The sequence below is a fragment of the Abrus precatorius genome, unplaced genomic scaffold (assembly GCF_003935025.1).
Source record: "Abrus precatorius isolate BTA unplaced genomic scaffold, Abrus_2018 Scaffold10, whole genome shotgun sequence".
NCBI lineage: Eukaryota > Viridiplantae > Streptophyta > Magnoliopsida > Fabales > Fabaceae > Abrus > Abrus precatorius.
Window position 1 is genome coordinate 19,485,752 of NW_020874292.1, and position 72,089 is coordinate 19,557,840.

The window sequence follows — 72,089 nt, forward strand, 5'->3', positions numbered from 1 at the left end:
CATTTTTTGGTACTCAAAGGTTGAAATTTTGCTGGGTAAATATGACAGTAACCAGCAAGTTAAAAGCCACTTTACATATATTGCTGCCCAATTTTCCTGGAAACCCAGATCGGGTACCATTACCCTTCGGTCCAGAAACTAATTTAACTTTAAGAAATTTAAATTATATCATTTATATTTCTATTATTTTAAAGTATTTTGTTTTGAAAGAATAATTAAATTTCTTTCATTTCAAATTTTTTGTTTGGATAGAGTAATTAAATTACTTACATTCTTAAAAAATAAAATAAAAATATCACTATATTTGACAAAATTAATAAAAAATATATAATTTAAATTATTAAATTAACCATAACCAAATTTAAATGGAAGACACAAGAAATAAATATAAATAAATCCAAATTCTAACTCCTTTGTTAGGATTTATAATACTTTAATTTTAGTCTATTAAAAATTCAATAAAAATTCTGAACTTTAAAATTTTTTAAAATTAAATATTCAAAGAATAAATTTTAACCCATAAATTACATTTTTTTTTCAAAAAATAAATTATTCATTTAAACACACTTTAAACTTAAACTTAAATAGACAGAGGGATGGAAGATATTAAAAATTTTAAATTTTAGAGACTAAAGTAATAAAGCAAATGCCGAACACTAGTTAAAAAATATATAATGAATTGTATGACTATATATATTCCTATAATTTTAAATACACCTCTAACATAATTTTTAATATTTATTGATTTTTTAGCTAATATTCTTCAAATATTATTAGCAAGAGCGAATTAATAAATATATTTTAAAGACCAAAAATTACTCTTAACTACATAACATCACTTAGCCACCAAAAAGCTCCCATAAGAAAATGTTGAAACTCCGGATTATGTTTTACTGCTAAAATACCCCTTATCTTTGTCACTCTGGTTGTCACGATGTTCAAACCTGGCAACCTCTACAAGTGAATGAATGACTCAAAATAAAACAACTTTTGAAATGTGAACATATTTTGACTCTGTTGTAATATTTTATCTAAACAATCCAAACCATATTTAATGCTCGACATTTGTTATGAAGGAAAAATATACTTACAATTTATGTATGCACCCATTGCAACAGACAGGCGAAGCAGCAAATTATGAGAAATAAAGTTACACTATCACCGTCTAATATTTGGTATTGCTAGATTTCAGCATTTTCCCCAACTGCATTGAAAAAAGCAGTGGGGGAGGCTTTGGTTAATGATAAATAACTAAATAAGTAGTAATAAGATTAGGTAGCGTGCATGGCTAACTACGTCCTCATTAATTGCATTTTCGTCAAGATTAACTCACTAACATTTCTCACTAATCAAAATCTTCTACATGACCCTGGTACTGGCCAACAGCGAAGGCAAATCTTCATTGCATTTCACTGTTGTTATTGTGTTTGGTGGCATGGCAATATATCAGCCAGGTACTCCTTGGTGAGAAAGATACCATGATGCTATATGGTGCCAATTTGCATCAAGGATCACAGTTTTTTGATGAACTTTGAATTGCACAAATCATTGCAGTCTATCATGTTCACAACTCAGCCTTGGATTCTGAGTCTGATTCCAATGAATCTTCACTAGTCAAATCCTTTGATTGGTTAGGGGATTGCATAGGTTCTTGATCATCACCTAAGATTCGTGCAGTGAATCTTCTTGCCTCCAAATCAAGGTCTGGCCACTCAGATACTATCCGTCTCGCACCCTACAGATCAAAGTGGAGATAAGTATATGTTGAAGTCAAGGAGCTGCAAAAACAAACAGCAGTAATTTGATGTTGTTTTCCAATAACAGTTTTTTCACCTCAAGTTTGGGTTCTTTTGTCATGGGATTGTTGCACAGATCAATTGTTTTTGCCTTAGATTTTGTAGCATTACCACACCATGATTCACACCACAGCCATTCTTGCGGCAAAGAAAAAATGGGCACAGTATGCTGAGCATAATTAGGAAGATCCTGAACCATTGAGTGCAAATTTCAGCTAAGGACCTTAGAAAATACAAAAAACCATATACACAAAGGATAACAGGTGCTACATTGGTAGTAAAGAAAAGGTACTCATAAAAAAATTAATGGAAAACAAAATATAAAACACCAAAAAATTTATTCGCAAGACATTTAATGAAACTCTGACATATAGATATAAGAAATATATCAAATGAGAGGACTATTTACCCGTGAGCGGAACACAAAATGATAATCGGATTTTACCATAGATGGTTAAGATTAAAATATAAAATTTGTGTGAATTTTTAAGAAAGTAAAAACTTTTTTAACTAATCATGTGACTTCAAATAACTGTTAATATTAACCATTTATATATGGTTGTAAAGTTAAAATTTATTTTTCTTACTCTATTACTTTGTTTTGAAAAGCCATTCTTACTCTATTACTTACTGACATACTCCTTTTAAAAAATAAGTGTATGTTAGCATTAAAGGTTATTAACATACACTTGTTTTTTCTTACCAAACTATAATTTAATTTCCATCTTAAAGTTCACTTAAAAGGCATAACATGCTAACATTCTTTCCAAAAAAAATAGGACAAAAATGCTAACAAGTAATTTTTCGGGTACTCATTAGTAAGATTCAAAAAATAAAAGTCTGACTGATTGATTCAACATGGAACGAGTCAATATTAGGCAAGAATTTAAGCCAGAAAACCAATTTAAACCAGTTTTTTTTTAAGGCAAGAGTTTTTTTACTTTTAAATTTTTTTAATCTTATAGAACATATAATATAATCTTTTTACATTAATTTAAAATTTCACCTAAGTTAATTTCCTCCTAATTAATATTAGTTTATTACTTGATATATTATATAATATTACAAAAAAATATCCAGATTTAAATGGCCTTTCCAAAAATTAGTTTTGATGAAACAGGGCAATTTCAATATAAAGTAAGCAGTCATGTATTGTGCACTTAGATCTCATGTTGGAGTTATAGAAACTACTCAACCATACTAAATAGCTTAATCTCTAAAGTAATTCTTCCATGACTCATAACTAAATAAATGAACAAGTAAAGAAGAACTATTGACTCAACCTCTTACCTGATCCAAGTTAGATAGACTGTTTGGATCCTTACTAAGCGTTTCATAGAAAACTCTGAGATTATCTCCAGCTGCAGTCTCTCGGAACTTCTTCAGATCAACAACGTACAAAGCACTGCAAACAGAAATGGAAACATCAGAGAACTTTATTAACTCTGACTCACTTTTGGCAAGAGAATCCAGAAACTTGTCAGTAACCTTATATGGTAAGGTTTTCCCCGCAAATGATCCTTCCAAAAACCCTATGCCAGAAGAATAAGATCAACAAAAAGTGAGCATTCTATGCCATCCTACTTGTAATTGCATGGGGATGATGACAACCAAGAATGTGCAATGAAATAGAAACATAAAAAAATTGTAAGTAAATAAAAAATTGTAAGTTCAATGGAGGCCTTTACTTGTCTCCAAAACCGATATCCATCCATCTCCTTATTATTATCACAAAATGGAGTATATGCCAGAGGTTTCCCTTTTAAATCCATGTCATAGAGTTCTCCCATGTCAGCCCTGACAATCTGATCAGCATCCACAAAAATGACCTGCAAATATTGGTAGACTTTAAACAGACATATTTATGTAGACTTGTTCTTTTCATTTACCAGCATGCTTGTCAATGTCATGCATGGGAAATGTGATGCTATGAAATTGATAGTGCAGAAGACAACAAAACAGAAGCATGGGGTGTGCTGCAGAAGAAGAAAAACATTATACCTTCTCCAAGGAAAGGGGAAAGATAACATCCAGGAACAAAATTTTATATGCCCAAATTATTCGCTGCTTTTCTTTCTGCTTATGCAACCATGTAGGCCATTTGTATGTGATTAGTTCGTATTCAAAACCATACTCTTGAGCCATGCGAGGAATCAGATCCTGTTTGTTAACACACAAGCCCAAATAGTTCAAGGAATTTGAATGAACTCAATATATTCTACTTTTAAAGTTCCAAATATACAAATGAACATACATCAAAGCATAATAGCATATATTGGGTGGATGTATAACCTTAAAAGGAGGAGAGAGGTAGTTCTTTATGAACCAGAATTTGACTGGACGATGCGTATTCTTCAGAACACTCAGAATCATAATCTTTAGAAAGCGTTCATATCTGGAAAAAACACATCAACCAAAACAAAGTCAAGATTATATTTGTGATGATAGAAATTAAATAACAGCCTAAAAACAGTCTAGCACTTAAGTGTATAGTGTTATGTGCTACATGCATCTCAAAGTGCACCTTTGTCTGCAAGTTTTCCACGGGGGTAAATCCATGAACCCCAACATGTGTTTCATAAATCTTAGATAAGTTTGACCTCCCAAAATCCTTAATATTCCAAGTGTCTGAATACAACCAGCACCCTAACTCCTTTCCCAACTGTCTGAATACAGCTCCTCATGATTAAGATTGGACATTTAGATGGTGGAAATTGTAGGACTGTTTTCTTTTTAATACAATGTTATCAATAACTTATGGTGGGTCATGGTGGACAGCAAAAGAACTGCCACAAAATTATGGTGGAAGCATGGCAGTCAAAATAAAATTATATACATATATATATATTAATTATCTACAAAAGTATATAAAGAAAACTACAATATATAAAAAAACACTACAGGTCACAGTTTTCTGGGCTATAAGTAAAAAAGTATAATAATATGGTTGGAAAATGATGGAAAAGAGAACACAGCCTTTGGAGAAGATGCAGATTGGGGGAGAAACAGAGCACTGTTTGAAGAAGAAAAACAGAGCACCAGAAGAAGCAAAGTAGACACAGAAAGAATGACAGAGCACTGTATGAAGCAGAAAAACAAAGCACATAGAAGAAAAATGGAAAATCGATGCCAAATAACAGCTGGAAAGGATGTCTTCTCCAGTGAAAATGGTGAAGGAAGAAAAACAGAGCACAAGAGAGAACATGTGTTTGCTTGCTCAAGAAGAGAAGGAAAAAATTATAAGTGGGACAAGAAGTCCATTTTGCCCTTAAAAAAAGCCCAAACGACACTGTAGCAGGGTTAAAATCGGACCTTCACTCCCGTTCTCCATCATGCTATGAAAATGAGCACCTACACTGAGAATTCATCTGCCATTAAGGCTCAACCACTGCGATGGAAGAAATAGTCAATGACAGCAAGTATTTTGTAGCTGACTGCCGCTCCACGGAGGTGTGATAGCAGTGCTATCAATGAGTACAGTCTTGGGTTCTAGGGTCACTTTTGCCTGGGTTGGGTCAGAGGCCCAATTTGTTTTTTTCCTCAAAAACTGACATTTTCCACCATGGCCGCCAGGCACGTAACAGCCACCATCGTAAATCCACCATTTTTTGACATGGTTGTGGTGGTCTAGGTTAAAACTGCCACCGACTCTGCCATGGTGCCACCATGACTGTTATTTGACAACATTGTTTTAATATAGCACTGGATAGAGCCAGTGGACCATGTTGAATTTGAGCTTTCAGCCTAACTCAACCTCAAAAGCTAGCTCGAAAGGTGAGAATTGTTTTAACATTTATAAGCTCTTATTAGCCATATCTATAATTAATGTTGAACTTCAATAGTTACAAACCCAAGAATCGAAATGGAAACGAAAAGAAAGAATTTTATCAAATTAAATGGAAAGAACAGAAAATAGGAGACAGCTCTCCTTCAACGGTTTACCCTTCACAAGGGATTTCTCTTTTCACAAGGAGCAAAAGCTCAATTACAAAGCAAATCTGAATGTCCTTTCCTCTACATATTTATCCTATTTATTTACCTCAAACCCCTTTTAACCAACTTCTTTCATTAACTAACTACAATAACTATCCTAACTAACTTTCCCTTCTCTCTCTCTTAAACTCCTAACAGCAAGACAGTTCCATCAATTTCCCTAGGCAATTTTGGATCATAAAAACATTTCTTAATCCTTGAAGTTCAAAGGTCTGAAATGGGATGAAAATTTGAAAAGGTCAAAGCAGAAAGCAAATATGTAAGAGACCCAAAAGTACCTTTTGGCCATAATTAAAAGCAAATTATAATATCAAGTTAAAACAAGAGAACCACTTACAGGTGTCCAGAAGCAATTGAAAAGATATTAATAGTTTTTCCATGACGTCCACCCCTTCCTTTCTCCTATTATGGAAAAAGGTTCACTATATTACAGGTCTGGGAATTTATAGAGAAGGTACATAAGATGAAAGAGAAAACGGGGGTGGGGGGGACTCACTGGTGAGTTTGTTTCAGCATTTTTGGGTTGTTCATTACTACTAATGAAACCAGAAGCCCATTTTAGTAAGTTAGAATTCCAGCTATTTCCCTACAAGAAAACAAAAATCAACGGAATTTGTAAGGATTTGCACTTGTTTTTGCATAAAAGTATATATCTCTTTCTTTTACTTTTGACATGTAAAATTTTCAAAATACAAGCACTCACTTTTTTCTTATCTTGTGGATCTTCATTATCAGGTATCAGCAATTTCTCATGTTCCTTGCCCTTTCTTTTCACTACTTCCATATGAACCACTTTACCCCGTAAATCATTAATAGTAATGAGTTTTGATGACTGTTTATTCTGAATGCCATCGTCACCTTCCTTTAATGTATAGAGCTGAGAACTTCTACCAGGAGCAAGCTGCAAGAACCAAACCCCAGGAGAGACTTTCATTTGCCAATATCCAAGATTAGCCATCACAAGGGTATCGACTAAATGGGGCTTTATTTTGGTTCCAAGAATCAGCTGAAGACCTCGAGGAGGGTCGTGATCTTTCTCAGAACAATGACCTAATTGGATGAACAATTGAAAAGAATGATGATGAATTTGTAGATAGTATTAATAATTAATGCTATTATTGGCAATATCAAAAGAATCACCAGTCTATATATGCAAACAAACAAAATAAAGTTTTACCTGTGAGGACAAGAGCTTCAAGTTCAAAAACTGCTTGCAGTGTTCTTGTGTCACCAAGGTTCTCAAGAAGAATGTTATCCAGGTCATGACTGCAGCACAAAAAATCATGCTAAATACGATAAAAAATTTAAATTTAAAAGTATCCATTACACACACACATGCATACAGAATACATGAATAAGTAACTTAAACAGAACTACCCCAGGGAAAGGCAAAATTACATCCACTTTCCTCCTAATTTCAGAAATAACAAAGGGAAAACTTTCTATTTACAGAGCAATACACAGCATTCATTTTATACTTGAACTCGCCCATTCAACTTAATTTGTTGCTCTTGTTTTAAAGTCTGTACCTTCTGCTAATTATGAAACCAACTAAGGTTTAGAATCTTTCGATGCAGAGCCCACCCTTTATTCTTCTTTGTGATTTACACCATTTTAAAGAGTAAGAAGTGTTTATTCAAACTTATCACACGTTTCTGTACTATAAAAATAAAGGTATTTTAAGGTAAAGTACAATAACATCAAACATGTCTAGAATGGTTGAACATTTTACAATTAACAAAAAAGATTATATGTACACTAAAATTTAAAAATGTGGAGGTCAAAGTGATTTGCTCCAACACCTGTCCTTACACCTTCCCTACTTCCACACAAAAAGACACGAAATACAGGTGAATCAAGGAACCAGTACATTAACAGACAATCGTGTTTGAAATGAAGTTATTCATGAGCCCAACCAAATAGCCCAATCTTTTAGTGTACCAAGACCAACTCCACTAAAATATTTAGCAATTAGGTGGAGGCTCGTGAATGGCTTTATATCCAAAATATGCTAAGGAAAATACATACACAGCAATAACAGGCTCAACAAGCCAAGGTTCAGGAACATCAAGATTCATGGTGAGTGTCTTAGACAGCGGCATGTTAGCAAAAAAAGCTTTTGGGCCATTTACTGAAGAGTCAGAGCTGCTAAAATCATCCTGCAAAAGTAATAAAAAGCTAAGAACTAAAACCTCAAATCTTATCTGGAATTATAAAAAAAGTCAAAAGTGTACTACATACCAGTGATGGCACTACATATCTGTAGTAGTTCTTCAGGGGAAGATCAGCAAGGGAACTCTGGCAAGAAATGAAAAATGGCACTCAAAATAGGTTTATTATGTTAGCCGTAAACTGAAGAAAATATAACTTGTAGTTGTAAAAAATCCTGCAGTTTTGGTAGTAAATCTCACAGGGTCAAAGGATCTATAAAAGCCAAAAATAAAGTAATGACATATGCAGTCATATCCCCATGATTGAAGACAAAAATATTATATTCTTATTTTAAATTATATTTTCCAAATTCCATAAAATAAAATAAGATGTTATAGTTACAAGCCAATAGGTGACCACTGTAGAATGAATGAGCTACTTCTACAAGCTTATGTTAGATGGAAATGCAAAATGACTAAGCAAAATGATAATATCAGTTCAGATATAAGTTGCTATGTAAAAATTCAACTAAAAGGGCACAAACATACAAGTTAATAACAGTTGGCCTCGGACCTTGAAAAAGTTAAGGTTAAGGGGAGTTCAGTTCACTCACATAACCAACAGCACTTTTCTTTTGTATTCTCAAATTCAAGGTGAAAGAGACAAAATTATAATTTTTTTTTTATCTTTATTATTTTGATTCAAAAGGCCTAAGAAAACAATTAAAGAAGGAACAAGCTATATAACACAAACTAAATGTTTAAAAAATACAAGTGTATATAGAACTATAGCAGTATAGCTATCAACCAACCAATGGATTCAGAACAATCCTCATGCTGGGCTGAATATATTTCCACAAAACTCGAAGAATTCCAGACAACTTCTGGCTGGTGGGACTTAAAGGATCAAGAACAGCATCAATGTGAATGCTAGAATTTACATTATGTAGGATAATAGCACTGCACAAAAAAAAAAAAAAAAGCAATGGAACATTGTTAATATGATAGACCACCAGTAAGACATGCATACATTAGGAGAAATAAAAGCTGTAATGGGATAATTTCTCAAGTTAATAACAGACATGCAAGATACTTATGCCTATTGTTGAATTTGGGCTTTAAGTTTAACTCAACCCCAAAAGCTAACTTGTAAGGTGAGGACTGTTTTAGCCTTTATAACTCTTATTTAGTCATTTTTATAGTATACAACATGGAAATTGTAGGACTGTTTTTATTTTATTTTTAATAAAGCACTAGATAAGTCACAGGATCAGGTAGGTAGCACTGGGAAAGTCGTGGGACTAGGTAAGTTTCACTAGGCCAGGTAAGTCACACTAGGAACTCCATGGGGCCAGATTAATTGTACTAAGAAAATTTATGGGGCCATATATTTTTTTTTTCAGTCAACGGTAGCCCAATATTGGATCTACAATAAGCTTTGATACTATGTTGAATTTTGGTTTTAATCCTAACTTAATCCTAAAAGCTAGCTCATCAGTTTAAATTTTTTTTAGCCTTTATAAGCTCTTATTTAGTCATATTTATAGTTGATGTGGGACGTCAATAATTGCTTTAGCATTTATAAGCTCTTATTTAGTCATTTTTATAGTTGATGTGGGACTTCGACACATTCCTCACACTCAAAATTGGACATTTAAAGAATTAAAATTGCAGGACTGTTTTTTTTTTAAAATATAGTACTGGATAAGCCACAAGATCATGTAAGTTGCACCACGACAATTCATGGGGCCAATTTTCATTTTTCAGTCAAGGGTGGCTTAATATTAGATCTATGATAGGTTGTGATACCATGTTGAATTTGGACTTTAAGCCTAACTCGATCTCAAAAGCTAACTCGTAAGGTGAGGATTGTTTGAGCCTCTATAATATTTTATTTAACCATATTTATAGTTAATGTATGACTTTAACATTGAAAGACCTAGAAAGATACAAATGTGTGGTGGGTAAAGTCAACTCCTTCACAATCACAAGATGCGATATCGTGTTCGCCATGAGTGTAGTCAGTCAGTTTATAAATCCTCATTATGATAGTCATTGGAACACATTTTTTGTTCACATTCTTAGATACATCAAGACTGCACCAAGCAAAGGATTACTTTACCAAAACAAGGAAAATGCTGCAAATGTTGGCTACTTTGATGTTGATTGGACTGGGTCACCATCAGATAGAAGATCTACGTCTAGATATTGTATCTTTATTGGAAGAAACTTAATCTCATGGAGGAGCAAGAAGCAACATACTGTTGCCAGAACATTATGTTGTAGCTGTAACTACGTGTGAACTTATTTGGTTAAACAATTACTCCTACAACTTAAAATAAGAGTGGTCAATAAAATGAAGTTGATTTGTGATAATTAGACGGCACTACATATATCATCTAGTCCAATTTTTCATGAACGGACCAGACATTTATTATTAGAGAAAAGGTTCTCTCAGGAGAAATTGCAACAAGTTTGTTGGCTGCAATGACCAGTTAGCTAACTGATTTGTTCACTTAGTAGTTAAGGAGACCTAGGTGGAATATATTTGTAACAAGCTTGGTGCATATAATATTTATGCTCCAACTTGAGGGGGTGTTGATCTGTAAATACAGTCATAGGAACACAATATTGAGATCATAGTAGTCAAAATCGCGTGCTGGCTTGCAAAATCCTGTGATTTTACGATTCCCAACCCCCTCTCCGTGCTAGCTTGCTCTCAAAATCGCAAATCACTAGGATTGGGTGGCATCGCTGTGCTGGACCGTAAAATCGGTAAGCACGAATGACCCCCGTGTGCTGAGAAAACCCAATTTTTAACCCCCAATGACTCAACCCGCATATTTTTGACAGTTTGCTTAAAACCTATTGAAACACTAAAATCCCCAAATTTTATTCAGAACTTTCTTCCTTCCTCTGCTCTGCGATTCTATTTCACTTTACACAACCCCGTTTTGCTTTGCTCCAGCGACTGTGTGATCTGCAACTTGCAAAGCTTCATTTTGCAACTTGCAAAGCTTTGTGCTGCAACCTACAGCTTGTTCTGTCCTGCTGTTGTGTGATGCTACGTTGCTGTTGTTCTCTCTCTAGATTCTTTCTGTGTTTGTGTGGTTGGGGCTATTGTTGCTTGTCAATTTAAGTTGCTAAACTTACGGGTTTATCTTTTAAGGTTTTTTAAGGGTAAAAAAGACTTTTTATCTTTTAAAAATAAACTGACTTTTCTTTTTTACCCTTAAAATGAAACTGTTTTAAGTTTTTTTAAAGGGTAAAATAAAATAGTCTTCTCATCAGAATACATTACCTAACTTATCTTTTTCCTTCTTCCTGTCTCTCATCTCCATTTTTGCTCTGTTTTAGTGGGCATCTGCCTTTATTTAGCTTCTCTCATCTTCATATTTATACTATTTTATATGTATATATACAATTTTGTAGGATCTTACGGTCCGTGTTACGACCTTACAAATTACGATCTTTCATCCCCTCTCCGATTCTATGTAGAATTTCGATTTTGACTACCATGATCAAGATTGTGCTTATGTAAATACAGTAACTAGGAACATAATTTTAGGATTATATTTATTATGCAATTAATATAGATCCCTGTGTTACATTTTTAATTACCGTATTTACATAAATGCAATTCCAATTCCTAATTACCATATTTACATATCAACACCTATAAATAAAGAGTAAAAAGGGAGGAAAATTTTAAGAAGTCTGTAATTGGAGTGTGTTGGGTCTCTCGAAAATCCCAGAATTAGGAACCACAATGTATCTTCCTTCCCAAGTCTGATTTTTAGTTTCATATTGGAACTGGATTGAAACCTAATGATTTATCAATAAAGAGTCATTCTTTCTTAGTAGTTCATGGGTACACGTCCCTATCATAATATCATATAATTATACAGTTAAGACTTAAGTCAGCAACCTAAGCAAGAATAAACATAAAAAAAATGATAAATCAAGCACAATTCATGCCTTTACTCTTCTATTTACCATTCCTTCAATCCAAATTGAGTATACTGTAAGTAGTTAAAATTACCTATGTTGATCATTCAAAATCTCGAAACGAGCACTTTCCGAACTACGCTCCCTCATAGCCATTGAAGATGATAAGGCCATGATAATATCACTAATGAACTTGCTGCAAAAACATAAGGAAAGATTGAAGAATTGCAATATGTTCTAAAAACAGATAAAGATAGGAGAACAATAAATAATATTTGCAAATTCTATCTGTCATTGTGTGAAGAAAAAAAAAAGATATAAATAAAAAAAAATTTGTAAGGATTTTGTAAAACAATTAAACATAACATCCAACTAGGAACTGGAAAGAACACAGACTATAAGCGGTTATCAGTGTTGCCAAGCTTACAATCCTTCTAAACTATCATTTCCCTAATAATGCAAGGAATCACATTATGTTTATTTCTAATTCATTATGCAGTATTGTCCAGAAATCAAACAAGTGAAATGCTCCTGTGCCCCCCATAATCCTGATCTTGATGACCTTTCTGTGATTCAAGATAGGGTGTGTGTTTTTGCATATAGAAAGCAACAGGTGTGATCCACATAGTTGTTTAATTAGAAATGTTTACCTTCTTTCATACCAAGAAAAATGCCAAATGAATGTTTGTGATGGGAAGATGATAGATGTAAATATAACTCCAAGCAATAACCAAAAAATACAGATCCACAACAAAACGAGCAAAGATGAAGAAACCTTGTCAGCATGTCAGGGTCAACATCCTGCCATTTCACTTCTTCAATAATTTCCAAAATGTGCTTTGTCCTCTGCTTTAATTCTATTGATTCAAGAAGATGCAGATCAGCACTCAAAAATGAGCTTTCATCAATAGGATGAGTTACCTAAACAACATAAATGCTAAGGTTAACTCAGGGCTGACAAAGTGATCCTATCGTTGATGAAAAACTAATCAAATTTAATGCACACAGACACAACAGAAACCGTGTACACTATGACATGAGCAAAGAAACCAAAACAATCTTACCCTTCCGTTAGTGAAGACAGCATTAACACCAGATTCAGACCCAAGTATCCCAAACAGAAATTTTTCCACCTGACAGCAAGAAACCTCATTAATACAAACTTTCACGATTACTGAACAAGAGAAAAATATCAGAGGAAGGCTCTGAGATTGAGTAAAGAACTGTACATAACTCCAAAAAATAAAGAAATGAAAGGGAGAAGCAGAGAGGGAAGGTAAGAGAAGCAGATAATAATCTCTAGAAGGTACAAGGATCAACTGAAAACATGTGTAGGTAAGCAATGGAAAGGTAAGTGGTGTAGAGGAGTTATACAAGCACCAAAACGTGATTGTTCAAATGGCAAAACAAGCAGAAGTACCTTGCTCAAATGCCTTCTCACTTCATCAGCAGAAAATTCTACGAGGGCAGACCTATACCCCTCAGATGGTAATCCATTAACCTCAGCAAGCTCGCAGACCTTATCAATAAATGCTTTGGTGCTATCAACTTCCACAGCCAATTTAAGGAAGTATTTTTGCTGATAGAGTGAGCAGAGCTGATCCAAGAAGGCTAATACATTCTTCTTATGGCTGCATAAAACCATGCATTGACACAATTGATATAAAACCATACTTTGACTTCAAAAAGAAATTTGCAAAACTACAAAATCAAATATAATAAATCAATCAATTAAAAGAAACTAATTCTAGAATTAGAAAACAAACCTATACGAAGATAAAGTGATTTCAAAAACCTTCACAAAAAGGAGGCTAAATGAATCTGCACTCTGATTGGCACTGAACAGAAGACCTACACGAGCATCTTTAGACCCTTCTATCTATAGCATAATGTGAAAATAAAATAAGAGATGTTCAGAAGCACTGAATAGGTAGGTCCAACACATGATGGGCATCAAGAGGGAAAATGTAAAAGGAAAAAGAATATTCAACAGAATGCAAATCAATCTTAACCAGGTAATTTAAGCCTTGGTGAAGCAATCTTAACCCACTCCCTGAAGTGATATCAAGAGCAAGAAGTTGTGTCACAGGCTTCAAATCATCCATCGCTGGGTTGAACAAAAACAATCAACATGTTAAGACAAAAGAACCAGACTGCAAGAATGAACTCAGATTCTAACATGTAAATAACTTACTTCCAGGAGCATGCAAGTAGTCAATGTTATTCAGTATAGATGTCTCTCCAAATAAAAACGTAGACAGAGATATGAACCTTGGTTTATTATCAGAGATAATCTACACCAATTAGATATTGGTCAGTTAAATATCATTATACGAGACAAGTTTCCGAGAACTTGCAAATAGTAAAACACTAACCCGAGGATTGTAGCGTTGAATGCCATCTTCTGAGAGGAACTTAGCTAATACATCAGTGTGAGATTTGATTTGTCCAAAATAAACTTGCTCCTGTATTCTTTGAGTCTCATCATTCAAGGCATTTAGTAGAGCCTCCTGGTAAAATCAATTGCAAATATATAAGTGGCAGAAGCAATTTAATTAACACTATTCTGATGACACACTAATTATAGTTAATAATGAAAATTGAGTACTTGAAATTAAAGTTGAGCACACAAAATAGACCCAAAGATAAACAACACATCAAGTACACGGCTAAACGGGATTTCTATCCTCCATAGTACAGGGTGGACATTAGAGTAAAATGAAAGTGGTTAACTGTTGGTGATTAAAAAGGATCACATTAAAAAGTTTTAAAAAATTACAATGAAGTATGAAGTATAAAGTTTTAAAAAATTACATTACTTTATGGAAAGTATAAAGTAATGTGAATTGAGGTATCTTTTTTTCATTACAATAGGAAACACAAGATTAGAACTGCAGAATTATAAAAAAAATAATGGTTTTTGGAAATAAGATTAGGTAGAGAAAAACATTCAAATAGTTATTACCTCAGTTGGATCAATAACAAGCCCATTCATCAACAGAGAAGAATGATGCTTAGACAAACCAAGATTAAATACAAGCATGGAGCTTTCTTGTGACAATTTCTGCAACTCTGGCTCCTTCTCCAGCTTTAGTAATATCTCTTGAGGTGGGGACTTTACCTTTGGTCTACAGAAGAATAGTGAGAATATTCAATCCATGTCTATAAAAAAGGACAGATAGAAACACAGAATTTTAAACACCCCCCCCCAAAAAAAACCAAAAAAAAAAGAGCAGAAGTGTCATAGTAGAGAAATGTTTAGGGCACACTAGTCCGTGGAGAAGTCCAGCAAAACTCACAATATTGTTTCCACAAATGCCCTTTCAACGTGATGCAGTTCAAGATGAGCATCATCCCCATGATCATCTGATTCCATCCGTAATTTGTTAACCTATAAAACATGAACAAGAAATTTTCTTTCAATTGAATTGCATACAAGATTGTGTTGACATGGTAGGTATAGTTCTAGATGACTCACAACAATGTCAACATTGTGTTGACAAAAGGCAAATCCGTGATATACAGTCATGTCATTTTATCCATATTACAAAAAACTTATTGAATTGGAACCTTAGGAAATAGAGTGCGTATTTATATGACATTAGGATTTTCTTGTTCTATGTTGATTTTTTTTTTTTTTTTGTGGGGGGGGGGGGGGGGGCACTGTGAAATGGTCACTAGGTCTATGACCTCAAATTTGTGAGTGATTATATAGAAAAAAAAAATGCAGTTATAGGCGAGGAAACAAAAAGTTCAGGGTGAAACTATAAGGATGGGAATTTGAAGTTGAGTCGAATCAAGAAACTCAAATGATTCAAAGTCCGAATTTAGACAAGTAATTGCAAGACAGATGGAATAATATGCATGTGCAACATATAACTGCAACTGTTCATTTTCTCCCCATATGTATTCTTCTGTATTTGTATATAAATATTTTTAATCAAAATAAAAGCAGTGGTAAAACAATGCCACATAAACAGAGAACAGAAGATAACTAATACTGAAGACAAATTCATACATTGCTTAAAAACTCAAACGCCAATTGAATTCCATGATTCCCCTCAATATAGCTGAAGAGGCGTATAATCTGAAAAGTGAAACAAAAAAGACAATGTATCATACACCTGCCAGTCAAACTTCCTCAAAATTGTGTTTTTGTGTATATTCCTGAACACCTAAAAGTGAAAATTACCATATCAGATATATCCTCCTCAAATTTATCTTGATCCTCTTTGCCAGAATGATTCTCTAACTGCATGATGTATTTTGAAGAATACAGCACAATCCCAAATCTCACAGGAAAGTTATTTTCATACAATGATATGATCATATCAACAGACTGCAAGGTTCCAAATAATAAGGTATGCAATGAGGGATGTCACTTCGAAATACTTACAAAGAACAATGTGAAAATGTTAAGCTTGAGGAAATAAACTTGCCTCAAGACCCAAAGTTGTTGCTGGGTCAAGAACAAAAACAGCATGGAAAAGATTTTTACGTATTTCGCGTAGCTGCCCAGGGAAGACTGGCATCAAGATCTAAAAAAAAAATTATGTTCCAACAAAAATTAGACCAGGAATAATTTAAAAACAATAATATGCCCAGTTTCAAAATCAAGTAGTTAACCTCATTTAGATTGCTCCTCCACCGTTTGTACTTGTCATCTTCTTCCAAGTTGTTGAGATAATGTACATGAGTAGAGCGAAAATCAACACGAAACATACTGGACTCTGAAGGAGGTAAAGTTGACAGCAGTTTCCGCACAGTGCTATGAGGTATCTGTAATAACAGGGAACATCACAATTACAATCTAAATAAATGCCAAAGCATCAATCAAGAACAAAATATCTATGTCAATTTCTCACAACAGATAAGCACAAGTGAGTTTTAAAGAAAAATGGAAAGATACCAATATGTAACAGTTAAAATTTTAAGTACTCCAACAACCACTGTTTTGCACCAAAGCAATACCATTACTAATTTGCTTTGTCCTCATTTTATAACATTTTGTTCCCAACACTTCCTAGTCAACTAGTATTGATTACATCTGAAGGCACTATACTCTTTCCGTTTTATATTATGTATAACTATGTATGTCTATATTGACTCTCAAATCTCAAGTATTAGAATGCAAAAGACAATTCATTTGTCCACCAATATTGGGTACATGAACAAGTTAACCAGAAATTAGTCCAGTACTAAATATGCCAACATGAAGAATGAATGGCATTCACCTTCAACTTGGAGAATTGATCAGCCAACAACAGATCCTGATGAACCAAGTCAATCAACCTAATGAAAGATAAGAACAATAAAATATCAGAAGTCTGAAATTTTTCTACTTGAAGACATCCATGTAAGTAACAAGTCAAGCATCAGCAGTGTTAGTATCAAAGAGTAGCAATATAATGTAGGCTTCTATCTAGAAAAACGATATTGGGAAAAAGATTCATAAGTTCCAATACAATCAAATACTATAGATTTTGGGTTAAATATTTTGACCCCACAGACTAGATATTCATGTCCATTGAGAGACTTTTTGTCATCAGAACAGGAAGATAGCCACAGGCCTACAACTGTAAGAGTTCTACCAAAAGAGTAATATAGAAGCTCAAGCAATGCAAAATAAGCACAATCCAATAACCACAGGCTCACAGCCTCTTCAGCAGGTTCCAAAAAATGTGATCTATCAAACAATAGGGCCCAGCTCACAAAACCATAATCAAATAGCCGCCAAAAGTTTACTTGCTTAGAAGCCAAAAGTAATTCTTTCAAATAATAATTAGTTGATAAAAGCATATACCACTGCAGTTAACAAAGGAATTTGACCTTGACAACTAAGCTAATCTTAAATGAGGAATTCCATCAGATAACAAAGCTACCTTAAACAAGTTCAACCCAGAATAAGCACATAGTGAAGTATAAATGGACCTTGATCTAAATCTTCCAATCTTTATTGTTGACAACAAAAGAACCATCAGGGTGCAAAAGCAATATTTTCATATCATGGATATAACAGAGAAACAATAACCTCAGGCTACAACAGAGGTGCAAATTGAAATACAAATAACAAATAATATCTTGGAAATTATAATATAAACAACATCAGCAGGAGAAAAAAATATTACAGATAAAGGTCAATATCTTCAACATTGACTAAAGCACCATTGAGAGCCATTAAAGACTTGCCAGGTGGGATCATCCGCTGGTTTGCCATTATTTCATCCCGAACAGAATCATCAAGCTGTTGCAGGTCACATTTCCATAAGAATAAAATAGACAATTTTTGGAGGAAAATATCTTATATTTAAGCATCCAACAAAAGCAACAAGGTTATCTACCTTCATACGAGACAAAGAAGAAACTATGTTAGGGAAATTTTGATTGATATCCTGCATTGACTGCAGAGGATCAGAGGCACGGACTATTCTCTGTACAGTTTGATGCCCTAGATCTGTTATCAATATATATTACAGCATCGTTCATTAAACCCAACTAAAATGGAAATAAATTATCAATAAATTGCAACTATCACAAAAAGAAGAGGTTCCAATACCCTTTAGTTCCCAAACATCAAGTGTATCTGATACAGTTGAAGACAATAGATAATCCCTGAAAGCCATGATCTCAGATGTTAACTCAGGCTTACGCTCCTGCATGTAAACACAAACATGTAAACTCAAATGTACCTCAATAATTTCCTGGGAATAAATCTAATTAATACAAACAGCAACTGTCAATACATTGATATCAAACAGATAGAATAGATTAGAAAGTCTCATCACTAATAAAAAATAGAATCAAGGTAACATTATGCACACTTAATAGGAAAACATGTATGATAAAGTATAATAATTGAAAGGAAGCTACAATTGTGATTTCTTGAATTCAAAACAGCATCCATGACATAAATGGCTAGAGCATATTAGCATGTATAAGAAAACTATCAATTCTAAATCTAAATATACAATCTCAAGCCTCAACTTTTAGGTGAATTATGGCCATCATAGTTTCATAGCAAAAATAAACTAGCAGAGAACTTTTTTCCAATTTATTCTTCAATCTCTAGTGTGATGCACTTATCATGATTCATGTTTTCCTGTATGTTCTGGTTATGTTTCTACTTATATCTTGTTTTATTTCTTTATTTCTCATTTTGTTCAGACCCAAAAGATACAATATAAACAACTATTGTACCAGCAGTTTTTTGTTGACAATTTCAACAAAAAAATTGTCATTAATTCCTGAAAAACAAAAGTATATAGATGTTAAAAGCCACTTTCCCCGGTTAACATTTGTCAAACTACAGCATAGAGCATTTATAAAAGGGGGAAGGGTGACTAAAACATGTATGATATAACAGAAATCTGGTACTTACAGACACAGCTTTTCTAATTTAATTTGATACAAATAACAGAATTAATTGATAGTAACTACAAATATTAGTTGAATTTTTACATATGAATGATAAAAACAAATATAGGAGAGATTGTACGAACAAGAATTTTAGAGAATATGAATCCTCTGACTTCTTGGTTAAGATCTTCTGTGCGCGGATCCTCCAAAGTCACACCTGCATTAATAAGGGAATTATTCAAGTCACTTATTCTCATAACTAAAAGAAATTCCTTGACCAAATTATTTTGAGTCTTTGACAAACTATAAACTAAAAAGACAGATTTGTAAACCCCAAGTTAAGAAGAATTAGGAAATATTTCTTCAATTCTCTCTTTCCAAAATCAATAATAAAATTCATAGAACTATCAAACTTGAAAGGCCAAAGCCAGAACAACAGGAGCAGACATTGAGCATTGGCACATATTAACCTACAAAATGAACCAAAACTACATAAAAAAGAAGGTAAGGCAAGAGAAGAACTTTTATGAAGGGGATTGTGTGTGTGTGGGGGGGGGGGGTGTTCAGAGACCAAAATGAAAATGATATTAATTGTATTATTAATGAAGAAGAAAATACTATAGAATCAATTCTGCAATACAGTGCAAAGCTCTTGCTACCAACAGAAAAAGGGAAAATTGACTCATTCTCTCTCCCCCCCCCAGTAGTCAATAGGGACCGCTATCACGGTGGAGCAAAGTGGCACAGAGCCGCTATGGAAACCCAATAGCATCACAGTTTAAAGGAGCGGCTGTCACACTGCAAATCGCGGCCAAAAATGACAGAAATCGCAATTGTCGACGCCGCTATTCTGTTCTTGCTGAAATTCTGAATTTTTCCTTTGTTTCTGAACGCTGGGCAACTTTTAAGGCGGTCAATCTTGGAATTTTGCCCCCTTCTTATTTTCTGATATCTTCTCCCTCCCTCTTTTGCGAGCCATAAGCTTTTCATTTCATCTCTCAGCTCTCCTCTCATTCCATCCCTGTTCTCTGCGATTCCACTGATTCTGGTGTCCTTCATCTCCGGCAAGGCTTCTAACGCGATAAAGACGTTCTCTAGTCATCTTCTTCATCTCCACTCACCAATTGTCTTCTTCAAATTCAACAAAGCTTTTGACATCACCTAGACATTTTTCTACATCTTCGGCGAACTTTCCAACAAACTAGCACATTTTCCAATGATTGAACATTTTTTTTCTATTTTTCTGTGTGTTTTTATTTCCTTCTCTGTTTTGATTCTCCTACTCTGTTCAAAGCTTAAAGTATAAGCAAAGACTACTCCTGCCAATTAGTTGCACAGAATTGCCTTTGTTTCAATTTCTTCCTGTGCATTAGTAAAGCTATTGGAAAATAATATTACATGTCTTCAATTTGGGTCTTAATTTTATATTTTTCAGCATATATATGTGTAGCCTAATTTATATGATGTATATTCAAAATGCCTAAAATAGCAGTCATCCAGCTATAGCGTTTTTGGAATAGGTCACTCCGTGCCGCTATTCAGGATTGACTACTATGTTCCCCCCACTATATGAAACATTACACGTCATTCTGCTCAACAACAACAATCAAACCTTATCTCATTAGGTGAACACGTCAATCTGCTATCCCATAATTAATTTCTCTCTCTAATTTCCATTATGCCCCTTCTTATTTCTCCTACTGAATGTTTTCCAAATCCAAGGCCCATGACTGAGTTGGACTAGACTTTCCACTTAGGCTCACCCTTCAATTCAACTCTTTTTCCATGTCATTCAAATTTCATGAACTGCTGGATCCAATTAGTAGTAGTTACTTCTCCCAATGTGACCAACCACTCAACACCCAAAATTAAGTTGACCTCTTTCATATTGCACACGTAAGAATCGATCCATATTAGCAAGTCTTTGAACTCAACTACTACTCTGCTACACCTCTTTTGTACCCATTTTCGGTTTCCATCTCCTAATCTAATTCCCACCTTTGTGGTGTTGCCATACTCTATCCTCAAGGACTCCACAATCTTCATTAAAATGAAATTATGAGAAGCTCCACTGTCAACCAAAATTACCAATGGAACTCCCTTGATTTTTCCTTTTATTTTCATGGTTTTGGGCCAAAATCCAACTCCTAGGCCCACCACATAAATGCTAAGAGCAATACACTCTAGCTCTCGAGCAAGATGCTCCTCCATCTCCAAGGCTATTACCTCCTCCCCCTCCTCTGATTGTTCATCGTCCACAATGATTAACTTAAGTTGTCACTCAAGGCCATATGCATAAGGTGAAAGTTTTGGCCACATTTGAAACACAAACCCTTTTGCTTCCTCCCCATTAGTTCACCATATGATAAGTTACACACTCCCCGGTCTTTCCATTACCAACTCATCTTTCTCCAACCCCAACATCGCCCAAACTTGAACCAACAAACTTCCCTTCCTCCTTTCAAAACTCCCGATTTTGTATTCCACTTGAATTTCCACCAAGTTGTGCCATAGGCAAAAGGCTTTGTTCCAAAACACGAAAACAAAACACAAGAGTAACCCCCATTCCCTATATTTGAGCTTCTCTTATACGTTGTTTTTAAACTGCACATCCCCTAACAAGTCAGCCTCAATTGCTCTCACTAACTCGATCATCCTTACCTTGTTATTAAGTTTATGAATATGAACCTTTTGTCAAATGTCTACCTAAAGACCATGCATATAGTAGGCTATGAATTGCTGCTCCATCATTTTGGGAACCTAAGAACTAGATATTCAAACTGTTCGATATATGAATCCATAGTTCCATCTTGTTGTATCTCTCCCAGACTCTCAAAAGAATTATTCATTAAAGTCCCTCCATACCTCCAAAGTAGTGTTGCTTTCAGGTTATCCCATGATGGCTCTAGCTTATTTTCTATCCATGAGTAATGCTAGCAATACACTCTCTGAAACATACTCATCACTATTGGTTAAAATTTATTGAAAACTACAAAAATCACATAGGTCACATTCTTTCTTACTCCTAAATTAATTTTCTCTTTCATATTTTTTTAGTTTTCAATAAATTTTAGTCAATAGTGAAGTGTGTTAAAGAGCGTATGGCTAGCATTCCTTTTCTATCCATAAAGTGAACCAATGAAGTATAGGCCCATCAATGGAGATTTTGGCTAGTCACACCTTTATCTTTGGTTGAGTGTCATGAACTTCAAAGTATATTTCAGCTCGAGTAACACAATCACCTGGGTTAGTGCCGTAAAACCCTGGAAGCTCTACCTTCTTTTTTGCAAACACAAACTCTGCCAACATTCCTCCATAGAATTCCTCCATAGAATTTTCTGATGGTTGTTCTAACGGAACTCCATCTATGCAATGCTGAGAATGAAAAGACCCTAGGAACATATTCTCATCATGGGACAAACCCTATACCAAGTGTAATTCCATTTGTTTCATCTCTTCTATCAACTTGAGAGCTTCAGTTTGCAAGTCCAACTACGACTTCTCTTGCATGTCAGCTAGCTTTTTGAACTAGATTCGCCACTGAACTCAAACGGCTTTCCATGGCTGGTTCCACTCCCTTTCTATGTTCAGGCATACAGCTCCTTTAGCTGCTCTCTGATTAGGGTATTCAGTAGGTAAAACCCATTGTTAGCGACCAAAATGAAAAGGATATGAATTGTATTGTTAACAAAGAAGAAAATAATGCAGAATCAATTCTACAAGACCCAGAGGAAAGCTCCTACAAAGGTTCATACCGTTTCCCACTACCAATAGGAAAAAGCAAAACTGACTCATTCTCTCTCTTCTCCCCACTATATGGAACATTACACGTCAATCTACTCTCCCATCACTAATTCCTCTCTCTAATTTCCATTCTGCCCCTTCTAATCTCTCCTACTATATATTTTCCAAATCCAAGGCCCATGACTGTGTTGGACTGATAGGTTCATGGGAGCTAATAGTGTGTGTGTGTGTATCCAATTCTACAAATAGCAATACAAACAATTGAGATACGCAGAAATTAAAAGGAAGAAAAATACTGCATAGTTCCTATAATATATGACACTTCCAAATTTCTGAGCAAAGTTAGAAAATGAAAAGGAGGACAAAGCAATTATAATTCGTTAATATAAAACAAAAATGCTTCTACATTTAATAATATAAAACTCTATGGAGTAGACTGCAGTCTAAGCATGTCAATCATTCCAACCTTTTTTAATTGTACTGTCATCCATGGCCTTATATTCCATATTCTTTAAAGCAAGTTCCACACCATAACCACCCAAGTTTACTGACTCGCTGGCACCAACAGAACCACAGCGGCCGAAATTTGCTTCACATCCAGCTGGCAACACCGGTCTTAATACATACTTAACTTTTCCCTAAAAATATTTGAACAATATATCAACATTTGCAAGGGAAGCATATAAAATCATTACCAGATTTTTTCTGGGGTAATTCCAACAGAGGAAATCTTAATTTACAAATTTACCGTAAAGGAATCATAACCACTAAGCATTGTAATTGACGCCAATTGAAGATAGTTTCTAACTATACTTATCTTCTCTAAATTCATTTTATCAGAAAATAAATAAATAAATGATACACGATAGGAGTGGCTACTTTTCCTTCAATTTAAATACGTCTAATAAGAGTTCCTTCCGGAATTCTCCCATTCATTTCTTAAATCTTATCTTAATGGTAACTACATGCGTATGCTACACACCCCTCCTCGTCCAATAGAAGTGTCATTATAATGCTCATAGGGAACAGCACATAGTATTCCCTCACTACCAAAACCACAATCAGAAAGTGAAGAAATGGACCTGTTTGGCAGCTCCAACGAGAGCAACATGAAACTCCTTAAAGCAAGTGGTTCCAAGAGCACCATAAAGGATAGCAAGTGGAGTTCCAATGCTCGAATCAAAATGAACATGATCAAAATCAAACAGTTCGGGTCTCTGAAATGAACCACCCGCCCTAACAACCAAAAAAAAAAAAAAAAAACAACGTAGAGTCAGGGGAACCAACACAAAAGGAGAAGAATATTAACGGAAACGCAGAAGCAGTAGCACTGACAGTTCCGCAGGGGTTTGAAGCCACAAAAGAAGTTCGGGAACATGAAAAAACAAGTTGTCAACAGTGTCCACCCAACAACATTTTCCTGCAGGGCTTTTGAGATCTAGTTTAGTAATTTCAGCGTCGTCATCAGTTTCAAGAAGATCTCCATTGTCATGAAGAGGAGGAAAAGATGAGAGAGATTCGTGAGCTAATTGGCGGTAAAGGACGAGGGTAGGGTAAGCCGATCTCAGAATGAGAGAGAACTCGAACAAGGACGCTAATGGTTCTTGTAGAAGAGAACGGGAATGTTCTAGAATACTCTTCACGCAGTCTTTGGCGGAATGAGAAGCGCCGTGATCCGCATTGAGCCAAACGTCAATGAAGTGCCAGAAAAGGCGTGGTTCTTCTTTGTATAATAATTCCCTGCCATGAAGAGAGTGTAATTGAATTGATTAAAACGATTGATAAGAAAGAGAAAAGGTGAAGTAAGGAATATCCATACCCGGCTTCTAAGAGTAGAGGAGTCCCCGGCCACTTAGCGCGAAGGGCTGTCTGGACATTTTTGGGTCTTCGAGACTCAGCGAAAATTGAAGTGGGAGCAATCCCGAGAGAAGCCACAAGCACGATAAGAGCAACGCATAGAGATCTAAACCCCATTACCATTAGGGTTTGGATACCCAAACCGGTACTGAACGAGATCGCTGTCCTTGGGATTGGGGGGACAACACTCAATGCCGAAGCGATGACTCCGTCTGAGGCGAAGCTAAGTCAAGAACTTGTTTCCACCTTCTTATATGCCTTATATGTGATCCTATGCGGTCGTACAAACCTACTATGCTGTTTCTTTTTCTGAAAAAACAACACACTGTTTTGCTGTTTTAGAAAGAAACAAATTATTTTTTGTATAATTATTTTAAAATTATTTAACATAAATTTATGCTGTGCGTGTAAATTGAAAAAAATATGTATATGTAAAACTAATAATAAATATAATATTATTAAATTTAAAAATGTAAACGTAATTTATTCTAAGATTAAATTCGTAGATAAAGTATAATAATATACTCTTGACCGATAAATTTTAGAGTATTAGTTAAAATTTATATTTAAATGGTAATTTATATTTTACATATAAAAAATTATAATTTAGTTATTTTTATACGAATCATTAAAAAAATATTTTTAATTGTAAATCAAACCAATGCCCGGAACTTTTAAAAATTTAATTATGTTTCATTCAACCATTTTTCAACTTTTTTTAAATTTTATTAATCTGTGGAACATTTTTTAAGAGATTAACGAAGATTTGTGTTGTTTTTGTAAATTAAAAAAATAATATGTAAACAAAATATAATATTATTAAATTTAAAATTTAAATGAAATATGTTCTATAATTAAATTTTAAAATTAAGGTAAATGATCATGTCATTGTAATTGTATTGTGAGTTGTTAAATTTAAATAAAAAGACAAAAATAATAATAGTATCCTCTTGATTGATAAATTTTTAAAGTATTAGTTAAAAATAATAATTTTTAAATAGATACAAAATCTATTTTTGTAATTTATTTTTTATAAATAAAAAATTTATTTTTAAAATTTATATAAAAATTATAAATTTTATTCTTATTATTAAGATAAGTTTTAACAATATAAATTTTTCTCTTCCGTGATTAAGAGTGACCTATTGTTATTATAAAAATGTCAAATATTAAGTTATCAGTAACAAGAATACAACTCAACCTAAATTTTAAATCTAATCATGTTCATATGTCTCCATCAATTTGGGTTTGCAATGAAAATTGAATATTAAAGTAAGGAATAGAGCTATCTGCAGCAAGCATTCCTATTTCAAGAGGAGGAATAAAGTGTCAATTGTGTTCACTTCCCTTTATCATTTTACTTTTTTTTAATTCAAAAGTAGATAAAAAAATATCTAAAAAAAACTATAAAATCTTCTTCTTTCAAAAAATGAAAATGGATACTTTTCTTAATTTTATTAAAAAAATAAAGTATCAAAATAAATTTTCAAATCTATTTATTTTATCAAAACTAAAAAAGAATAATAGTTTTTATAAATAATTTTCTCCTTTAATTCAAATTAAAAAACAATTTTGTTTCTAAAATTGTGTTTTTTAAAATATTAAAATTAAAATTTCTTATAAAAGTTTAAATTTTTTAAAAATAAAGCAATAATAATAAATTTACAAAAAAAATATAAACTATTTTATTTAGGAGTTACAATAATTTTGTGCTATTAATTAGAAAGTAATTATTTTATACGACAAACATCATGAGATGTTAATATTCCATTTATATGTAAACAACTCTCGTACTTAAATTTGGTTTCAAATTTTTTTTAAAAAATTAATATTTTCTTTAATAAAATTTGGTAACGATTTTTTATTATTAGTTTTCCTAAAGTTGATTATAGAAATTTTCTATCTCTTTTCTTTTTTTTGTGTATGTAGTCGTCGTTTCGTCGTGATTTCAGTTACATCATATGACGATTCTATTAAGAATATTTTTTTAGAGTCAAACTTAATCTAATTAATTATGTAATATTTTGAACTTTGTTTATATTTATTTCACTCTTCTTATTTATATATTTATTGTATTGCACTTATTGTTTATTTTTATAAATGTGTTATAACTTTTTTCTTGCTATTTTGTGAAACTCAAGGTGTAAGATCCTAATTTTCAATTTCATTTTCTTCTTTACAAAATAGAAGAGTTTTATAAATATATATTTTTTTAAAATAAGAATATTCTTTTTAGCTCAAGAGAATATTCTTTTTAGTTTAAACAAAAAATTTTCTCTTAAGTGAGAATGGACCAGATTTTTCTCAACTCTATTCTCACTCAAGCAAAAAATCTCTCGCTCAAGCAAAAATTCGCAATAAAAATGCGTAGTTCTCTGTCGTGTTTTTGCTCAAGTGAAAATACCCTTACTTGAACAAAAATATTAGTAGAAAAATAGTAACTTTTGTTTGATTTTCTCACTGAAGCGAAAATTTGCGAGTTTTAAAAATTGTTTAAGAGATTTTTACTCTAAAACTTGTATTATAAGTCAAGTAACCTCTCACTCACTTCTTTCATTGTTCTCTCACTTCCCTTTCTCAAAGAAAACTTCCTTAAACTCTAAATCTCTTTCGAATTTAAGTTTTAACATTATTTTCTCTTGATCTCAAGTAAGTTTCTTAGAGTTCAATATTTCAATTTCACTTATATTTCTCTATTTTCTCCTTTCTTAAAAGTACTCTACTTTGTAATATATAAGAGAAATTCGGTCTTTGTGATAGTGAGAGATTTATTTTTTGGTAAGAAAAGTTGATCCCAAACCCTATCTCCTATCTATTAGTTTTTAATTTAAAAATTCAAAATTTTATTGTCTTAGATTGTAGAGCCTTAATATTTTCTTAGAACTACAATGTAAGAAAAATAGATTTTGGGCATGAAAACCTATGATTTATTTTTGGAACTATTTAAGCAAAATTTCATAGTAAAGATTATGAATAAAACATATTTTAAGAAGTTTCTATGATTTTGCTATTGACTATTATGTACGTATAGTTGATATTGTGAATTATTATATTCAATAATGTGTATTGAAAAAAAGACTAAATTTTAAGATAGATGATTTTATTAAAGACAAAGAGAGTGCGATTTTCAATAATGTGACTATAATATGTAATTTAATCTCAATATGTTTTAACTATACGATTGGAATTGAGTCAAGAGGTGTTCAACCTTTGGCAAAATTATTTGATGATTTAACTATATTTTATTAGGAACATTATTATGATTATGTATTTTTGTGAATGTGCAGTTGATTGTCTGTAAGAGAAAATTGGAATGACTATTGGTCTAAATATTTGAGAGTATGGATTTGTATAAAATGTTGTCTAAACTAAAGAATGTTTATGTATTACTGTTTTATTCATAAAATAAAGGATTTAGAGGAACGATAAATACTCACTCTTACAATCATTTTTAAGGATTAAAATTAAGGATAATATGTTATAGGATCATATTCTCAGTAGTGCTATAAAGAAGAATCTACTCTGTTAGAATTTGAATTGTATTAAAGTTGTAATAATTTTAGTTAAGTCTTAGTTAGAAATTGATTCTGGTATGTAAATAATTTGATGTCAAATTTAGACACTTAAAAGGTTTGATAAAGTTTACTTTAAATAAAGATTTAAATTATATTTATAATATTCAACAATTAATTCCCTCAATCTTATTTTTAATGTTAAATTTAAATTACAAAAATATATTTCTATGTTATGAATAAGATTCATCTATAAAGTTTTAAGATCTTGATAACTTCTATTGTTTTAATATTTAAATTAACATTAACATTTCTTAATTCATATAAAATGTTACCTATTTTAATTAAGTTTTATCAAAATTTATGAATAAAAAGAATATAGATGTTATAACTCCAGTGTAAATTTAATTATTTAGATACAATTTATTATTTATTATTTATGGTGTTTTTGTAAAGTTTCTTGAAAGAATTTATTTATAAAAAAATCTTAATTTTATCATATTTTTATATTACTTGTTTTTAGAAAAATTTATTTTATTTCTTTTATTTTGTTATAATTTATTATATAAATTGAATACAAAATTTTTAAATTTTGTTTTATTATTTTAGAATGAGACTCAAATAAAATTACTTATTCAAGACAGTCTACTACATATAATAGTCTATTTTTCACTTCTCTTGCATTTAGATATATTTTTTTAAAAAATAATCTTGATTAATTTTAAAATTGTATTTTTTTCATAAGTTCTTTCTTGATTTTAAAAATTTTATCTTTTTAATCTGATGTTATTTAATATAATAAACTTGATAATAATAATAATAATAATAATAATAATAATAATAATAATTTTCTTTTAAATTTATTAAATTTAAAAAGTGATATAATATACTTTTTAATTTTGTATTAATTTTTATATTTAATAATATTCATGTGCTATAGTACTTGAGTCATCACTGATATAAGACTTATTAAATATTTTATAGTTATCTATAACAAAGTAAAAAAATTGTGCATTACACGAATTCCTAAATAATAAAATTACAAATAGGACTTATTAAATAGAAAACAAAGAGATTATGGTTCTGTATATGAAAAAATAGTAATAAGCTAGATTCTGGGCTTGCTGATCCCTTTGAAGGGCTTAGCTCTCACTAATGGACCTGTTTTAAACATAGCAAAATGGTAAATTAATTACTTAAATCCGATACAGTATAACACGGAAATATAACAACCAATATAAAACAGGGGAGACTTGGGTGAGAGAAAGGAAAAGTCAGCCCAACATCACTTGAACTTGTAAAAACACCAATAGCATTAACGTTCTGGCAAACTCAACATTTTCCTTTATACACTGGAGTAATTTTTTGTGCCTTGTTTTACAACAAAATTAAGAAGAAAACAAATGAAAGTGAAAATTTCAACAACTTTTTACAAGATATTTTTCCTATGTCCTAAAGTCTTATACTATACCTATTGCCAGCTAACTAAGAGAACCTTAGCTCCCTTGGTAGTTGATCTAAAGAGACACCGTTTATAATGATTCCCTGCTAACATCTAAGTTTCTTCATGGTTGGCTTTATAACACTGCATAGAAGAATTCTTGAGGCACAATAAGACCTATAGTCATTGCTAGCTTCGGTCTTGAGATCTTAAGAGCACTTGGTGGGAGGAAATTCACTTGTACCATGACACTCATCAGTTTATTAACAACAAATGAAGTGATGTTACCAAACATGAAATGGGGCAGACCTTAGAATGAAAACAGCTTCCACCTTTCTACATTTTAAGCAATATAAGGAACTAAGGTAACTTCTTTGTTACCTGAGCATGTCTCCAGAGTGCAATTTGGGGCCGCTTAATGCTGGAGATATGCTAAAAGTGTTGCTATCATTGTAAAATGAAGGATGGCCAAGAGGCATAGGGCGATCTGGGATTTGTGGAACTTCAATATCACCTTCCAACATCTTCAAAGCATCAGCAATAGTTGGCCTCAAAGCAACCATTACATGAGAGCACAGGATTCCCACCAGCAAAAACCTTTCCATTATGCTCTTAGGATTTGAACTAGGAAAATTCTCATCTTTCAACAGGGAAGCATCCAAAGCCTCTTCTATCTTGCCAGCTTTCACCAATGACCAAGCCCAATCCGTGATCAAGAATGCCCGGGGTGATCCTGATGAAGACAAATCTAGAGCTTTTCTCCCACACATTATCTCCAAAACAACCACACCAAAGCTATACACATCACTCTTCTCAGTGAGTTGACCATAGAGTGCATATTCCGGGGCTAGATAACCATGTGTTCCAGCCACTCTAGTAGTGAGATGAGACTGACCCTCCCTGCTTTGTTTAGCAAGCCCAAAATCCGCAACTCTTGCCCTCATATCTGCATCAAGTAGTATATTGGTGGCTTTGATATCCCTGTGATAGATTGCAGGTTTAACTCCATAGTGCAAATAAGCCAACCCCTTTGCCACATCCAAGATTATGCTCTTTCTCTGAGGCCAAGTCAATGATCTCTTTGCTAATTTCGGAGTGTCCGTTGATGCAAAGAGATGGTCTTCCAGGTTCCCATTAGGCATGTAATCATATACAAGATACCTTTGGCTTCCCCTGTCAGCATAATCCTCATCCTCTTCAGCCACACAACAGCCTCTAAGAGGCACAAGATTACGGTGCTTTAGATTGCTAATAATCTCCACCTCATTACAAAACTCAACATCCCCTTGAAAATCAGATTCCAGAATCCTTTTAACCGCAACCACAGTTCCATCAGACAAGGTTCCCTTGAAAACCATCCCAAATCCCCCCCGCCCTATGAAGTTCTTGGATGAAAAATTATCCGTAGCCTTCTCAAGTTCCTCAATTTTGAACCAAATGGAGCCCGTATTGGGTCTCAATCTAGGCCTAGACCCTTGTTCCTCAGGGTCAAAATCGAACTGAAAAGTCTCAAGCTTTTTCCTCCGACACTTCCTGTCATACCACACATACAACCCCAACAAAGAAGACATCACCAACAATGCAACTCCAGCTCCTGTCAACCCAAACACAAGAGCCTGATGACCCTTTCCCCCAGACTCTCCTTGTGAATAAACTGACATGCTAAAAATGCAAGTCACAGCACCATTGCTTTCAGGCCCAAACTTATTGACTATTCCAGCAGCATATAGAATGGCGAAGTAAAAACAATCTATGGAATGTGAAGCATTACCATCAATGGAAATAAGCTTCTGCTTGACCTGTAACCCAGCCGCAAGACACTGATCACAGAGGGAAAGATCAGTAAGATCTGGTTTACACGCAGTGTTGAGTGACGTGGATTGACCAAGCTTGGTGATCCAATCAGGGATGGTCTGAATTCCAGCACAGATGTTGGGAGAGATGACGAACTGAAGAGGGTCAAAGCAAGAATTGACGAGGTTGTTGGAGAGTGAGAGAGAAGTGAGCTTTGATTGGAAGTCTTCAAGGCATGAAATGGAGGTGGCAAGGTTGGGAAGTTGGAACTGAGAGGTCTCTTTGAGGTGCTGTGCCAATCCTATGCCAAAGAGGGACAACAGTGATATGCAACAAGTGCTTGGATTTGTTACATTTTTTGATGTCGAAGGGTGGAAGCTTTGGCAAGCAGAAGAGTTCCATGGGATTCTAAGCACGTAATTCAAGTCCATAGGGCATGCTGCTGATGATGTAGAGGAGGGAGGAGATGGAGCTGCTGAGCTCATGAATAGAAGAAGAAGAAACACTGCAAAGAACACAACAATCTTCATCCTTTCCGAACCAAAGTACTTACGACACGATGATTGTGTTGCGAGCGAGCTTGATGTTTTTGTTTGTATTTATGAATCTGGGTTTGCAAAGGGACAAGAGATGCCGTTTTGTGAAGTTGCGGTTAAGGGAGATGGATGGAAATTGGGAAGAGAATCGTCATCCATCATCAGGATCAGATTGGTCAAAGCGTAAAACCTCTTATTTTCTGGCGGCTCGCTGGGTTAGGTGCATCTGCTGTTTAACTCAGCTTTCATGAGAGGAGAGTGTGAGCAACGCGCGACGTGGACGAGGACAATAAACTTTAGTTGCAACAAGCGTGTATTATTATATTCAATCATTATCAGCGATTAAAGAAAGAAACGAGTGTTTGTGCACGCGCTTTTCTCAGGCGGTGGCTGGGCGGCTGCATTTGTTGCCTAGTTGCTACTTGCTAAAGTAAGGTTCTCTGACTTTGCCACTTGCACATTACATCGACGTGGATTACCAATAGTAAAGACGAAGGAATACTATGATAAAAACACGAATAAGGATGAGATATTTATTTTCACTTGTTGTCAATGTCACAGAAAACATATAGTACTCATTGGTATGGGTGATGATGTAATTGCGTTGAATTTTAGCAAAGAAAAGAAAGAAAAAGACTAAACACAATGTCTAGGTTGTACTGAATAGTAACCCTTAGAATAGATGATATAACAAAACATGGGTTGAAACGTAATGACTCAGGCGATGATCCGTGATACGAGTGTTGTGAAGACAGTTCAAAAAGGTGTAGCAAAAAATGATATTATTGGGTGACCATGACTAGTCAATGAGTAAGTAAAACTATGGGAGTATGGAATTCCTATGTGTAATGATATTGCTTTGGAACCCAAATTTTCCATATTGGGAAGAATTATTCACACCGTAGCAAATCAAAGCTTTTGCCGACATCAACCTTTGGGCTCAGTAATTGTTGATTTCAATGCGGCTGTTCTGTTTTTCTTTCAGTGAACTGCGAAACACATGATCCGTTTGACTTTTCCTGTGTTCCACAACGCTGCCTGTGTCTTTGTCTTTACGTCACTGATTATGAAATAAAAAATTCAACTAGTTTACTAAAAAGTTGTAAAATGCATTTATTTTATAATTTTCAATATATTTTAACTTATTTTTTAGTAAAATATTATTGTTTTTTATCCTTTAATTAATGTTTTAAAATATTGATTGATAAAATTTCTTTTAAATTTAAATAATATTATAGATGTATATATGATCAAAATAATTATAAATAACATTATAAAATGAAAAAATATATAAAGAAAAATATATTTTAATTATTTGAAAGTATTTTATAAATATGAAAAACTTGAAATTAATCATAAATAAACTTCACATTCTAACTTTATGTATTTTTTAATTTTAAAGAAGGTAAGTCCTTAGTTTACTTTTGATGTTTAAATAAAACAGTTTTTTTTAAAGGGTGTATTCTTGAATGTGTTAATAATAATTTAATATCTTGAAAAATTATTAATTTTTCTTAAATAAGAGTTTTTATTTCTTAAAAAGATGAATTTTCTAATAAAATTTTATTTTAAAAATTTATAAATTTATAAAATAAATAAAAATTAAGAATATGATTTTATTAACATTTGTCTTTAAAGTTAAATTTAAACACTTAATAGTAATAATTTTTAATAAAATAAAAAAATTATTATATTTTTTTAATATAATAAACACTTTAAAATACAAGCTTATCCTTTTAAGTGTTTAAACTCAATATTAAAAGTTTTAATTAATAAAAGCATTAAAATATAATATTTTTTTATTCATAAGAAACACATAATTAATTCATTATAATTATATGTCATATATATATATATACTATATTTTAAATATACTTAAAGTATTAAATAGTTAAATTAATAATTTATATATTAAATAATTCAATATATTCATTTATATAAATAATAAATATATGTCATCTTAATACAAATTTTATAGTAAACAATAGAATTAAATATGTTTTTGATCTTCGTAAAAGTAGCATTTTTTATTATAAGTCTTTAAATAATTTTTTTGTTAAGATTCAGTGTTTTACTTATTTAAAATGTTTTAGTTTATGTTGTTTTCTTCTCTACTAAGTTAAGGTTAGTAAAGATGAACTTGTAGCTCATTAACTTAATTAGTAAATTTATAAAGCTATTTAATAAATATAAAATGAAAGGAACTTATAATTTTTAAAAAATTATTTAAAATAGATTTTAACTTTTAAAAACTAGATACTAATATTTCTATTAAATTTTTATCCTTTATGTTTTTTTTTTAAAAGACAACTTACTTATTATACAATTAAAAAAATATGGACATATGTCTTTTATTTTCTTCACCTTCACAATACTTTGTTCATTTTTTCTTTTTTCTACTTTTTAATCTGCTCCTCCATCTTTTTTATCTAAATATATTTTATATTAAAAAAATATATGGTTTAGAATATTTCATGTTTAAATATATATAAAGAGAAATTTTACTTTTTTATTATATTATTTAATTAATTAATTGTAAATAAATAAAATAAGTGATAATTAATTTTAATATTATGTTAATATATTCTTTTAAGTTATTCAATATAAATTAGCTAGTTGTACACAATTAGTTTGTCAAATAATTTTAATTATATAAGTTACTTATACAACTATAAGCTTTTAATTGGCTTCATAACTAGAAGTTGGAAGCTTATACTTTTCAGCTTGTTTTGCTAAATATAACTTGAGTGACGAGCTAGTTAACGCTTAATCCTGCCACATTATTTTTTTAATATTTTATTATTTAAAAATATTTACAAACAAATTCTTAAACACATCATTTGACTTTTCTTCGTTTTTTCTTCCTACCTCAAGATTCTCCTCCCTTAGAGCCTTCTGATTTGGTTCTCGCCTTCAATGCCAAAGCTAAGTGCTTTAGATTTAAATCCCTTGTAGTTTTGGCATGAACTCTAGCCTACAATGCGATTTCACTTAAGCAAAAATTGACTGACTTAGGTAAAAATAAATAAAATTCAATTAAGCCACCAAAGCATAGCTTAAACGAGAAAGAAATCATTGTGAACCTTGCCTAAGCAAGTGAAAAGAGCCTTTAGGGTTATCTCACTTAAGCAAAACTTTTGTCGTTTAAGCTAATATTAGATTGCTTAAGCACTTCCAAGTAAAACTAATTAAAATTATGCAAATTTGGGACAAAGAGCCATTGATTTGAGGCCTGTCATTAACTTAAGCGACTCAATACTTACTTAAGTTAAAAAGAATTCACTTAAGCGGATAAGCTATTGCTTAAGTAAAATAAGCATAAAGATCTATTTATTTGAGGCATGTCATTCGCTTAAACAACTCAATACTTGCTTAAGTGAATGCTTTTGCGGTTAAAGCCAATAGTGGTAATATGTAGCAAATTGGGAAATAATTAAACAAGTATCGAGTCGCTTAAGCGAATTATGCAAAAAAATAGTAAATTATGCAGAAATAGATATCATGCAAGGTTAAGCTAAATAAATTTGTTTACATAGTTTTAAACTTATATATTGGGCAGACAATTACTTGATTAACAAAAAAATAAAAGAAATTGGTGGTTTAGGAATCAATTTCAATAAAGGATTGAACTATTAATATCATCAAGTTGTCACTACAAAATAAGAAGAAAAATTATGAACAACCATCTCTTAGAAAAGAAAAAAAAAAGAAAATTTGATTGATATAAAGTTCACTTGAACAATATTATTATAAAGAAATATGTTAAATTGAATTGATTGACTAATGTGTGAGGGAGATCATAACACGGAGGTGCTAAACAATTTACTTCAAATGGATCACAAAGCATTGATTGATATTCTTAAAACATATTCAAGTACAAATAATTATATAGTAACAATAAGCCACTTAAATACAAATATTTATTGATATTAAAAATGATTATAAAATGTATTTGAGATGTTGATTGAACTAAATTTAGAGTTCTATTATTCTTTTTCTTTGGTTGTTGCTCAACTCAATTTTTAATTATTTATCCCCCCTCTTTTTAAAGCTTGGTCGGTGCTTGAGTTCCTTAGGTTGTGTAGCATCATTATTAAACATAACTTCTACATTATCCCTATTTTTCATATTTCTTTGTTCTTGTAAGCACAATTTTTTGATTTGGCTTATTAAAGTGTTAAAATCTTATCATGGCGCTGCCTTATGATCATATCCCAAACTCTTCGTCTCTCAAGAGCTTCAGAAAATAGGGTTAGGCTCCCTATTAACTTTCTTTTTCTTGTTAATGGTGTCATCAACTAGTTGATAATATTCTTGTGTAGGAGATGCCTTAGAGGCCAACCTAATCATTTTACATGCTAGGTGACGATATCAACATATGGTATTAAGTTTAAGATCTCTTTCGACCTCTATTCCTTTTACATTGTGAATAATCCCACAACAACCTTGTTTTGTCCATTTCTTAAGTATGTATTTGTTAGGAAAACCTTTACATCATTATTTTCAAACATTTTCAAAGTATGACAACAAAATATGTCAAATGTTTCAAACTTTTTACCAGTGCAAGATATAGTTGTTGAGGAAATATCAAATATAACTGTCCATGACCTTTGTTGGTTTACTTTAGTAATGACATATTCAATTAGATGATGACTTTCAATCCTTTGTGATATTTAACAAGTCAAGAATTGAACAAACTCTTATTGGAATAAGTTAAACACTATATGTGTGCATATCTTAACTATTTGTATTAGTATTTGTGATCCCTCATATTGTAACATGGTTAACTTGTGGTAACACTTCTCTTTAATAAGTCATTCAAAGTATCCAAAGAATTGCTTTATGTCAACACCAGGTTTCTACAAGCTTTGAAATAATCAAAATTCAAGCTTTCACTTAGTTGAGTACTTTGCATTCTAAGGGTGAAAACATCCTTGAGATATCGTAATGCCTATTTCTCCTTTATGAAATAAAGTAAAATAATCCAAGTATTTTGTTGAACATTGTGTTTTGTAATCAACCTTGTCTAAGCCTCCTCAAATTTAATTGAAGTATCAACATTATTTATGCATCTTTTTAAATCTCTTAAAAAATGACTTTCTCCTTTTATCAAATTGTCAACGTGTTTTATTCATTTTGCATTAAGATACACATGCATAAAATATGATGTTTCTCAGGCATTACTTGGACAAGAGCCTTGGCTATTGCTTGATCTTGGTCTATAAAAATCATTTGAGGCATTTATTTATTTATTTATTGTGTGTTTCTAAGAATATCTCAACCAACTATTAAAATGATTATGCCATTTCATCATACAACAAGGTTGCCCCAAAAACAACACATCTATAATGGTTAAAACTTGAAAATAATACTAGAGGCCTATTAGCCTAATTGTTACAATATGTAGTGCCTAGCAATACGACTTCTGTCAAGCCTGTATATTATATATATATATATATATATATATATATATATATATATATATATATATATTCCTTTAAAGATGATGTTGTAATCATTTAACTATAAGGTCTTCGTATTTTGAATGCAATGTTGTATGTTGATAATGGTATGAAATTTCTTGAATTTATGTATATGTGAGTTGTAAAGTTCAATAAAGAGCTGTGAGTTTAAAGTGTTGCGTGATTACTTTGTTTAAGGTGATTAGTAGTACGGGTTGTGATCAACCATTAAGTGTCTGTGGGTATCAAAACATAGAGATATAGCAGAGGAGTTGTAAAATCTTCATTCTTGAAAAAATAGAGAGTTTTGGGTGCAGGGCTTCTCGCTTTAGCGAGGTGTGCCTCACTCAAGCAAGATTGGTTCATGTTGATTTGAACATTTTGGAGCGATCTCGCTCAAGAGAGATTAGTTGCACTCAAGCGAGATAAGATAAGACTTCCCTAACTGTCCCTTTGCCCAAGCGAGAAGTCGCAAAAAAAATGGGGAGCTATCTGGACTCATTGTGGCTTAGGTGAGATGCAGCTCGGTCAGGCGAGAATAGCAAAAATTTGGATAGTTCCACTGTTTGATTTTTGCACCCAAGTGAGGATGAGCTCACCTAGGTGAAAGTAAGGCTTGCTCAAGCAAGAGCACGTAGACTTGGAGGGGTATTTAAAGGACCTCAACACAAAAATATTCACTTTTCACTAGATAACCTTCCTCTTTCATTTTTTTTCTCTGTTCTCTCACCTTCTTCTAGTAGAGAAAACCTTCCCAAAGCCAAACTTCTTCTCGATCCAAGTGAGAACATCTACTTAGTGCGAATCTAGGGAGACTTGAGAAACTTGAGCCTTGTTTCTCTTGTTGGGACTCACGAGGATTCTAATCTAAGAAAACCCATTCTAGGTATGGGAAGCTTACCTTAGTTAGCCTTATCTATTCATTAGATGCTGAGATATTTTAGACAGATCTCGTTCTAGTTGAGGATAAGTTGATGTATAGGTAAACCCTAGAATAGAATACCTAATAAACATATTACTGAGTTATGAAATCCTCTGATATTTTGTGAATGATGTGCTGAAATTAATTGATAAGTGTTGATATTTTGTATTGGTTATGACTGTAATGAAAGTTTGAAATGCTGGTATTAGCCAATAATTGCTATAACTCTATACTAGTGTGAAAATTGTTGAGTTTAGCTATATATATATATATATATATATATTTGTGGCTGAGTTGACATACATCATGCTGATTATCTCATCATTCTAGAGCTAAGTTAAATGTTTAGGTGGATAGACATGCAAAAACATATGGAGCTGAGCTGTATATCTAAATTCAGATATCAAGATGGGTTGCTCCAAAACTGGCAAATTGTAGGTTCCTTCTGGATTAATGATGAATCCACATTTTATTAGTTTTTTACTTGTCATTTTAATGTTTCTTAATAGAAAAAGTAAACTTAGGATTTGTAAATAACATAAAAATATCATTTTGGTCAATTTATCATAGGTTTCTTATTTTTTTGGTTAAATTACATTGATTTACATAGATATAGTTTGCAATTTTGATCATTTGAATAATTGTGCAAGAATTTCTAGACTTTTTCCATGGATTTTCAACATTTGAGAAAGTTTGATATGAAAGTGATCACTTTGGATTCCATAGTGAACACTACAGCAAACTAGATCTAGAAAGGCAGACTAAAGTGATCACTATGAACCCATAGTGACAACTACAGAGACCCATTTTGAAGAAGTGCTGCGCGTACTTACTTTGGAACCATAGTAGACACTCTGAAGCAACCAAAGTTATCACTCTGATACCAAAGTGATAACTCCAGAGAGGTCCAAATCACAGGACTTGCGTGTAACCACTATAAAACTATAGTAGTTACTTTGGGCGAAAATTTCTGCACTATAAATAGGATTTGAGAAATTAGGGTACGGAGCTTTTTACATAACTTTAGATTCTTTTGCCACTTTGGGAGCAATTTGCAGAGCTTAGGATCCTTGGGTGACAGCCAAGGCCAATCTTAGGGTTTGATTTACAATTTCTCTTCATTTTCCTTTAATTCTTGCATTGATGATGTTGAATTTTCCTTGTTTTCATCTTGAATTTGTAAGACCCATCCTTACGGAGGGCTAAACTTTCTTGTAATCCTTAGTGAGTTCATGGGTTCTTGAATTCCTGGGTATGAATGTCAATATAATTTCCTTTCCTTCATGAATTTACATTTCCCAACTCTTTGAATTGAATTAATGGTTGAATGAGGGGGACATTGCTTAATTAACCCTAATTCATTTTAATGAAATTCTTAACTTAGTTTGCTTAATCCAAAGTTAATTTCTAAGGTTGCATAATCTTGGGGAAAAGAGTTGGAGCACATGTAAATTGCTTAATTTGTATGGGACGTTAAGGTTAATTCTTGCTTTTTGAGTTACCCTAATTTAGAGGAAGAGGAAAAGTATTGAATCTTGAGAGGGATAGGGATAGAATTACATGAACAAACTAAGGATTGCACATTTCATTGATTGGATTCATTAATTTCATCACTCGCCTTTACATTAAAATTAGAATTACACAAAACCCCCTTGCTTTAATTGCTTTTATAGTAAATGTTTACAACATGTTCAATGTATGTTATAAACTAAAGTCGTTAGAGACAACCTAGGCTTGCATCCTAGACTACATAAATTTTTTTGCATATTTTGATGAAGGTTGACAACAAATCTTTTTGCAAAATGAAACGAGAAAATCTATCGTTCATCAATTAACTAAGTTGTGAAATCAATTGGAACTAAGCTATTGCATTTACATGGATTAGGAATGGGCTGAACTGTTGTATTGCTTTGCGAAGCATTTTCATGTACTATGCTGTGTGTGTAACACCATGAATTTTGTAACAATATATTGATTTATTTATATAAATGTGTGAATTGATGCTTGAATGTGCATTTAATTGTATGGTGATTTGGATGTGAATATAATTGCAAAGATATATGTATAGCATGGTTGAAATGTGATGTGGACTTGTGATTGAGCTGGAATTATTTGAAGTGTAGGGTAAATGTGTGTTGTAGGGGCATTCTCGTTGTAGCGAGAAGGCCCTGGGCAAGTTAGGTGATTTTGTTGTATTCTCGTTATAGCAAGAAGGCAACAGAGAGGGGTGTATTGCTGGTTGCAGTCTCGCTGTAGTGAAAAGGCCTCACTGTAGTGAGATTTTGCATAAATTAGAGTGCAGTGTCCTTTGATATTTTCGTTGTAGTGAGAAGGGGTGTCGCTGCAATGAGAAAATGAGGAATGTCTCGCTGTAGCGAGAATATTGCGACTAAAAGGGTATTTGAGGGAAACCTCCAAAGGAACTTTTGGTGGAATGGAATAAAGAAGGATATGGCTGAATACGTGTCTAAATGTCTGACTTGCTAGTAGGCAAAGGTAAAGCACCAGCGTCTACCTGGATTGTTGCAACCGTTAGAGATCCCTGATTGGAAGTGGGACAACATTTTCATAGAATTTTTTTCAAGTTTGCCGAGGACCAGAAATAACTATGATGCCATTTGGGTGATAGTGGACCAGTTGACCAAGACTGCACACTTTCTCCCGATCAACATGAAGTATAAGATGGAGAGACTTGCAAACTTGTATGTGAGGGAGATAGTTAGGTTGCATGGAGTGACAACTAATATGGTATCTGACAGAGATCTGAGGTTTACCTAAAGGTTTTAGGAGAGCTTGCAAAAGGCATTGGACACTAAGTTGAAACTTAGTTCGACATATCATCCTCAGACTGATGGTCAGACACAGAGAACTATTCAATCCCTAGAGGATCTGTTAAGAGCTTGTGTGATTGAGCAGTAGGAAACTTGGGAAGAATGCTTGTCGTTGGTGGAGTTCACGTATAACAACAGTTATCACGCTAGCATTGGGATGACCCTGTTTGAGGCTTTGTATGGACGAAAGTGTAGAACTCTTCTGTTCGGTACGAGACTGGAGAGGCTACCTTGTGTGCACTGGACATAATCCATAAACAAAATGAGCAAGTCAAGATGATTAGAGAGAAGATGAAGGCTACATAAGATCAACAAAAGAGCTATTATGACAAGAAAAGGAAACCTTTAAAGTTTCAGGTGGGTAACCATGTGTTTTTGAAGGTCTCGCCTATGATCGAAGTTGGGAGAGCTCTGAAGTCTCGAAAGTTATCTCCTAAGTTTATTGGACCGTTCGAAGTGCTGAGTAGAATCAGTCCTGCAGCTTACCAGATAGCACTATCTCCGAATCTTTCAAACCTACATCTGGTGTTCCATGTGTCACAACTCAGGAAGTATGTGTTGGATCCCTCTCACATGATTGATCTTGACCCGGTTCAAGTAAGAGATGACTTGTCATATGATGTATACCCAGTGAGAATTATGGATCATCGTGTTAAGTAGTTGAGGGGCAAGAAAATTTTGTTGGTAAAGGTAATATGGAGCTCAAGTGATAAGGGAGATGTCACATGGGAAATTAAGAGTAGAATAATAGAGTTATATCCAGAATTGTCTGTTTAGTTTGGTTGAATTTCAGGGACAAAATTCCCTAAAGTATGGGAGAGTTAATGCCTCAAATTTTGTAACAATATATTGATTTATTTATATAAATGTGTGAATTGATGCTTGAATATGCATTTGATTGTATGGTGATTTGGATGTGAATATAATTGTGAAGATATATGTATAGTGTGGTTGAAATGTGATGTGGACTTATGATTGGACTGGAATTGTTTGAAGTATAGGCTAAGTATGTGCTGTAAGGGCAGACGAGTTAGGTGATTCTGTTGTGATTTGTTCATCGACATCTATTTGACATGCATAAAAAAATAATGGGTTGTCTACAAAGTGTTGTTGAAAGTATTGAATTAGACAACCAACTTCTCTATATATCATTCCCATTTGTCTCTTTGTCTTCAAATAATTTTTTGCATCAAGGTGAGTACATCCAACATTAGCATGGTGTCCAATAAGTGTGCTTATGAGTTGAAATGATGACTTTTTTTGTAATTTGGGGGACTCAGCCAAATCAATCTCTTGAACTTGCACTTTTGTTATCTTATGATGAGAAGCAAACATGTGTATTCTCTCTGGAAATTGTAATGAGTGATTATGCTTTTCAATAAACTCATGTACAACATATTTTTCGTTGTTTGCTAAATACAATTTTAGACTTGCAGGACATTATATTCTAGTTTATGATCTATGCTTGGTAACTTGTGTATTTATTTTATCTTTTGTTCAATACTCCTCTTTATAACAAAAATATTTACAACCTGTTATAACCATATCTACCTTTCGCTTGTTTACATATTGTTTCCTTACTCTAAATCCTTTCATCCTTCTATATTCATACCAAAATTGTCATGCTTCACCAACACTTTCAAATGCTAATCTAAGTCTAGGCTTCCATGTGACTTTCCTATTCATTATTTGTTCTTTACTCTAACAAAACAAAGATAAAGATTATGGATGTAGATTCTTTGCAGAGGATTTGTCACGCTTATAATTTATTATTGAGTAATCTATAATATTTTGTACTTGTTAAATGTTAATGAAGGATTATTTGATATTGAAATAGATTTAGATGGAGTTTGAAATTATTAAAAAAAAAAAGTGAACAGTAAATCTGACATGAATAGTAAAGTCAGCGTGAACAGTACCCAACTTTTCTTTTGAAATCTTTCCTATAAATAGGGGGCCTTGCACGAAATTTTTATTCTTTATACTTCTCAAATATTCTAGAGAGACCCAAGGCCACCTATTACCATTTTCTCTCATACTAAACCCTCTTAAACTTAGATTTTTCTTTAGATCTAGGATCGTACGTTCATTCTAAGAGATTCAAAGTAAGTTTCTTTAGGTTTGAATCTAGATTTATCGTTCATTTCTCTTCATCTCAAATTTTTTATAGATATCTTGTCCCCAAACTTTCTGATATTGATTATATATATATAAATGGATTTGAAATGTGCACTTGAGGGTGTGATTAGTTTGATGTGGTAATGCTTAGGGTATACGTGTGATTACGTGTATATTTGTATAATGTGATGTGGATGCTGATTATGCATCGAGATTTATTTTCTGGACTAATTGAAACAGGTTAAGAGTGTAATTCTGGAACATCCTCGCTAGAGCAAGAGAATTCTTGTTGTAACGAGAGGGCCCTGGGAGAAAGGCGTGAAACTGTTGCCTTCTCATTGCAGCGAGAGGTCTCTCGCTGTAGCGACAAAGCCACAATTTGGAGTGCATTTCTGGGTACAGTCTCGCTATAGCGAGATTCTGCAGAAATCAAAGTGCAGTTTTGTCTGAGTTTTTTGCTATAGCAAGAGCGTCACAACCAGAGGGGTATTTGAGGGGTTAGGGTTTAGGAAAAATCATTTTTTCACTTCTCCCTTCGAACACTCTCATTTCCCTCGATTCCCAAGTCATTCTTACCAATTAAATTGCCTCCAAGCCGCTTAGGAACAAGATTGAAGGTTGGAATTGTATGGGAAATGCTTGGAGGTAAGTTTTAATGGTTAGGATTTTTATTTTCGTCTCTCTTCTCTATTTCTTGGATTCTCTTTGAATTTTTATGAGTTTTCTATGTGTTCTAGGTGCGAAATTCGTGTGAAGAACGTTTTCTACCATTGTTTGTGTGTGGATCTTCAATTTGAGGTAAGGGGGACCCTACCCTATCTCATTTTACTTGAAAACCTGTTTATTTACTATGTTTTGTGATGTGATTAAGATAGGATGTGTGGGTTGATGTATTTTGATAGATAATGGTGGTGGGTATGATTGTAATGATTTGAAAGTTGATTTGAGTAGGTTTTTATAAATAATTGATGTTGTACTGTTAATAACTATAGATAATTATGTCGTGTGCTGTGGATAAGTAATGTGTGTGAATGAGGCATGTTGAATGTCGTTGTAATGATGTTGTGAATGGTTCAGCGATACACTAGAGGTGTGGAAGATGACGACGGGAGAAATACTTTGGGAAAGAGAAAGTGGTGGTGACACCAACTGTAACGTCCCAAATCTTGTAATATTAATTATTGTTATTTATACAAATCTATATATATATATATATATGTGTGTGTGTGTGTGTGTGTGTGTTTTTGGATATATGTTGTGGATGTGTATATATATATATATATATGTGTATGTGTGTGTGTGTATGCATGATTAGATAGGCTGAAAATAAGCTAAGTGCCTAAGTGCAGGGTGTAATACTAGGCTGTTCTTGCCGCAGTGAGAGGATTCTCGTTGTAGCTAGAGGGCCCTTGGAGGAAGGACCAAAACTGTCGCCTTCTTGCTGTAGCGACATATCAACAGTTTGGGCTGCATTTCTGGGTGCAGTCTCGCTGTAGCGAGATTCTGCAGAAACTAGAGTGCATTTTCGTCTAAAATTTTTGTTACAGCATGAGGGCGTGTCGCTGCAGCGAGGTCCCCTCGCTGCAGTGAGAGTGTCACGACTGGGGAGGGTTATTTCTCCCTTTCCCTTCAAAGTCCCTTGGATCCTCTCATTCCCAAACCCTTTTCCACCGATTAAATTGCTTCCAAAGCCGTGCGTAAGCTTAATTGAGGGTTGTGTGTAAGCATGATCATCGCATGCGAGAATGGAATATGTGTGAATGGGCGTGTTAGCGCCGTTGTAATGTGCTGTAAATGGTTCAACGATACACTGGGGGTGTGGAAGATAAGGACGGTAGAAATATCTTAGGGGAGAGGGAGTGATGGTGACACTGACTGTGCAATAGGTGCCCCACGAGCCACACATTCTCTTCCCAACTAGACCTCTAACCACTATCTTTGTTGAGTGATCCGTGACTACCCACGTGGTATCTGTGAGGCGGAGGTAACTGGCGACCATTCATGGTGTAAATCTGTGATCACAGTACCATAGTGAGTGTGGCTGGCGTGTGTGTGCACGAGATTGTATTAATTATAATTTTGAATGTGAATTATATTGGTGTCGTGAGTGCATTAATGTTAAATTGAAATGTACTGGATAATGATGTTGTTTGTGTTATATCTGTATAGATGCATTGGAAATGGGTTAGAGGTGAGACTCTATGTTTGATTGTGTTTTAGGTAGTGTAGAGTACTTACCCTTACATTTATTTTCCAGGGAATCAAGACGATCAGCACCAGACTCAGTGAAGGGGTGGATGGAACTGCTATAGGACTTAGGATATTATTTTAAAAACTGTTATATTTGAATAAGTCTTGTAGCAACTGTTTGATGTAATTTGTAACTCCCTCTCTTTATTTGAAATGTTTGATGAAACTTGGATTGAAAATAAAAATTTTATTATTTCAAAAATTTGCGAAATTCCTTATTTATTGAAATTAAATTTAAGGTGTTACACCAACAGTGAGCGTGGGTGCACAACCAGCCATACACTCTCCTCCTGACTAGACCTCTAACCACTACCTTTGCTGAGTGACCCGTGACTGCCTACGTGGTATCCGTGAGGCGGGGGTAACCGGCGACCATTTATGGTGTGAAACTGTGATTACAGTGCCATAGTGAACGTGGCTAGGTGCAGTATGCGCACGTGTGAAATGTTGGTACAATGAGTGTACCAGTTGTGTTTTAAATAAATGATGAATGATGATTGTGACTGAGATTGAGATGCTTGTTTTGTGAATGCAAGATTTAAATATGTTAGTAAATGTGTAGTATTTGAGGTGAGTCTCTATGTTTGTGTGTGTTGGATAGTGTAGAGTACTCACCCTTACATTTATTTTTCAGGTGACCAAGACGATCAACACCGGACTCAGTGAAGGAACAATGAATTGCTATAGGACTTAGATTGTATTTTGAAATTATAATATAACTGAATTAGTCCTGTAGTAGTCTTTGATATAAACTTGTAATACTTTATTGTTTCGAACTGTTTTATGAAACTCTGTGATGGACCTTTAGTTAAATGAAAATTTTATTACCCCCATTTTGCGAAATTATTACTTGAGAATTAATTTAAGGTAAGGGGGCGCTACTTTACATTTTGTTATGTATATTACTCAAAATCCTTATCTTAATCAGTGAATGTTGAGAATAATTGGTAGTTTATGTGATTTTATGATGAATATGTGAAGATATATGGTGAAAATATGTTATTATGTTTAAATAATATATGATAAGGTATATTGAGGATGATTGATATGATTTTATGATTTTGTGATATGAAATGTACAAAGAAATAGATGCTTGATGTGTTTTGTGAATATGTTATAGTTTGATGTATATGATGAAAAGTATGTGAAAATGTAATGAAAAATATGTGTGAACACGAGAATGGCATATGTGAACATGTGAATATACTCAAAAAGAGTATGAGATGGAAATGAATATGATGTAAATAGTTATAGAGATACACTGGAGGGTGAAAGATGAAGACGATATAAGATATCTTGGGGAAATACAGGGTGGTGAGTGACATTCAGGGTTGTGCATGAAATATTGCGTATGAATGCACCACATGGCCATACATTTGTTTTCCGACTTGACTCCTAACCATTACCTTTGCTAAGGAGTTGTCTATTGCATACATTATATCTGTATTGCATTGGGCCATCCAACGACTATTTACATGGAAGTGTAAGACCTTGAGATAGAGACATCAGATAACTGTGGCCACAGAGCGCGATAAGCCTGGATAATGAAAAGAAATTGTAAATCTATGGAATATAATATATGGTAGCAGCGAAAATGATTGATAGCAGGAAGGTTACATGATCTGGTATATCTCGATGCAGCAAAAGATGCTCGTTGTAGCAAGAAGATCGCACGTTTGAGGGGTTATTTAAAGAGATTTTGAGTTGAAATTTTCATTTCTTACTAAACAACATTCCCCTCTCATTTTCTCTCTGTTCTCTCACCTTCTTCCCTCAGAGAAAACATTCTCAAAGCTGAATTTCTTCCCGATCCAAGTGGGAACGTCTATCTCATCAAGATCTAGATGAGTTTTCGAAAAGGTTTCTAAGCTATAGTCCAGCAAAGGTTGTTTGCCTTGCTTTTAAACTGACTTGCCTTATCCTATTGGGTGAAACTCAATTCTCCATCTTCACTTCTTGTTCTTTGTTTTCTCTTTCTCAAGAGTTTTCTACCTTGTCATTCTAAGTAGATCTAAATTCTTTGGGCCGTATTCCATTTTCGGACATTGAATCTATCCTTTTAGGACTCACAAGAAGTACGATCTTAGAAACCTATTCCAGGTAAATGGAGCTTATCTTATATGGCCTTTATTGTTCTTTAACTGCTGAAGTACCATGTGTGGATCTTATTCTAGTTGAGAGTAAGTTGGTGTATGAAAAAACCTTAGGATAAGACCCAATGTAAGCTCGATTGAGTGGGTAAACCATTGTTGATGAATGTAAAAATGCTTGATGTGTGTGTGTATGTGTGATATAGTTTTCTACGGTCTTGTGAAACTGCTTATGTTTGAAATGCTTACTTTACGATTGTGTTGCAATTGTATGAAAGGTTGTCGTATTGGGGCTGAGTCATAAATTTAAAGGGCGTAGGCATGTAGTGATTGGAAAACACATAGAGTTAAGGGCGTAAGCTGTAACGCCTCGAATTTTTGTAATATTAATTATTATAATATATATATATATATATATATATATATATATATATATACATACATACATACATATATGTGAATGGATATTTGAATGTGCACTTGAGTGTGTGATGAGTTTGACATGATAATGATGAATATTGAATGGTGATGAGAATATACATGTAAATATGTGTATGTTTATAAAATGTGATGTGGATGCTGATTGTGCATCGAGATTGATTTTTCTGGACTGTTTGAAATAGGCTAAGTATATGGTGCAGGGTGTTCTTGCTGTAGCGAGAGGGCCCTGGGAGGAAGGCATGAAACTATCGCTTTCTCGCTGTAGCAGGAAGTCCCTCGTTGCAGTAAGAGAGCGATAGTGAGGGGTGCATTTATGAGTGCAGTCTTGCTGTAGCGAGATCTTCTCACTGTAGTGAGATTTTGTAGAAACCAGAGTGTAGTTTCCTCTGAGATTTTTGCTGTAGTGACAAAGGGCGTCGCTGCAATGAGAGTGTCTCGCTATAGCGAGAGTGTCATGACCAGAGGGATATTTGAAGGGGTTAGGATTTGGAAAATTCATTTCTCATTGCTATCTTCAAAATCCTTTCGATTCTCTCGACCCAAAACCTTATTTCACCGATTTAGTTACCTCCAAAACCGTTTGAGAGTTAGATTGAAGGTTGAAATCATGTTGGGAACGCTTAGAGGTGAGTTTTAAAGGTTAGGGTTTCGATTTCGCATCCCCATTCTCTATTTTCTCGGTTTCCTTTGATTCTCATGGGATTCTTCCATGTATTTAGGACGAGATTCATGTGAGAAGCACCTTCCCTAGTGATTTCGTGTGTGGGTCTTCAATCCGAGGTAAGGGAGGACTCTATCCTATCTCATTATGTTTGAATTCCATGTAATTTGCTATGCAATGTCGTGTGGATAGTTTGGAATGTGTGTGTTTGGTAGAATTGATTGATTGTAGTGAAATTGTGGTGGAAGGATTGAGTAAAGTATAGTGTAATGAATGTTGAATAGTGTGTATGATGGAATAAATTGATGAATGTGGACTATGTTGAAAATGTTGTGTGCATGGAATTGTTGTACGTTAAATGTAACGCGAATAAATGTGGGCCTATGTGCCGTGTGCGAATATAAGTACTATTTATGGCTGAAAATGTGTGTGAAAGGGCATGTTAAATGTAGTTGTAAATATGCTATGAATAGTTTAGCGATATATTGGAGGTGTGAAAGATGGGGACGGTAGAAATACCTTGGGGAAGAGAGAGTGGTGATGACACCAGCAGTGAGCGTGGGTGCACCACAGATCGCACACTCTCCTCCTAACTAGACTTCTGACCAACACTTTTGCCGAGCGACTCGTGACCACACACATAGTATCTGTGAGGCAAGGGTAACCGACGACCATCCATGGTGTGAAGCTGTGATTACAATAACACAGTGAGTGTGGCTATGTGCAATGAGCGCACGTGTGTGTGGAATATTTGTTAGTGCAGTGAGCGTACCTGTCTATGAATTGAAATGAAGTATTTGAAAAGTTTTACTTGTGTTTGTTGATGCTTGATTTGAGTTATGCTAGAAAATATGTGAAGTGTGCAAGGTGAGTCTCTATGCTTATGTGTGTTGGATAGTGTAGAATACTCACCCTTACATTTAATTTTCAAGTGACTAAGATGATCACCATCGAGCTCGGTGAAGAGATGAATGACACTGCTATAGGACTTAGAATATTATTTTGTTTTGAAACTGAAATGTATTAATTAAGTTATGTAGCGATTATTTGACTTAAATTGTAATCCATCCTTATTTTTGAAATACTTTGCTGAACTATGCCTTAGGAAATTATGTGAATGAAATTTTTTTATTATTCCCATTTTTGCGAAATTTATTTATTTTAGAAATTAAATTTAAGGTGTTACATTTTCCCTTTGGATATTGAATGTGCTTATTGAATGTGATTTTTCTTTATTAATTGAATATTATTTTCCTTTTATATGTGGTCAAAGTTGTCTATATTCACATAATTTTAGCATTCTCCGCATAATTTGTTGAAGCAACTGAATACTTGCTTAAGCGCATCTTGATTTGCTACATATCACCACTATTGGCTTTAAGCAAAATGTACCCAGCCGAGCTTTGGTTGTAGAAAAAAAAAATGAGAATTATATATATATATATATACATATATATATATATATATATATATCATTTTTATATTCTATATTCACTTAAGCGAGAATTGAGTCCCCTTAAATCATTGGCTCTCTATCTCCTTTTCGCTTTATTTTAATTAGTTTCATTTTAAAATGTTTAGGTGACAAAAGTATTGTTTAAGAAAGATAATCTTAAAGGTTTTTCTCATTCACTTAGGCGAGGTTCACAACAATTCCTTTCTCACTTAAGCTCTATTTTGGTGGCTTAATTAAATTTTATTTATTTTTGCTTAAGCTAGTCAATTATTGTTTAAGCAAAATTATGCTGATACGATTCTTACCAAAATTGCATAAGATTGAGATTGCTTAGGACCCTCTTCCAATTTCACCAATATTAAAAAGGAGAATTGGAAGGAAGAAAATTTAAAATGAGAAGAACCTGAAGCTTTTGAACCGGCAAAGTCAATAGTAGTGTTCAACTTCATGTAGAGATTTTTTAGATGCAAAATGTAACATCTTTATTTATTTAATATAATAGAGGAAATAATTTTAGAGTTGAAAAGGAGAAATTAAATTAAATTTGTTTGCTAACCAAATACAACGTGCGGAATTATAAAATTTTTATTGAAACAAATTTAAGTGGAAAGTTGAAACAACATTAATGTATATTGTTCTTATTATATTACAAGAGCTTAATATTTACAAAATATAACTTTAAAATACATTCGGAATCATCTATATTATTTACAAAATACAAAATATGATAAGTCTTAATGAGCAGTCTATCCGCTAAAAGCCTAAAGACGGTACTAGTCGTCCCCATATCATCTCTCTATCTCTACAAGGTCTTTGGAATCAAGTTTCTCGTCTGATCTGAGATAGAGATCTCTGGAGTCTGCAACAACCTCCACACCTAGGACCCGCTCAAAGGTGACTCAGATTGATTTTCTGAGAAGGTCATGATCATCACTTGCAAAAGTAGGTCACAGTTGCCGCAATCCTAACTGTGCCTTTATAAATATATAAAGTATAGTAGATCTTTGTGTTGACAGGGAAATCTAAAGGTATGCTATAAAATAATTCCATTTCTAAAAAATAATATGGCTATGTATATTATCACAGTGTACAGCCAACTTAAAATAACAAGTTCTTTAATATTCACTAAATACATAATTTAACCTACATTGTACCAAACTATCAATCTAATTCTCTCTTAGGGTGTTGTCATCTTGGTTCCCTAAAAAGTTTTATAATGATGAGTCTTGCTTCTCATTACCAAACATGAATAAAATTAAACCATACAAACAAAGATTGTACATTAATCAAACATACAGTATAAGTTATGTTCATATGCATACAATAATTTTCAATCATTCAATTTATCACGTTTCCTTTCTATTAATACTTTGAATTTTTATTTTACACTTTCATAGCCCTTGAGATCCCTTTTAAGTCTTCTTTAGCATAGATAGTTGCTAGATAGCTACAGTTACACGGATATAAAGTGTGCCGACCCAGCCCTTTTTAGCAAAAGCATGACTAAGAGTTTAGGTCAAGAAACAAGTATGAGATCTGTGGTGCTCTTACTCTCAGTTGTTATGCGTAATTCAAGAAGCACATACACCACCCTCATTTCTCCAAGATTTCTCGAATCAACTCCATCTTCCACACTCTCAATGTATCTCTGAACTATCCACATTTGTCCTTATAATTTTCCTATCTCATTCCACTTCTCTTTTCATATTTCTCATCAAAATCTAACTTGACATGTCCATATTAATATTTTGTTCATCCTTTCCTCTCTCTATTTTATTAAAGTTCATTAACTACATCACATATTAATCAATCATTGCTCAAAGTTGGTCACTCCCGGACTCAGTCCACAACACACATACATATATGCTCAAAATAGATATCATTCATATCATTAAAACACAAAGAAATATATTTCAATCCAACATATAATCACAATCATACATCACACCACAACATTTTTATGAGCTTAAACATATCATGTTTTTAGCAATGAGATAGAGCTTTCTTTACCTTGAAATTTAGAAAGGGATTTGCGAAAGATCTTGCTCAAAAAGCTAAGTTCTTTCTAAATATCACAAGAGACCCTTTTAGGGGTGGGAAACAAAAAAATAACTAAGGAAATGGAGAGCCAAGCTTCAAGAACTTACCAAATAGTAAGAGGAATAAACTCCCAAGCTTGGATCGGAGAAAGATTGTGGTTTATCAAGGATTTTCTTAGAGAAAGGAATAGAGAAGTCAGAGGAAACTGAGAGTTACTTGTAACTTGGATTATAATCCAAGTTTTCTAACTTGAAAACCCTTAAATACCCTTCAACTTGCGATATTCTCGCTATAGTGAGCTATCTCTTACTACAACGAGAGCTTCTTGCTATAGCGAGACCCTCTTTCATTGCAACGAGAAAACCAGACAAAAATTTCTTTTGTTGTCTGTTATTCTAGCTATAGTGAGAGCTCCTTGATGAAAAGACTGTTGCTATCTTGATCAAAATATAAGTAAATTAAATATAATACTAGGCTAAGTCAACCTAGGTTGTCCTTTTGTGAACATTGGTTAAGAGGCTAAACATCAAACATGTAATATGCATCTATTTTAGAAAATGAGGGGGAATTTGTTTGCTTTTAGGGTCATCAATCATTCAAGTGGAAATTCAAATTTGAGAAAATCAATTAACAAAGTGGATTAATCCTAGCTCATTCGTATTATTTCAATCATTAATCAATCAATTATCAGTTACTCTTCACAAAATTTAATTAATTGTAACAAGCGTCAATTAACCCTAATTTCTCATGCAAGATTAAGCAAATTGCATGAGTTCTAATTTCTGGTTCCAAGAATTAGGCAAACTTAGGACTTAGCTCAGAATTAAGCAAATTAAACCTTGAAACCCTTGTTAAGAAATGAACTTAGATTGATTAAGCAACAATCCCTAATTTAGTTCTCAAGAAATTAGGTAAATAAAACTCATAAGAAGGAAATTCCTATAAGCAATTAAGCTCAAATTTCAAGAACCATTATGAATTGACTAGGAATTAATCTCCAAAAACTAGCCTTCCATATAGATGGGGTTCAACATTGCAAGTAATAAATGTTCAGCCAAACCAAAAAAATAAAGTAAAAATGGAAGAAAAGAAATAAGAATTCTAAACATGAACCCTAGCAGTCACCCTGAGTTCCTGACCTACTCCTCTAAAAGTGTGTAAAAATGAAAAGTATAAAAATGGTAAAAAGGTCCCTCCTAATTAATTGAGGATCTATTTATAGTAAAGTTAACATTTTCCTAGGGTAATCACTTTAGATGGTGGAAGTGATTACATGCAAGTCCTATTGCACTGCTTCCTCTCTCGAGTGATTACTTTGAGTGATGTAAGTGATTACGCGCAGAGCGCATAATTACTTTGGACGTTGGGAGTAACCATGCACAGCCTCATCAGCAAAATAGGCTTATGCGTAATCACTGTGAACGTTGGGAGTGATTACGCGCAACGTCACCTCTTGGAAGTGGCTATGGAGTGTTCATTAGCAATGTTGGAAGTGATTACTTCTACTTGGCCTTTGAAGGGTGCTTTGGGTGCTGGAAGTGATTACTTCCATCCAGTTTTCTCTTAAAAGCTCAATTTTTATGGATTCTTACCCAAAATTTCCTACACAATTATTCTAATCAGTATAATTTCAAAAGAAAATTATAAAATTATGTAAATTGAACTAAATTTAGTGAAATAGAAATTAATAACGGAAATGACATTTTTATGATATTTATATTTTCTAACTTCATTTTTCTATTTAAAATATATTGAAAAGATAACTAAAATATTAATAGAATGTGGATTCATTACTCCTCGCTACAACAAGAGAATTCCTCACTACAGCGCGAGAATTCTGGCTACATCGAGAATGTTTTTAGGTCATCCTTATCCACTTCTTTCTACGACTCCCTCGTCAGCTAGAAATTCGGCAACTCACATACTTAAAATTCTCCTAATTTCAAACAACATGCATTAACAATTTACATATAATAAAAAAATAATAAATAACAAAAATGGGAGTGTTACACAAAATATTATCACTAACGCCCACTTTAACAAAAATTGTCCTTAAAATCTTTGGCATCTGAGCTATCAGATGCACAAATACTTACATTAATTGTTGGAGTTTTTATGGAATTTAGGGGCAAACCAACGTTTAGAAAAAGGTCCCAGGAAGCTTTTCGATAAGATATATTTGTCATATTCAACAATTTGAAGGCTGCAGCAGCCATGGTGGTTCTGTCAACAATTTCAGCTTTGCCAAGATATGTGCGAGCACATGGAAGAAAGTGATGAGAGAGAAAACCTAAGAAGACGAAGTGTTAACGTAGCCAATGTTGTAGTTTTGGAAACGAGTGGCTCTTTGAAGCAGAAAGGTGATTATTTGGAGGAAAAAACCTGAGCGACGCAACCACCAAGACCCATGCCTTCAAATATTTTAGGAAAAGTCAAAGTAGCAAGTAGATGGCGAATAGTGCAAACGTTACGAGAGATTTTAATCCTAATCCTAATTATCACTAAGCAAATATATTGTCTCAATTTTCAACACTTGTGAAACCAATTTATGCTTCAACTTCACCAACTCTTCTATCCTCTCTTTGTCGCCCTGAGTTCCACTACCACCTCCTTCTCCTATGACATCATATAACGTGGAACTTCTTTTTTTTTTTGCATGATAACAAGAAAAAATAGTAAAAATTTAAAAGATTTTTTTAAATATTTAAAATATATAAAAAATTTATTTATAAATATTAATTTTAAACAAATAAAATATTAAAAATATTAAAGAACTTAGTGCGATGAATTGGATTTGTGCTATCTAACTAATTATTTAATAGAAAGACATTTTAAATAAGCTCAGGACTAAACTTTAATAAAGATTTTGTTAAGTTCTTATGATAATTTAAAGAAACAAATAAGATAATTAAACTTAAATAATAATACAAAAGCTTAGCAATTAATATATTTAAAAAATAAATTTTTATTTTTATAAGAATTTAATTTAAATACTTATCATTCAATTAGTTATTATCATATTAATAAAAATTATTAATAATTAATATTAAATTTAAATTTAAAATATATTTAAATTTATTAAAAATATAAAATTTTATATTCTAAGAGCACATCAAAATTATATGCTTTTTAAAATCAAGATAAAGAAACTAGTAATTATTTTTTTATAAATAAGATCAAATATAATATTAATTTCTTATATAAATTAAAAAATGTGAAATTTAAAGAATTGAGGTATATTTATTTTTCAAAATAATTATTATATTTTATAATTTTCGTGCATTAAATCCAAATTTTTATTTAACATTCATTATTTTAAATTTCTTAACGACTAATTTAATTGCTTTTGTTTAATACCATTTTGCAACGTACTGCATAAAATAAAATTTGTTAATCTATAACTCATGGTTATATAAAAATAATTAAAAAAAAAATGTAACGCCCCAAATTTTGTAATGATATTTCATATATATATATATATTAATATAAATTGTGAATTTTTATTTGAATGTGTATTTGACGAGCATGATGATGTGAATGTATGTATATGTGTGAATACGTGTAGATGAATATATATATATATATATATATATATATATATATATATATATATATATATATATATATGTGTGTGTGTGTGTGTGTGTGTGTGTGTGTGTGTATAATTGTGGATATTGGTTGTGTATTGAGAGATTGGATGTGGTTGGATTGATTGAAAATGTTGGCTAAGTGTGTGTTGCAGGGTGTTCTCGCTGTAGTGAAAGGGTTCTCGCTGTAGCGAGAAGACCCTGGGCAAGAAGTGTGATTCTGTTGTGTTCTCGCTATAGCGAGAGATGACTTGTATTAGAGAGAATGTTGCGACTCAAGGGATATTTGAGGGGGTTAGGGTTCAAAAAATTCATTTCCCGCTCTTTCTCTTCATCCTTTCTTCGATTCTCTCAAATCTCAATCATAATTTACCGTTTAAATTGCCTCCAAAGCCGTTTATAAGCAAGATTGAAGGTTGAGTTTGTGTGGGATGCTTGGAGGTAAGTTCTAAGATTTAGGGTTCCAGTTTTTCATTCCTTTTCCTTGTTCTTTCTATTTCTCATGGAGTTTTTCATGTGTTTAGGACGAAATTCATATGGAGAGCACATTCTTTATTGATTGGTGTTGTTGGTCTTCGATTTGAGGTAAGGGGAGACTCTACCCTACCTCTTTGGGTTAAATTTCATTTATAATATTAAATGTTGAAATGTGGTTGTGATAGAAGTATGAGAATGTATGTTTTAATACAAATTTTGTATGACGTATGTTATGGTAGTTATTGGGTGATGTGTGTGATGGAATGGTTTGATTATGTTTGAATCATAATGGGAACTTTGTGCGGAATGCAATGTGATTGATGTTAATTACGATGCGCAGTGAAATGTTTGGTTGCAATGTGGTTGACATGTGTGAACATGCCATTGATTGAGGTTGAATAATAGGAAATAGTTGGATATGTGTGGAATGGCATGTTGAATGCGAATGTGGATGTGTTTGAATATGTTGAAAAATTATGAATGTTCAACAATACACTGAGATGTGGAAGATGGGGACGGTAGAAATACCTTGGAGAAGAGAGGGTGGTGGTGACACCAACAGTGAGTGTGGGTGCACCACAGACCACACACTATCCTCTTGACTCGATCTTTGACTAATACTTTTGCCAAGAGGCTCGTAACTGCACATGTTGTATCCTTGAGGTGGGGGCTATCGGGCGACCATCCATGGTGTGAACTGAGTAAGTCCCTGAGGTTGAGGGCATCAGGAATCTATGATCACAGTGCTACAGTAAGAATGACTAGTGTGTAGTGAGCGCACGTGGGTGTTGTATGATGAATGTTTGATGGTGCAGTGAGCACATCTTTTGTGATTGAGAATGGAATGATGAAATTAATGCCTTATACTTGTTGATGCATGATTTAAAATACGTTAGAAAATGTGTAGAATGGGCAAGATGAGACTTTATGCTTGTTTATGTGTGTGTGATAATGTAGAGTACTCACCCTTATATTTATTTTTCAAGTAACCAAGACGATTAGCACCGGGCTCAGTGAATGGATGAATGATACTGCTATAGGACTTAAAATATTTATTTTTAGAATTGAAATGTATTAATTAAGTCCTGTAGCAATAATAGATTCAAACTTGTAATCCAACCTTATTTTGAAATACTTTAATGAAATTGTGCATTGAAAAATTATTTGAATGAAATTTTATTACTCTCATTTTATGAAATTTATTTATTTTAAAAAAATTAAATTAAGGTATTACGGTTTAGAATACAATTATATGTTTTATGATTTAAAATTATTTTGACTTAATTTATAATTTTGAGTCTCAATTTAATATATAATTCTGTTAAATATTTTTAAAAAAATTATCATTTATAATAAATTTATTTGATTTTTTATACAAATACATATAATTTAATTAAAAATAATTATTTAAAATTAGGATAAACTAGTATTTTTTTTTCTCTTAACTCAAAAATAGAATTGGATATATGGATTTTTACAAGTAAATTTCTCTGCAAAATTTGCAATTTTAAAAACTTAAGTTTTAAAAAGTGACTTGTGAACTCATGCAATTAGCTCACAAGAATTGTATATTAAATATTAAATGCATAGGTTTATGGGTAGGGATGAAAAGAAGTTACATTAAGTTTTGTATAAGACTTATTATTAATTATAGCACAACTTTTTTAAAAGTTTGATTTGATTTATTAGCCTTTTTCATGACTTAATTCATATTAAGATTTTCAATAGGCTATTAAACTTCTTTATAAATAGGCTATCAATCGTATAAATAAATATGTCTCTATAAAGTTCATAAAAATTTATATTTAAATAAGATATAAAAAAATAGTTTAGCGCCTTAAATTTTTATAACAAAATTACATATTTCTATTTATAAATTTTAAATTATATATTTAATTTAAATAAGTAAATCAATAAACATACAGTAAATATAAATGCATATCAGGCGTACAAGACAAATTAAATAACAACAAAGCAAAAGAAGCAAGCGATTTTCTGTCTTTTAGAGGTATGTAATAGAGGCACTTTCTAACTCCAATGAAAAGGATCATGGTTTCTAATTCAAGATTTTATTTATTTTAAAATTTTATTTATTTAATACAATTATATTATAGTTTTTTTAAAAATTATTTATATATTATTATAAATTTTATAAATCTTAAATAAGCTACTCTATTAAGCTTAATAGGCTTTTTTTAAGCTCAAAAGATTGCTCTATTTAATAAATTAAGTCTTTTAAAAAATTTAAAGTAAGCTTATTACTCAAATATGTTAACTGAGGTTAGATTTTAAAAAAGTTTTATTGTACACTATTGTTAAACAATTGACCTATTTCTATTCCTATTTTGTAGGTTTATTAATTAATCAACAAAAAAAATATTTTTTAAATTTAAAATTTTAAAAAATAAATTGTAACATTTTATAGGAATATAATGTGAAAAATATAAATAAAGAAAATAGCAAACACGGCTGTAAATATGTGTAAATTCTCCTACGACATACTTTATTGAAACATGAATATATTTTAGAAGAAATATTTTATTAAGTTATATTTTAAATATTTTAAAATAATCATAATTATCACTTATTAATATATTTTAAAAAATATATATTAAATTACATAACTTTCAATAAATAAAGACAAATAAAAGAGGATACATGTTTTATACAAATATTTTCTCTAAGATAATATTATAAAAATTAAAAAATAAAAGCTTTCTTTGAATAAATAATTAACTAAATAAAATTATTAGGTTATAATCTTGTAAAATGAGAAAAAAAAATATTTAAACGTCTCACTACTAATAAGAAATACTTAAGTTTGATTATATAAGATTGAATTATAGAAAAGGTAATGGAGAGGGTTCAGTACTTCTCCTATACGCGAAATAATTGTTACTGTTAATTTTATATTAATAAATAATATGGTTAGTGATTTAGTTTAATGGGACTTTAATACCCTCTAATTTTTAAGTTAATAAAAAAATTACAATAGTTAATCTAAAGAGAGTATAAAATATTCTCTCAAGTTTATAAGTACCGTATCAAATACCTTATATAAAATGTTAAAAAAAAAGATAAAATATCTATATATACAATCAATTCCAAAAAGACTTGTCTTATAATTAAAGTTAATACAATCAAATAGTTAATTCTCTACATCTATTCACACATTTGAGTAAGATTTTATAAGTTCATAAAAAAATAGAAAAATTAAGAGAAGAAAGGAAATATATTTATGAAATTTCTAAGCAAAATAAACTATGAATTATAGATAATCAATATAATGGTCAAAGTCCAAATTGACCATTTCAATAATGGCTGTTTGTATTTAAAAGTGCATTCTTTATATTGTAATACTGAATCATTTAATAAATTATATATAATTAAATTTTAAATACTGTTATGATACATCATTAAATAAGGACATAAACTTTTATTATTAATTTTATATTAAATTACACACAGATATATATAAATTTTTAAAATAAAATATATTCATATTATTAATTAGTTGGTAGCATTTAATTTATAATTATTTGAAATACATTAACAATGTAAAGTTTTTGACATTGTCCCCTAATTATTATATTAGTGTGAATTATTCATTATAATAATAAATTTAAAATTATATTTATTATGTATTTTAAAATTATAAATTTCTTTTTAAAACAATTTTTTATATTCACATTTGAATAATAAACTCGAATTATCATTTTAAAATTAAAATAATCGTTAATAAAGTTTACAAAAATTATTTTTCAGCAAAAAACTACTAATTAGCTTATTTAATTAAAAGTGTTTGATAGGTTTAATTGTTAAACTAATTATAAAATAATATAAAAAGCATGCTATGGATATAAGAAAGAGCTTAAATAAGATCAATTATTGTGAGAATGCAAATGATAAAAATAAATTATTAGATTTCACTTAAATGGTTTAGATTTTTATTGATTTAGACGTTGAATTATAATTATATATTACCAAAATTATTTGTATTAAATTTTATTAAAATTAAATATTTATAAAATTATTCTTCATGAGTCCTTATTTTTATAAAATTTAAAAATATATATTATCTTAATTTTGATATATATAAATAATATATTAAATAATTTTAAACAAATATCAAATTATGCACATATAATCAATGTGATTGGAACTTGTACCTAACGGTTAGTTTTATGATTAAATTATTTAACAAAAATTTATTAAATAAAAGTTAGTATAACTTACACGGATGTAAGTTAATTCTCTCTCTCTCTCTCTCTCTATATATATATATATATTATATCAAATTTTTATGATAAATGTTTTATAAAACTTCAAATTAAAAACAAAAAATAAGTTTTTTACTTCTATTATTTTTTATTATTTAATATTGGAATAGTTTCAGTTAATATTAGATAAATATACTATTGAAATAATATTTTGTAAAATTAATCACTTATTTTTAAATTGTTTATTTTATTGATGGTTAAATACGCGAGCCGTATATATATAGAGTAATTGCTATATGTTCTATTTGTGGTTTAGTTGCCTTTCAAGATAATCTTAGCCGCACCTCGTTAACTTTCTTTCCAATATTATATTGTGAAGTTGCAATGTGTCTAACTTTGAGGTAGAAATCCAACACTGTGTGCTACATTAACTTTAAGAAATATATTTAATATTTAACTAGATTATACCAGAAGTCTACTGAAATATCACTTTTAGGATAATGATTCTAACTATGACATATCAATTCCCTTGATTACCTCAACAAAACTTGTTCTTAGAATAATTTATTTTTTTTATAAATAATAACATCCATTTATGATATTTTTAACTTTTCTATCTGTATTTTAGATAAATATTTGTGTGTGTGTTTTAGTGAACAATGATATTCAAAACTAGAACAAAATTGTGTGGGCAATAAGATACTAAAGTTAGAAATATTAGGAATAAAATTTTAACATGTTTTTATTATTATTGAGTCAAACTTGTATGAAACTTGTTATATCTTGCAAGTTTCATTTTTCTTAAGACTCATAAAAATTTCATCTAATAATAAAAAATATATAAAAAAGTGCTTTAAAAATGCAATGTTAGTAACTTTGTTATGCCTCGGAAGGCACGGATATATTCTATAAGTTTTAAATTTTATATGTCTTCTTAGGATGATTTTTTTTTTTTTTGTATAATCTTGAAAAAATGCCACCAACATAATTTTAAATATGCTTTCTTATTGGTTATTTTTTTAAAAAGCCCTTGTCTTATATATTGACTATTTTTTAAAATTTGACTAATCACATGAATAATGTATAAAAATGTGTTAATTAGTTAGAATATTTTTTATAATTCTTTATAATTGAAAAGGCTAGCCTTCGTACCTATTCCAAATGATCCTACATGTATGACTATAGACGTGTTTAGATATTTAATAACGAGTAAAATAGAATAGAGTATGATGAAATAAATTATTTATATGATGAAGTAAAAAGAATATTTTCATCTCATTGCCTTCTATATAACTCAATCCATTTCATTCTACTTTAAATAACTCAAATGAAGCAACTTAGTTTTATTTCATTAATTCAAAGATATGGATTCGTTATCTATTCAAGTTCTTATATATGTTCTCAATATGCTTTTCTTGTGAAAATTGTTATATTGCCAAGCTAATATGTCAAAAAAATGACCTTTTCTTCATCACTTCTAGGAGGAGTTAGAGACTTACTTTGTGACGAGCATGGATTTTGAAAAGACTAGCCAAGCACTCAATTCAAATGATCATGACTTTGACTTGAATATTCCATATTCAGAGGACTTGAAATCAAAAGCTCAAAATGAGTTTTCGTCACCTATTCTCTCGAACACTCAAGAAGCTTGTGAAAATAGGATTGAAGCAAGTCTTGATGATAATATGTACCAAGTAAATTCTAGTGGGTTTATTATACATTATGTTTTTCTTTTTAAATAATAAAATGCTTATTATATTTTTGTCCCCGTAAAAGTAGCACTCTTTGAAATTAGTCCTTAAAATTTTTTTACTAGGATTAGTGTTTGACATTCTTACAATGATTGAAATTAGTACTATTATCAACTACTATTTGTCAGGTGATGACCTGGATAATGGAATTTCAGTTCATCTTATTGCATCATTATTTTTAATATTTTATTATATAAAAGTTCATATTAGAACAACGTCATTAACAAAAAATAAAAAAGCAAAGCTTCAAAGATTTAAAAACTTGAACTTGAGCATTTATGGATTATTATTTTTCTTCTCTTAAGTTGCAGACATCTTGTGGGTTCCTAGTGAATCTGTAACACCCCAAATTTTGTATTAATATTTTAATTACTATATATATGTGTGTGTGTGTGTGTGTATATATATATATATATATATATATATATATATATATATATATTAGAATTTCAATGTGTTTGTATGATTGATTATTAGTGATGATGTGTATTGTTGGGTGGTGTAAATGCATGAGATGAATATGGATGCGTATGAGTGTGTTTGAATATGTTTGGGACTGGATTAAAAAAAATGGATAAGTGTCTAGTAAAGGGTGTTCTCGCTGCAGCAAGAGGGCTCTGGAAGGAAGACGTGAAACTGTTGCCTTCTCGCTGGAGCGAGAGGTCATCACTGTAGCGACAGTTTAGCATGCATTTCTGGGTACAGTCTCGCTGCAGCAAAATGATCTCGTTGCAGCGAGATTCTGAAGAAACTAGGTTGCAATTTCCCCTGAGTTTTTTGCTATAGCGACAAGGGCGTCGTTGTAGCGAGAGATATCTTGCTGCAGCGAGAGTGTGTCGCTGTAGTAAGCATGTCACGATCTGAGGGGTATTTAAAGGGTTTAGAGTTCAAAAAATTTATTTTATATCCCTCCCTTTGAAATCCTCTCAATTCTCTCCGCTTCCAACTTGTTCTTATCAATTAAATTGCCTCCAAAGCCATTTGGAGGCTAGATTGAAGGTTGAAATCAAGTTTGGGACGCTTGGAGGTAAGTTTGTGACTTAGGATTTTTAGTTTCTCGTACCTCTTTCTTTTATTCTCGGTTTCGCATGAGGATTTCCATGTTTTAGGGACGAAAATCCGTGTGGGGAGCTATTATATCGTTGATTTCGTGGTGGGTCTCCATTCTAAGGTAAGGGGAGTAAATCCCAAACCCTAACCTCTCTTAATAGTTTAAATTAAGGAACCAGTGACTATTTTGATAACTTTCTAAATTAAATTTTTAATAAGGAACCTTTTTTGAAGGAATACTATAATTTCAATAAGCAAAAGTTGTTTGAGGATAGTTGGAATAACGTCAAACTTTAGAATAAGCGACTGTATTATTATTATTGGGAAACGTGAATGATGGATTGTACGACTGGATTGAGCCTGGAGGTGTCCGACCTCTGGGACATTGTATTTATTGTGTGATATGTGATTGGCGTGATGATTTTTTGTGTTGGATGAATATTTAATGATGATTGTGGTATGTTGGCATTGGTTGAACTAGGTTGAAATGAAGGGTGTTTGAGTATTGTGAATGTTGAGATTGATTGATGATGTATTTATGTTGTTTAATGGTTGAAGTATGCCAAATGAGTGAACCTATGATATAATGCAAGTTTTTTACTGTTCTTAAATAAAGAAAAGGTTTTCTATCTGATGTAATCACGGTGCCACAGTGAACGTGGCTAACTGCATTGAGCGCACATGAATTGAATGAAATGCTGAACAAGTGATCATAATATGAGAGTCAGACTGGACAAATGGACGTGATTGCAATACAGGTATTGTGATATAACCAATGGGAGTACTCATAATAAATGTATATTAATACACCAAACTATGTGGGTAAGACTCACGTAATATAACGCGTGCCCTGTGAAAAGGGTGTGAAAAAGAGTGAGAAACATGGTGGTGAGTTTAGATAGCTATAGTGATACAACTGGGGTATAGAGTCCGGAGAAGATTTGAAAAATCTTGGGAAAATAAGGGTGGTGAATGCTAATGGGGATAGGGCACAACGATTTGCTGAAAATAAAAGCATTCACAGGCCACACACTCATTTTCTGACGAGACTCCTGACTATAACTTTGCTAGAAGAGGCTGGGTCGGCACACATGTATTCATGTTGCTGCGGCTATCTAAACTGTGAAGTACTCAAGGAATCCCAGGGCATTGAATGTGAAAGTGAAATAAATGTGAAAGGGTGATGTGTATGAATTGGTATAGAAATTGTGTAGTCATAATACATGCATTGTAACATGTCGGTTGGTGTTATTACGATATATGTGTTACAATACATCGACGGGTGCGATTAGAACACATGCGTTATGACATATTGATTGACATGGTATAATACATGTAGTATGGCGTGCAGATCAGTAGAAAGACGTACGATATAAAGTTGAGAGTATGATTGATTGTTTGTTCTGTGCGTGCTTCCTGGAAATTGTAACTTGGATGATTAAACGTTATTGATGATTTAATCCATATTGGATGGTATTCTTAGTACTGTACATGCATGTGAGTATTTATTTATGTCAAACTAGAGATTTAGTGGGGTGAGAGATACTCACCCTTACTAATATTTTTTAGGTAATGGATGTGAAGAAATAAAGATGTTTGACTCGTCCTAGGATCATAATCCGAGGATGTTGAAAGGAAGATTGTTCTGTAGGGATTAAAATAGTTTAAGAAATTGTATTGTTTTATTAAATTAAAATTTGGGTTGACCAAAGTTTGTAAATGATCTTAATGTTAGATTTCAAAATTTAAATCCTTGAGCAGAATTTTGGTTGTAAAGAATATTTTGGAAATGTTCTTGGTGGAAATTCAAAATTTATATTATTCAAAATGAACTAAATGGTTTGTTAGAAGTAAAGTTGAGTTTTATTTGATTATTTTAAAGTTTTAAAGTTTTTACCCTTGGAAGCTTGACTTCTTTCGGAGTCTTATGAAATTTTCATAAGAAAATAACATAAAATTCTATCTTTATTCTATTATCAATTCCATAAATAGAAACAAATTTATTTTTATCAGCCATGAAAATTTGTTTACTGTTAAAAGGAAATTTAAGGTGTTACAGAATCCCCATAATACTTCATCTTCAAAGCCCTATTCATTTTCTTTTTCTTCTTCCTTTACAATTTGTCTTATGGTGTTACAGTGGATGCACATTTTTCTGAGAGGGTTTTCGTTGGAATAGATGCATCCTATTGAATGTATATTTTTCTTCTCCTTCCATTCTCTTTTCCAATCACACTCGTCTTTTTTCTTTTACAAAGTTGTTCTAAATCTCAAAACTCCACTCTCTCATACCCTCCAACACTTTCCCCATTTTACTGGCAACATCATTTGGCTTCATAATTCCAAAAACCCTATCCTTCAATATACACATGATGATGTCATTTCTCTTATAGTTATAGAATTTAGTGTTGAAATAGTAGAATCTCATAGTTTAATATCCCACTCATGAACACAGTTCAAGCTAAGTTCATGCTCACATGAGTAGATTTAGAGAAGATAAAGAAAAGGGTATTGTCTAAATGCAATATTTTAGATGGATGAGAATCATCACAAACAAAGACACAATATGTGTTGTTGAACCCCACCACTACAAAAGTCTTTTTAATGCTAAAGAAGCAAAACACAAAACAAATGAAAAGAAAGAAAAAAACAAAAGAAAAGAAAAAAGTTTCTTGCTTTAGAAAACTTCTTCTCTTAAAAGATCAAAATAAGAAAAAGAATCAAAACAAAAGGAAAAATTCTCTTCTTCTAAGAAAAAAAAAAGTCCCTTCATCCTAAACCCTAGATCAAAGTAAGAAAAAGAAACAAAACTAAAGAAAAGAAATCCCTATATTTTAGTACTTATTTGAGTAGTATCAATTTATTTTTATTAAAAATGTTTCCTTTGTTTTTTCATTCCCTAGTACATTATGGATACAAAACATGACATCAATGATGAAAGAAACAATAAAAAGATGACTTTTATAACGAGATGTAAAGTAAGCATAAAATATTATGTGAAAATTCTAAAATTATTTCATTAATTTCTATCTGTGTCACATATCAAATGATTTTTTACTATTTAGAAATGAAGTGGTGTAATGAAAAAATAATCATGTTATACTATTATTGACAACTAATCTTATACTTTATTTTCTTAAAAAGAAAAAACTAAAGTTATTTAATTTGAAATGTAAAAATATAAATATTTATTTACTTTTATATCTTTATATATTATCATTGTTATCTTCAGTTTGTATTTCTATTTTAAATAAATTTACTTTAGAAGAGCTTTATTTCTTTATTTAGTTTGAGTGGGGGTGAGGGTAGAGGGGAGCAGGAAGATTACATAGGAAGAAAGAAAGATAGCAGAAATTACAGTAATTATAATTAACAAACGCTAACTGTGAACAACACATAAAGATAAAGGTTGCAAATAATGGGGACAATGAAAACACAACTATTGAAGAAAATTCTGTTGATGAAGAAAAGAGGGTTGTCAGAGCCATGCATGTTGCCTCTGCCTCCCTGGCAGCTGCAACTTGCCGCCGCTATCGCCACAGCAAAGAAGTTAGGGCAAGTGATCCAGATAGATTCTGCATTAATTTTTACTGTAGGACAAGAATAACCCCCTTGTGGGGCATGTAACACCCAATATTTTTAAGTATTAATTAAAGAATTATGTGATATTAAGTGTGATTAGAATAGATTTAGATAGAGTTTGAAATAAAATAAAATAAAATAAAAAGAACATTAAGTTGGTCATGAATAGTAATTATAGTAATGAACAATGATTCCAGTGATGAACAGTAAGGCGGCGTGAATAGTATCCAAATTTTGTTTTTTTAAATTTTGCCTATAAATAGAGGGTCTTGAATGAAATCTTCATTTTTCACACTTCTCAAAGGTTCTAGAGAGACACAAAGTCATATACTACCATTTTCTCTTATCTTAAACCTTCTAAACTTAAATTTCTCTTCAGATCTAGGATCGTACGTTCATTTTAAGTGATTCAAAGTAAGTTTCTCTAAGTTTGAATCTAGATTTACTGTTCATTTCTCTTCATCTCAAATTTCTTCGGTTAAATCTTTGACAAATCCTTATCTTAAGGTAAAAAGGGCTCTACTTTATCATTTTATTATGTTTATTACTTATATTCTCATAGATATTGTCATATATGTGATTATATGTGGAATAATCCTTGTTTTGTGGAAAATAATCAGTGAAAAGTGAGAATAATTGGTTGTTTATGTGATTTTATGATGAATATGTGGTGAAAATGTGTTATTATGTTCAAATAGTGCATGACACGGTATATTGAGGATGATTGATATGATTTTGTGATATTAACTATACAAAGAGATGGATGCTTCATATTTGAATATATTGTGGTTCATGTAAAAATGAAGTGTATTGTGAATATGCCATGGTTTGATGTATATGATGAAAAGTATGTGAAAATATAATAAAAAATATGTGTGAACATGAAAAATGACATATGTGAAACATGTGAATATACTCGAAAGAGTATGAGATGGAAAAGGATATGATGTAAATAGTTACAGAGATACACTGGGGGTAGAATATGGAGACGATGTGGGATATCTTGGGAAAATACAAGGTGGTGAGTGACATTTGGGGTTGTGCACGAAATATTGTGTACGAATACACCACATTGCCGCACACTCTTTTCTCGAGTTGACTCCTGACCATTAACTTTGCTAAGGGGCTGTCTATTGCATTGGGCCATCCGGCGACTATTTACATGGATGTGTAAGACCTCAGGATAGAGGCATCAGATAACTGTAGTCACAGGGCGCAGTAAGCGCGGATAAAAGAAAATAAATTGCGAATTTGTGGAATATAATGTGTTTATGTGTTGAGATGAGACCTTGCTTTATATGACACTGTGATATATAATACCATGATATTTTTTTTTAATCGTGATAAGATGTGTTTTATGATGAATATGTGTTATATATGAGTGGTAGGGTAGAGACTCACTCTTGCACAATACTTTCACGAAACCAGGATGAGTAGTGGTGCATGGATGGATGAAAATTGCTATAGAACTTAGTTATTTTGAGTTATGTATTGGATATTTTCAGTTCTATAGTATTCTTTTGAAACAGTTGTAAAACTACTATTTTTTTTGTTGCAAATGAAATTTTAGAATCTTTATTTTTTAAAGTACTTATAAATCAAAGAAATTTTATTCTATGAACCTTATATCATTTCATTGTTTCTTTCTCATTAGAGAGTTTTTAAAAGAAATTTACTTTGTTATTTATATTTTTATAAAAATTCATCATATATTGAAAAAAGAAATATAAGGCGTTACAACGCAAGGGACCTCTTGGGCCAAAGGTATTTACTCTTAATTTGGACTAACTTTTTGATAATTATTTGTAGGAGTTAAATGTTAAGTTGTGAAATAAATTAAACTATAAGTTAAAATTAATTTATATTTTTATTCTTTTAATTATTTTTAATTTAACTTCTCTAAAGAGACATGTTATTTTTAGTTTATGAAAGAATTTATATTAATTTTCAGTACTCTAAGAGTACTCATTGAGACACTTAATCAAATTATATGTAACAACTACTTATAACACATGCAACTATACATGTACCACGCAGTATAGTAGTGGGAGCAACACTAATTTCATAACATGTTCAAACAATATCTTTTTACATTAATCTTTTTTTCTCTATCTCTCTCATTGTCGTAGGATTGTGATAAGTTGTTGAAATAAGGTTATTAAAGTTATGTTGTAGGAAATGGGGTAAATGGACTCACAAAGATTTTGAGTTTTGAACATGCACATATATATACACACTCATATTTCTTTTTTATTTAAAAACATTATATTTGATATCATCACCTATAATTGATAGTTTAATTTGTGAAAAAAATAATTATGATGGATGTTAGTATAAACTTTTAATAGCAGTGTAATATATTCCATTATTATAGAATCATATCTACATGTTGCTTTCAAAACTAAAGTTTTTTGGATCTGTCATTATATATATATATATATATATATATATATATATATATATATATGTATGTATGAATATGATATTGGTAAATGCATGTTATTGGATACAATTTCATGCATTAATGGGGTGAAGTGTGATGAGTTTGTTACTCTTTCTGTCTGCAGACTCTATGCAATGCGTGTGAGCTTCAATACATTAAGGCCATGTTAAGTAGAGGCAGTGGAAGTGGTGACCGTATTGAAGTCAAAAAGGCAGAGACAGGGCATGAAGGTGATGCTTATGCTTTTGTCCCCTCTGAAATTGGGAAAAGGGCCTTCAAATGTGTGAATGAGAACCAAAGTTTGCTTCATACTTGTCTATCTCCATACTTTGAAATATTTCTATATTTCTTTTACATGTATTTTAGAAAGATATCGTATTCCTCGTTACATTATTGCTAGTGATTTTTTAAGTAACTTAAATTTAGTTTTTGCTGAACAATATTACAATATATGGGAATGATCCTTTGAGACTAAACAAATTTTATAAATCTAATTTTGGAGTATGGTGTGGGTGATGTAAAATTGGTATCCATAATTTATCTCTATATAAAAAATATTCATTATCGCTATTAAATGATAATGAGTTTAGAAACTATTTATATGGAATTGTTTTTAAGAATTTATTTTCTTTTTTACTATACTATATAACCTTTTTTTTAGGCTGATCATTTTTTGATTTGATATTAATTTAAACAATAATAAGAGAGTTTTATCATTATGAACATCGTCTAAGTGAGGAGAAGAGCCTTTAGGGTTATCTAGCTTAGATGACACTTTTGTCGCTTAAGCTAAAATTGGCTCACTTAAGCTCTTCCAAGCAAAAATAATTAAAATGATGCAAAGTTGGGATAGAGATCTATTGATTTGAGGTCTGTCATTCGCTTAAGTAACCCAATACTCGCTTAAGCTAAAAGTAATTCATTTAAGCGGATAAGCTATCACTTAAGCAAAATAAGCATAAAGATCCATTGATTTAAGGTATATTATTTGCTTAAATGACTTAATACTTGCTTAACCGAATGTCTTTTCCCTTAAAACTAAGAGTGGTAATATGTAGCAAATTGGGATGCGCATAAGCAAGTATTGAGTCGCTAGAGCAAATTATGCAAAAGATGGTAAAATTATACAGAAATAGACATCATGCAAGGTTAAGCCAAATAAATTTGTTTACATAGTCTTTATACTTACATATTACACAGAAAATTACTTGATAAATACATATTTAACAAAAAAATCAAAAGATATTTTGATATTTTATAGATTAATTTTGATAAAGGATTGAACTGTTAGTATCAGTAAGTTCTCCTTACAAAATAAGAAGAGAAATTAAGAACAACCGTGTATTAGAAAAAAAAAGAATTTGATTGATATAAAGTTCAAATGAACAATATCATTGTCAAGAAATCTATGAACCTCAATTGATTGACTAATGTATGAGGGAGATTATAACACGAAGGTGTCAAACAATTTACTTCAAATGGATCACAAAGTATTGATTGATATTCCTAAAACATATTCACATAAAAATAATTATATAGTAATAATAAGCAACTTAAAATACATGTATTTATTAAATAAAAAATGATTATAAAAAATACTTGAGATGCTGATTGAACTAAATTTTGAGTTCTATTCTTCTTTTCTTTGGTTGTAGTTCAATCTAAATTTTTTAATAATTTATCCGCTCTCCTCTTAATGCTTGTTGGTACTTGAATCCCTTAGGTTATGAAGCATCTTTATTGAATATAACTTCTGTATCATCCCATCCTAGTACTAAGTTTAGGATCTGCTTCAACATCTATTACTTTTGCATTGCGAATAATCCCACAACAACCTTGTGTTGTTCATTTCTTAAGTATGTATTTGTCAAGGAAACTTTTACATCATTCTTTTCAAATGCTTTCAAAGCATGACAATAAAGTATGTCAAATGTTTCAAACTTTTTACAAGTGCAAGATATAAGTGGTCAAAGTTGTCTATCTCTACATAATCTTTGCATTCTTCGCATAATCTATTTAAGCGACTCAATACTCGCTTAAGTGCATCTTAGTTTACTACATATTACCACTATTGGCTTTAAGCAAAATAACATTCACTTAAGTAAGTGTTGAGTTGCTTAAGTGAATGGTAGGCCTCAAATCACTAGCTCTCTATCCCTATTTCACTTCATTTTAATTAGTTTTGCTTTGAAACTTTTAAGCGACCCAATATTAACTTCAACGACAAGAGTATTGATTAAGAAAGATAACCTTAATCTTGTTTGGGAGTTGCTTAATTAGGAGAGGAAGATTTTGGAAGTTTTTCTAAACCCTCCAAAAGCTTGTTTTTTGAGTTCTCCCATTCTGGAGGTTTTTCTCTATCCCACTCTTTCATACTATTTCACAAATAGGATTTTAACTTTTATATATATTAATTTTTCAAGTGATAATTTTTTTAAAAAAATAAAAATATTAATTTTAAAATTATTTATATAATTAAACTCTCCTATCACCCTCCCTTCTCAATATTAAACATCCAAACAAGAGACAGGTTTAACCTCCTTCCCCTTCCTTTCCCTTAAACCCTTCCCCTTCCTTCCCT

The 72,089-nt window shown here is 32.0% G+C and overlaps 2 protein-coding genes across 3 annotated transcripts; both read right to left on the reverse strand.

The window, feature by feature from the left end:
* Window positions 1–1,011: 1,011 nt before the first annotated feature.
* On the reverse strand, window positions 1,012–25,121 carry LOC113867034 (UDP-glucose:glycoprotein glucosyltransferase). 2 transcript variants are annotated; one of them, XM_027501967.1, is made up of 37 exons: window positions 24,807–25,121; window positions 24,323–24,727; window positions 24,070–24,223; window positions 23,454–23,625; window positions 19,387–19,460; window positions 18,444–18,540; window positions 18,229–18,341; window positions 18,016–18,131; window positions 17,122–17,179; window positions 16,514–16,666; window positions 16,327–16,425; window positions 16,080–16,226; window positions 15,906–15,974; window positions 15,187–15,278; window positions 14,853–15,015; window positions 14,263–14,397; window positions 14,082–14,181; window positions 13,900–13,994; window positions 13,654–13,766; window positions 13,308–13,518; window positions 12,952–13,020; window positions 12,663–12,808; window positions 11,982–12,083; window positions 8,752–8,899; window positions 8,031–8,087; window positions 7,818–7,948; window positions 6,967–7,055; window positions 6,493–6,839; window positions 6,286–6,375; window positions 6,127–6,191; window positions 4,089–4,191; window positions 3,798–3,956; window positions 3,485–3,625; window positions 3,285–3,328; window positions 3,087–3,201; window positions 1,834–1,986; window positions 1,012–1,735 (listed from the first exon to the last, which is right to left on the reverse strand). In XM_027501967.1, the coding sequence occupies exons 1-37, from the start codon at window positions 24,965–24,967 to the stop codon at window positions 1,565–1,567; spliced, it is 4,857 nt and encodes a 1,618-aa protein (XP_027357768.1). In that variant the 5' UTR covers window positions 24,968–25,121; the 3' UTR covers window positions 1,012–1,564. The 2 variants fall into 2 exon arrangements, with proteins under 2 accessions (XP_027357768.1, XP_027357759.1); XM_027501958.1 differs by having other exon boundaries at window positions 1,034–1,735; window positions 13,879–13,994.
* A 4,234-nt stretch (window positions 25,122–29,355) lies between these two features.
* Window positions 29,356–32,409, reverse strand: LOC113846531 (probable receptor-like protein kinase At1g11050). The gene has a single exon (XM_027474922.1). The coding sequence runs from the start codon at window positions 32,119–32,121 to the stop codon at window positions 30,175–30,177; it is 1,947 nt and encodes a 648-aa protein (XP_027330723.1). The 5' UTR covers window positions 32,122–32,409; the 3' UTR covers window positions 29,356–30,174.
* Between the last annotated feature and the right edge of the window lie 39,680 nt (window positions 32,410–72,089).

Excerpts from the sequence above, each read along its gene's own strand:
- LOC113867034 (XM_027501958.1), bottom strand. The coding sequence starts at position 24,967 with ATGGTAATGGGGTTTAGATCTCTATGCGTTGCTCTTATCGTGCTTGTG. Across the intron at positions 13,021-13,307 it reads TGAGAAGGCATTTGAGCAAG|GTGGAAAAATTTCTGTTTGG; the intron begins GTACTTCTGCTT and ends TCTTGCTGTCAG. Across the intron at positions 3,202-3,284 it reads GGAAAACCTTACCATATAAG|TGCTTTGTACGTTGTTGATC; the intron begins GTTACTGACAAG and ends TTCTGTTTGCAG.
- LOC113846531 (XM_027474922.1), bottom strand. The coding sequence starts at position 32,121 with ATGAAGATTGTTGTGTTCTTTGCAGTGTTTCTTCTTCTTCTATTCATG.